The sequence below is a fragment of the Myotis daubentonii genome, chromosome 2, assembly GCF_963259705.1.
Source record: "Myotis daubentonii chromosome 2, mMyoDau2.1, whole genome shotgun sequence".
NCBI classification, from domain to species: Eukaryota; Metazoa; Chordata; class Mammalia; order Chiroptera; family Vespertilionidae; genus Myotis; species Myotis daubentonii.
In genome coordinates, this window is record NC_081841.1 from 116,797,754 (window position 1) to 116,869,842 (window position 72,089).

The 72,089-nt window shown below is 42.4% G+C and overlaps 1 protein-coding gene and 1 pseudogene across 1 annotated transcript; one reads left to right on the top strand and one right to left on the bottom strand.

Moving 5' to 3' along the window:
• Positions 1-616: 616 nt before the first annotated feature.
• On the top strand, positions 617-11,269 carry LOC132226310 (elongator complex protein 4-like; annotated as a pseudogene).
• Positions 11,270-65,348: 54,079 nt separating this feature from the next.
• AMER3 (APC membrane recruitment protein 3) lies at positions 65,349-71,307 on the bottom strand. The gene has a single exon (XM_059684369.1). The coding sequence runs from the start codon at positions 71,305-71,307 to the stop codon at positions 68,914-68,916; it is 2,394 nt and encodes a 797-aa protein (XP_059540352.1). The 3' UTR covers positions 65,349-68,913.
• Positions 71,308-72,089: the final 782 nt, after the last annotated feature.

Sequence of the window (72,089 nt, forward strand, 5' to 3'; positions counted from 1 at the left end):
TCCCTCCCCCTCCTCCCCGCAACAGTCCTACACCTTTTGCACAGCTGTATTCTAGGACTCAACACACACACACACACACACACACACACACACACACACACACACACACATTCATACAGGATTCATGTTTTTTAATTGATTGAGAGAGAGAGAAACATTGATGTGAGAGAGAAACACTGATCAGTTGCCTCTCCTACTTGTCTCAACAGGGAATCAACCCACAACCTACGTATGTGCTCTAAATGGGAATCAAAACCACAATCTTTGGATGCATGGGATGATGCTCCAACTAACTGAGCCCTGGAAAGGGCACTCATATATATTAAATACTCAGTAAATGAGTCACATGCATCACACTCATAGCCTTCACATGTACATGTGTGTGGGCACACACACTTACTCGTATGTTCCCACAAAAGTACCTCACTGTTCTCCCCTGTGTCTGCTGCTCTTAAGGCCACTTGGTTTGGGATCCCTCTTGTTTAGGGAATTGAGAAGTGATCTCTCCTTCTGAGGTCAATATGAATAAGAAATTGTCACAACTTAGAACATGACACTCACATGTTCTTAAAAATACAAGTGAGTATGTAATGGGTCTATGCAGGGAAGGTCTAAGATGGCGGCTGTGGAAACCTGCTGCACCAGCACTGAGTATACTGGGTCTGTGGTGGCAGCCAGTAAGAACAGCCCATCACCAGTTTCCAAAAGAGGGGTCCTAGAGCTGGTGGTACATACAACTGTCGACTGGTGTTCATCGCAGACTGTTGGTATATAATGGACAGCTGCTGGTATCAATCAGATTCCCAACCCTGGACCAGCTTTAGGTGGAAGTTGGGCTGGTGGAACAGTTCTTCTAATTCAAGAGGATAAAGTACAATAATTATTCTCCTTTGCTCTTTAAATAAAGAAGGAATGATCAATGGGCATACTTTGTTGGTCACATCTACAAAAGAAATCCTGCTGACATTTTATAGGAACTTCCTGCTTGATGATAACTATAAAAAAGAATTTGATGAAAATGTATGTAATCACAAAACACCAAAATCTAACATTAAGGTGAAAATAGCTTCAGATGTAAAATGGTGGCTAAATAGGCAGCAGTGTCATGCACCTCCTCCTGGGGCCAGCCAAAAAAAAGCAACTAAATCAGAGAGCATCCATCCTGAATTAACAAATTAGACACAGCTGAGGGGACAATTTTTAATAAGGAAGGGCGGAGAATGCCCAGAGAATGCTGCTTGCGAGCCATAACCCGTGTGGAACCACCGTGTCCTGGCAGTGAGTGGCCCAGTACCTCCTGGAGTGCATGCCACCAGAGTGAGATCCCACGCCAGGCCCCCTCATCAGCTCACTGGGATCTAGCATCCTAGGATCTGCCTCCAAGACCCTGCAGTGAGTGCAATCTAGGGGGAACCCTCTGCCCCACCCCCACCCCAGACGGTGCTGCTAGCCTGACCCAGGGCCACGCAGCACCCAGCCCTGGGACCTGCTATTTGGGTGACCTGGAGCAGTTCAGAACATGCCCCAGTCCAGGCCACAGGGGAGCTCTGACTGTGCAACCCAGAGCAACCTGCACCCAAAAGCTGTATCAGAAAAGATATTGTACCACATGTGTCTGATATTTTGCTGCCTATGGATTCTTCTAAGATTTTTATGGTTGCCTGTCGTACTTTTAAGTCCTTTATCCATTTTTAGTTTATTTTTGTGTATGAATTAAGTTGGTGGCCTATTTTCATTTTTTAAAAATGTATCTGTCCAACTTTCCCAACACCATTTATTGAAGAGACTGTCTTGACTCTATTGTATGCTCTTGCCTCCTTTGTCAAATAATAATTGAGCATAATGGGTTGGGTGGATTTCTGGGGTCTCTGTTCTGTTCCATTGGCCTATATGTCTGTTCTTCTACCAGTACCAGGCAGTTTTGAGAATAGTGGCTTTGTAGTATCGCTTGCTATCTGGTATTGGGATCCCTCCAACTTTGTTCTTCGTTCTCAAGATTGATGCAGCTATTTGGGGTCTTTTTTTTTGTTATTGTTCCAGATTAATTTTTGGAGAGTTTGTTCTAGGTCTGTAAAATATGCCATTGTTATTTTAATGCAGATTGAATCTATAGATTGCTTTGGGTAGTAAGGATATTTAATGATGTTGATTCTACCAATCCATGAGCACAGTATATTACCATTTATTTATGTCTTCCTCCATCTCTTTTTTCAGCATCCTGTAATTTTATGAGTACAGGTCCTTTACTTCCTTGGTTAAATTTATTCCTAGATATATTAATTTTTATGTTGCAATGATAAATGGGATTTTCTTTTAGTTCCTCTTTCTCTGAGTTCATTGTTGGTGTATAAAAAAATCCATAGATTTCTGGTTGTTAATTTTATATCCTGCTACATTGCCAAATTCATTTATTAAGTCTAGTACTTTTTTGATGGAGTCTTTGGGTTTTCTATGTATAATATCATGTCATCTGTGAATAATGACATTTTCATATCTTCTTTTCCAATTTGGATGATTTTTTTTTTTGTCTGTGAAGCTCCTGATTTCCCCTTCAATTTTGAATGATAGCCTTACTGGATAGAGTATTCTTGGATTCAGTCCCTTGCTTTGCATCATTTTGTATACTTCATTCCATTCCCTTCTGGCCTGATGTGTTTCTTTTGAGAAATCATTTGATAATCTAATGAGAGATCCTTTTTAAGTAACTCTCTGTCTCTCTCTTGCAGCCTTTAAGATTCTCTCTTTGTCATTAACGTTTGCCATTGTAATTATGATGTGTCTTAGTATGGGTCTTTTTGTGTTCATCTTGTTTGGGACTCTCTGTGCTTGTGTGACATTTTCTTTCCCCAAATCAGGGAAGTTTTCTGTTATTATTTCTTCAAATAGGTTTTCTAACCCTTGCTCCTCTTCTTGTTTTTCTAGCACCCCTATTATATATATGTTACTTCATTTCATGTTGTCCCAAAGCTCCTTTAGGCTCTCCTTCTGCTTTCTAATTTTTTTCTCCAATTGCTGTTCATATTGGGTTTGTATTTCTGCCCTGTCTCCTAACTCACTAATTTGGTCCTCTGCTTCCTCTAGTCTAATGTTGAAATCTTCCATTGTATTTTTTATTGCAGTTATGTAATTTTTTATTTCCTCTTGATTCTTACATAAGTTGTTGATTTTCTCACCCATCCAGTTTATGAACTGTACAACCCTTACTGTGAATTCTTTTTCTGACATATCACATGCCTCTGTTTCATTTCCTTTTCCGGCAATGCCTCCTTTTTTTTCCCTTGGTGGGTTGTTTCTTTGTTTCCCCATTTTTTTCTGTCTCTCTGGCCCTGGTGCCCTGCTTGGGGTTTGAGTGGTTGTAGATCCTATCAGGGCAGTGGTCTGGAAATCGTTAGCCCAGAGGCTGGGCCTGCCTTGAGTCTCACACCTTTATTGTCTCTGTTATGAGTTGTATCCCCTTCTCCCATGGATGTGGTCTCTCATTTGTCTGTTTCAGATGCTTGAGGTGGTGGAAGTGGATTCACAGTTCCTTTGATGTGCAACTCCTTGTGAGGACCCACAGCCTTCTGGCATGCAATTCTCTGTGTGACCCCAGCACACTCTGGGATTTTCCCTTTGCTCTCTTTCTAATTATTTAAGTTGTAGAGTTAGTTAACCCACAGATGAACTGGGCCCAGAAGGGCAGCCTGAAGTTCTGTACCAGCTGTGCAGTGCCAGGGGAAAAAGAGGCGTGCAGAAAAAAAAAAAAAAAAAAAAAGACGCGTGCAGAGATGAACACAGAGACATGCTCAGAGCCAGGTGAAAAAGTTGCAAATCTGTGTGCCTCCTCTGGCTTTTTTTTTCTTTTTAAATCCTTACTTTTGCTGGCTAAGTCCAGTACATAGGATCTTCCAATTAAAAATACTCAGCGAGACTGCAGGATAAAGTTGTTTTTGTGGAAACTGGGGATCAGAGTGGGGAGAGATGAACAGAAAACCAGCTCTGGGGCTGCCCATCCCTCCAACCCAGTATTAATTGTGGCAGGAAAAGCAAAATCTGAATACTGGGTTGAGAGGCCTTTTAGCCCCGGATATTAAGAAAGAAACAGCCCTAGCCAGTTTGGCTCAGTGGACAGAGTGTCGGCCTGCAGACTGAAGGGTCCCAGGTTTGGTTCTGGCCAAGGGCACATGCCTGGGTTGTGGGCTTGATCCGCAGTAGGGGGCAGGCAGGAGGCAGCTGATCAATGATTCTCTCTCATCATTGATATTTCTATCTCACTATCTCTCTCCCTTCCTCTCTGAAATCAATAAAAATATATTTTTTCAAAAAAGACAGAAACACTGCCACCCAGGGATTGTATCAGAAATGACTCTTGTGTGTAAATACAACTAAAGGCAGGCTAAGAACCAGAGAGCAGAGAGATCCTGCCTGCTTGAAAATAGGGTTGAGACTTAGGACACAAAGGAGCAGTAGATCGCAAGGAACTCCATTACTGTGCTGACTACCTGAAAGAAAACAGATGTGCCACAAAGAACAGTAGAGAAAGTGAACAACCTTCACTACTTCACATTTTTTTAATTAAATCTTTATTGTTCAGATTATTACATTTGTTCCTCTTTTTTTCCCCCCATAACTCCCCTCCTCCCAGTTCCCACCCCACCCTCCACCCTCACTCCCCACCCACTGTCCTCATCCATAGGTGCATGATTTTTGTTCAGTCTCTTCCCACATCTCCCACACCCCTTTCCCCCAAGAATAGTCAGTCCATTCCCTTTCTATGTCCCTGATTCTATTATAATCACCAGTTCATTCTGTTCATCAGATTATTTAGTCACTTGATTTTTAGATTCACTTGTTGATAGATGTGTATTTGTTGTTCATACTTTGTATCTTTACCTTTTATTTCTTCTTCCTCTTCTTAAAGGATACCTTTCAGCATTTCATATAATACTGGTTTGGTAGTGATGAACTCCTTTAGCTTTTCCTTATCTGTGAAGCTCTTTATCTGACCTTCAATTCTGAATGATAGCTTTGCTGGATAAAGTAATCTTGGTTGTAGGTTCTTGGTATTCATCACTTTGAATATTTCTTGCCACTCCCTTCTGGCCTGCAAAGTTTCTGTTGAGAAATCAGCTGACAGTCATATGGGTATTCCCTTGTAGGTAACTGAGTTACTTTCTCTTGCTGTTAAGATTCTCTCTTTATCTTTTGCTCTTGGCATTTTAATTATGATGTGTCTTGGTGTGGTCCTCTTTGGATTCCTTTTGTTTGGGGTTCTCTGTGCTTCCTGGACTTGTAAGTCTATTTCTTTGACCAGGTAGGGGAAGTTTTCTGTCATTATTTCTTCTAATAGGTTTTCAATATCTTGCTCTCTCTCATCTTCTGGCACCCCTATAATTCTGATGTTGGTACGCTTGAAGCTGTCCCAGAGGCTCCTTACACTATCTTCATATTTTCGGATTATTTTTTCATTTTGCTTTTCCGGTTAGGTGTTTTTTGCTTCTTCGCATTTCAAATCTTTGACTTGATTCTTGCGCTCCTCTGGTCTGCTTTTGGGAGTCTGTATAATATTCTTTATTTCAGTCAGTGTATGCTTAATTTCTAGTTGGTTCTTTATCACAACATCGAGGGTCTCATTAGATTTCTTGAGGATCTCATTAAGTTTATCAGCGGCTTCTAGACAGTTCTTGAGAGACCTTAAAATTGTGGTTTTGAGCTCTATATCCTCCATTTCTGTCATTTCTGTCCTGTTTCTTTGTCTCTGCATTTTTTATGCTTTCTTGGTGCACCCCCTAGTGGTCTTTGTGCACAGCCTTGTTGTAGTTAAGCCTTGATGTTGTGGGTAATAACAGGGGTGATTTGACCTCCAGGCCAACTGGCTGTGAGAATCAGCTGTGTCTGCAGTGAAAGAACTTATGTCCTCTGGGGAGGTGCTAATCTAGCCTTTGCCTGAGGCTATCTGGCAAATGACTCTGTGCAGGGCTTGGGCGGGGCGGGTGGCATGGGATCAACAGGGCGGGCAGAGGGAGCAGTCATGGCTGCTCTCAGTCCCGTCCCCAGAGGCTCTGCCTCTCAGAGTCCCAGCAACTGCTGCAAACCTCGGAGAGAAAGCTGCCTTCGAGTTCCGACCAAAGCCAGACAGTCCCGCTTCTCCTGTTTGAGTCTGGGTCCCTAGAGACTCGCCCAGAACTGGAGCTCAGAGCCTGAGACTCCCTCCTGATTGAAACAGACAACAGCGCCCTCAGCCGCCAGCCCGCTCCACACGCACCTCTGCACCTTTGTATTTTCCACACTGTGCCTCCTCTGAGCCTCAGTATGCTTTTCTCTTTCCTTCTAGTTGAAGAATTTCCCCTCAGCCAGCCTTCCTGTGGTTCTGGGTGATGTTGGTTCCATCTCTTAGTTGTATTTTTGAAGTGGTTGTGCGAGGCAGCAATCTACGGTGTTTACCTATGCCGCCATCTTGGTTCCAATCTATCCAGTACTTCACGTTTTTATTTTTTGTCTTTTACTTAAGAAATTAAATTTTTTCTCTCACTTGATTTTATCTTGTTTATTACTATATTTTTATTTTTAACTATTATTGTCACATAATCATATCAATCAATATAGAAAAAGCATTTGTCAAAATCCAACACCTTTTCTTGATAAAAACTCTCAGCAAAGTGGGAATAGAGGTATCATACCTCAACATAATAAAAGCCTTATATGACAAACCTACAGCCAAGATCATACTCAATGGGAAAAAATGAAACTCATTTTTCCTAAGAACAGGAACAAGACAGGGATGCCTACTTTCACCACTCCTGTTCAATATAGTACTGGAAGTGCTAGACATAGCAATCAGACAAGAAGAAATAAAAGGCATCCAAATTGGAAATGATGACGTAAAACTGTCTTTATTTGCAAATGACATGATACTATACATAGAAAACCCCAAAGACTCTATCAACAAACTACTAGACCTAATAAATGAATTTTGCAATGTAGCAGGACACAAAATTAACACCCAGAAATCTATGGCCTTTTTATAGACCAATAATGAACTCAAAGAAAGAGAAGCGAAAAAAAACAATCCCATTTACCATTGCACCAAAAAAAATTAAGATACCTAGGAATAAACTCAACTAAGGACATAAAAGAACTGTACTTGGAAAACTACATTACAGTGTAAAAAGAGAGAGAAGATGTAAACAAATGGAAGAACATACCATGTTCATGGGTTGGTAGAATCAACATGATTAAAATGTCCATACTACCCAAAGCAATCTACAGATTCAATGCATTCCCAATTAAAATACCAATGGCAAATTTCAAACATCTAGAACAAACTATTCGAAAATTCATCTGGAATAAAAACACACCCCGAATAGCCACAGCAATCCTGAGAAAGAAGAACAAAGTTGGAGGGATCACAATACCAGATATCAAGCTATATTAGCAAGCCACAGTTCTGAAAACTGCCTGGTACTGGCACAAGAACAAACATATAGTCCAATGGAACAGAACAGAGAACCTAGAAATCCACCCCAGCCATTATGCTCAATTAATATTTGACAAAGGAGTAAAGAGCATACAATGGAGTCAAGACAATCTCTTCAATAAATTGTACTGGGAAATTTGGTCAGATACATGCAAAAAATAAAACTGGATCACCAACTTTCACCATACACAAAAACAAACACAAAATGAATAAAGGACTTAAAAGTAATATGAGAAACCATAAAAATCCTATAAAACTCCATAGGCAGCAAAATAGCAAACATATGTCTTAGCAATATCTTTACCAACAGAGCTTCTAGGGCAATGGAGACTAAGTAGAAAATAAAAAAATGGGACTACATCAAAATAAAAAGCTTCTGCACAGCAAAAGAAACCATCAAGAAAACAACAAGATTCATCTTGCTTTGGATTCTCTGTACTCATGTAACTTTTTTCTTCCCTATATCTGGGAAGTTTTCTGTCAGTATTTCTTCAACTAGATTTTCTAATCCTTGCTGCTCTTCTTGTTTTTATGAATGCCCTATTATGTGTATGTTACTTCATTTCGTGTTGTCCAGAAGCTCCCTTAGGCTCTCCTCCTGCTTTTTAATTTTTTTCTCCAGTTGTTCAGATTGAGCTTGTTTCTCTACCTTATCTGCTAACTCACTAATTCTGTCCTCTGCTTCTTCTAGTCTTCTGTTGAAACCTTCCATGGTGTTTTTGATTGTAGCTATGTCACTTTTGATTTCTTCCTGATTTTTGCATAGGTTTTTGGTTTTCTCACAAACTGGTGCATGAACTGTGTGACCATTACTCTAAATTCTTTTTCTGTCATGTTGCATGCTTCCATTTCACTTATTTCCGTTCTTGACGACTCCTCATTTTCTTTCCTCTGGGGATTGTGTCATCTCCCCATTCTGAATAAGGAATTCTTACCATTTGCAACAGCATGGATGGATATGGAGAGCATTATGCTAAGTAAAATAAGCCAGTCAGTGAAAGATAAATACCACATGATCTCACTCATTTATGGATAATAAAGAACATTACACATGGTTGAACAAAAATAGACAGAGGCAAAGAAGCATCGAACAGACTGTCAAACTACAGCGGGAAAGTAGGGGAGGACTGGCGGCGGGGAGTAAGAGATCAACTGAAGGACTTGTATGAATGCAAATAAGCACAACTAACAGACACAAGACACTGGGGGTGAGGGAATAAGGGCAAATGCCGATGGGTAGGGGAAGCTGGTAGGAGGTGAGTGGGGGGGGGGGAAGAGACATATGTACTACCTTATACAATAAAATTTTAAAAAATAACCACAAACAACAACAACACAAGAAAGCCCACTGCATGGGAAAACATTTTCCAATGATATTTCTGATAAGGGTTTAATCCTTAAAATTTACAGAGAACTCATACAACTTAACAAAAGGAAGATAAATGATCCAATCAAAAACTGGGCAAAGGATCTAAATAGACACTTTTTGAAAGAGGACATACAGAAGACCCAGAGACATATGAAAACATGCTCAAAGTTACTAATCATCTGAGAGATGCAAATCAAAACATCAATGAGATACCATCTCACACCTGTCAGATGGCTAGCATCCACAAATCAACAATGACAAGTGCTGGTGAGGATGCGGAGGAAAAGGAACCCTCCTGCACTGCTGGTGGGAATGCAGACTGGTTCAGCCACTGTGGAAGACAGTATGGAGTTTCCTCAAAAAGTTAAAAATGGAACTACCATTTGACTCAGTAAGTCCACTTCTAGGAATATATCCCAAGAAAACAGAAACACAAATCAGAAAGGATACACGCACTCCTATGTTCATAGCACAATTTACAATAGCTAATATTTGGAAACAGCCTAAGCGCCCATCAGCAGATGAGTGGATTAGAAAACGGTGGTACATCTACAACGGTGGTACATCTGGAATACTATGCCGCTATAGAAAAGAAGGAACCTTTATCATTTGCAACAGCATGGATGGACCTGGAGAGCATTATGCTAAGTAAAATAAGCCAGCCGTAGAAAGATAAATGTCACATGGTCTCACTCATATGTAGGATATATTGATCAACATAATTTGATGAACAAGAATAGATCCAGAGACAAATGGTAGGGGAAGGGGAGTAGAGAGCAACCAAATGACTTATATGCATGCATATTAGCATAACCAATGGACACAGGCCCTGGGGCAGTGGGGGCTTGCCCAGGGTGGGAATGGTCTGGGGGGCGGTCAACTGAGGAAAAAGAAGACACATGTAAAACTTTAGACAATAAAAAAATAAAATAAAAAACAAACAAAAAAAGTGTTCCAACTACACAATGGAATACTATGCTGCTGAAAAACGGAAAGAACTCTTACCATTTGCAACAGCATTGATGGACATGGAGAGTATTATGCTAAGCAAAATCAGCCAGTTGAAGAAAGATAAATATTACATGATCTCACTCATTTGTGGAATATAATGAATAACATAAACCGATGAACAAAAATAGATCCAGCCCTAGCTGGTTTTGCTCAGTGGATAGAGTATTGGACTGTGGACTGGAAGGTCCTGCGTTTGATTCTGGTCAAGGGCACATGCTCGGGTTGTGGGCTTGATCCCCAATAGGGGTCATGGAGAAGGAAGCCAATCAATCATATTCTCTCATCATTGATGTTTCTATCTCTCTCTCCCTCTCCCTTCTTCTCTGAAATCAATAAAAATATACTAAAAAAAAAAAATAGATCCAGAGACAGAGAAGCATTTAACAGAATGTCAAACTTAAGTGGGAAGGCTGGGGAGAGGGGGAAAGGGTAAGAGATCAACCAAAGGACTTGTATGCATGCATATAAGCATAACCAATGGACACAGACACTAGGGGGTTGTGGGCATGTGCTGGGAGGTGGGAGTGGTAGGGGAGAGGTCAACTGGGGAAAAAGGAGACATATGTAATACTATATATAATACTTTATACAATAAAGCATTTTAAAAAAGATGAAAATAGTGTGCAGCTATCAGCTATTACCCAAGATGGGCCTGAGCTAGTATCATCTTCCAAGAGTTGGTCACTATTATGATGCATAAAAAAAAAAACACACCACAGAAATAATTGAGGCTTCAAAATAGCATGGATTTTTTTCTTCCAGAAAATATCTTCAACTCTTAACATAGAACCCTATTCTATGACCTATGGCTACATAAAGATGCTTCAATTTATCCAGAAAATAATTTATGAGGAAGGATATGATGGATCCAATCCCCAGAATAAAAAAAAAAAAAAGCATTTGAAAATAGCAATCCATAGTGTTGGTTCGCCTTTGTGGGAAGGTGACATTCGCTGTACAAAAAACTTTGACAACAGTCACAGCCTCACAAAATTCCTCTACATTCTTTGTGGTCTTCTGCAAACCTCTCTTTCAGCCTGTATCATCACAATGCCAACACATCTTATCCAGAACAAAGCAATTATTGCTTGCATTACAAACTTTTCAGATACAGTAGTTCATCTGGAGTAATTTATTAGTTTAGAGAAAAAACCAATCCTTTTAATAAGGATTATCACAATTTTATTCACATATGGCAGAATTCCCTGGCTTAATAACTTAATTTGTGATGTGTCAGATGTCAAAGACTTGGCTTTTAAATTATAAAGGAAGCTATTCACCACTTTGTGACTACATTTGCTTCCAGACTTGTCAGACAGAGTGAACTGCTCAAGCAAGCAGGATCTGGCAGAATCGGCCAAGCTGGTGGGCCCAGGCTGTGGCATGATGACTAGAAGCAAGAAGCACCTGCACTTCCAGTGATTCCTCCCTAGTCATTACATGCAAAATTATATGACACTTTAATTATGATTACTAATAGCTTATGTAAATATTTTTAATAATTTGACCCTCCAAATCTTGAAAAACACAGAATTGCAAAATTAGGCCACCGTTCTTCATTTTTTAGCAGTCCATCGCCTTAACCACTCGGCCACCTCGTCCACCGTTCTTCATTTTTTAAACCAAATTTTTGTACAGACGAAATATTTTCATTTTAAAATTTGTTTTATGCTATATCTAAGGAAAATTGGTAATTTTATTTTTAAATAAAATGTTAATAAATGTAAAATACAAGTGAAGATGTGACTTTAGAGCAAGCCAAATATTATTTAGTATGGAATTTTCTCTGACATCTGTTGTTTCTAAAATCTCTAAGTATGAAATTCATGTTGACCTCTTCTCCCTCCCCGCCCCCAGCAAACCTTCCTGCCATACATGTAAGATAGCAGTGAGTGCCAGAGGGGTCAGGGAGTGCACAGTGGCACATTTCTGCTCTTGGAAAGCCTGGAGAACAGCCTGTAAATGGAGAATCACCTTTCATATCTCTTGGGAGTTTCTGATAAAGTGAGTCTATTTAATGCTACCTGAAAGTCATAATGAGTGCTGCCTTTCCCAAGTACCCAAAATATCCAAGCACAGTGATCTTCCTACAGCCCTCAGTGGGGTTCAGGTGCCACATCTACTCATAATGAGGAAACTGAGGCCCTTAGAAGAGAATGACTTGCTGCAGGTCCTCCACTAGCCAGTGGCAGGATGGGGGTCAGACCCAAAGATGTCAGCCTTCAAACTCAGGCCCTACCATTCTTGCTGGGATATCCCCCCTTTAGGGTAGAATTTATTGGGCTTACTACTTGAGGATCCAAGAAGTGCTGGTGGGTCTCATGAGGGAGAGTAGTCTGGAGGGTGCAGCCAAGTCAGGAATCCAGCCTCTACCTGCATTAGCTTGCTGGGTTACTGGAGAGGGACTCCTCAGCTTGACCAAGAAGTCTTCCTCTGTGAGGTAACATGTCCTTCCCCCAAGGAGCATTCTCAGTATCTAGGGAAAACACAAGTACCCTGGAAAGTACTAGGTGCTCTAAAAATAAGATACAACATCACCACCACCCTAACTACTCAGTGACATCAAATACCAAGAAATATTTTTGTACCAAACAGGAAACAAAAATTCTCTAAGCAAGCCCAAATGGTGCTACACAATTTATAATATAAATTACCTGCATTTCTTTCATAAAGGTGCCCTCTGACTAAGCTTGTTTGTACTTTTATAGCAGTCCTGGATCTTGGCTTTCCTTGTACAAATCATCTTAGAATGAAACACTTGTCCAGGGCTCCAAAGGCACTGCCTCACAGCAGCAAGGTGTGATAGACCAGAAGAATTTCATCATTAGGTAGGAGACACAACTATAAAAAGCAGACACAAGTACTATAACAATGAAGAACTAATGGCCTACCCAATAATCCCACACCTCTTCAGAGTCCCTAAAAGCTTGATGTTAGTGTTTCTTCTTTGTTATAATTCCAGTCCAGGTATTTATATTCACTATTTCATTCAGTCCTCATATAACCACATGGTATTTTGAAGAATGTGAAGCAGTGTTCAGAGGAATACCTGCTTGTACTCCACATCAGTCACTAGCAAGGAGAAACTCCAATCCAGGTCTGGGGGTGCTAATGCCCAGGTTCTTCCTCTGCACTTACTACCTCCCACTAGGGCTGTGGCTCAAGACTGAGGAATGCAGAATGGTGGTGGAGGAAGTGGAAGCTACACTAATACACTCCCAGGACCAAACTGGAAATAGAACTAAAATACAGAAAAACCATCCTGAAGACTAGCTGGAGAGAGCTCTGATAACCAAGGACAGAAAGTAGAGAGTGCATAGAGACAGGTAGAAAGTGTGGAGGCATGAAAAAGCTGGCTGGGCTCCCACAGATAGCAGATGAAGTTCTCTGGAGGGATATCTCAGCTGTGGGGAGTTCCCACTGAGAACTCTGGGTCTAAACACCAAGCTGTACTCTGTATCCCAGAACACCAGAACTGAGAAAGGTGCCCACATAACATCTGGCTGTGAAAAGCAGCACGGGGGGATGTCTGCCAAGGAGAGAAGGCTTGAAATGCAGGCACCCTCTTAAAGGGCCAATGCACAAAATTTTCTGTGCAGCCCCTCTCCTGACTCTGGCAGAGGGAGGGAAGAGAGAGAGAGAGAGAGAGAGAGAGAGAGAGAGAGAGAGAGCTGTGTGAGCAGAAGCCAGGGGTCTCTGGGGTTAGAGCTCAGAAAGCAGCCACCTCAGTTTCCTGTGCTGAGTCATTCCCTCATACTGCAAAGGACATCTTTCCCCTGCAGACCTTTACCATCCAGGCAGCTTTTGTCAGGGGGAAGCAATTGCCTCACCCTGTTTGAAAACCCTTTGCCTCACCCTGTGGAGTTTCTGAGGCCCATTAAGAGAGTGAAAATAACAATCAGCCTGCCCCACCCTGTTGGAAACCCTCTCACCCCACCCTGTGGTTGATACCCTGAGGCTGATAAAGACTGGAAAACAATCAGACTGCAGGAAGAGGCCAGGAGTCTTTGCCTGATCTAATTTGGGGTCTGGAGCAAGGAAAATCAGAACTTGGTGCGCATCTTGGTCCTTTTCAAAGGCACCCAACCCCAGCAGAGGAAGCCACAAGGTGTGGATTGTTGATAGCTACAAACAGGGTACTCAGGGTTAGTCAGAAACAGCATCTGACACTGTCCTGCACTAGAGATTTAGAGATGTAGCAGATCTACCTAATACATAGAAACAAGCCCCAAAATGGAGAGACAGTAAAACAAGCCCCGAATGAAAGAACAAGAAAACTCTCCAGAAGAAGAGCTAAATAAAATGGAGATAAATTTATCAGACATAGAGTTTAGAATAGTGGTGGCAAGGATGTTCAATAGCATGAGAAAATATATAGTAATTATGAAGAATGACATGACATTAATAAAGAACACAATGGAAGGAATACACAGCAGACGAAAGAAAGCTGAGGATCAGATCAATGAATTAGAAGACAGGGTAGAAAAAATGACTCACTCAGAGAACCAAAAACAAAAAATAATTAAAAAACAGGAGGACAGTTTAAGAGAGTTTTGGGACAACAAGAAATGTAACCATATTCACGTAATAGGAGTGCCAGAAGAAGAAGAAATTGAGCAAGGGTTAGAGAACGTGTTTGAAGAAATAATGGCAGAAAACTTCCATAACCTGGTGAAGGAAAAAGTCACACAAGTCCAGGAGGCACAGAGAGTCCAAAGCAAGAAGAACCCAAACAGGCTATACCCAGACATATCATAATTAAAATACCAAAAATTAAAGACAAATCTTAAAAGCAGCAAAAGAAAAGCAATTTGTTACCAATAAAGGAGCTCCCAAAAGGCTATCAGCTGATTTCTCATTAGAAACTCTATAGGCCAGAAGGGAGTGGCATGAAGTATTCAAGATAATGAAAGCAAGGATCTGAAACCATGATTACTATATCCAGTAAGGCTCACATTCAAATGCTGTAATGAGAAAAAGAAATATATATATTTATTTTATATATCTATATCTATATTATCTATATCTATATGTATAAAAACATGAGCACAAAGAATTAAAATGGCAATAAATAAGTATCTACCAATAACAACCTTAATGTAAATGGATTCAATGCTCCAATCAAAAGACATAGGGTAGCTGAATGGATACAAAAACATGACCCAACTATATGCTGTCTACAAGAGATCCACCTCAGAACAAAAGACTCACACAAGATGAGAGTGAAGGGATGAGAAAAAATTTTCCATGCAAATGGAAATGAAAAAAAAAAAAGCGGGGGTAGCAATACTCATATCTGACAAAATAAACTTCAAAATGAAGGCGATCACAAGAGATAAAATAATGTCACTACATAATCCTAAAGGGATCAATCCAACCAGAGGATATAACCCTGGTAAACATATATGCACCCAATATAAGAGCACCTAAATATATAGAAAATCTTGTGGAGGACTTTAAGGGAGAGATAAACAGTAATACAGTCATAGTAGGGGACTTTAACACTTGCTGACTTCACTGGATAGGTCAGTCAGACAAAAAAATTAATAAAGAAACAGTTACTTTAAATGACATACTGGATCAGATGGATTTAATTGACATTTATAGAACATTTCACCCCAACGCTGCAGAATATACATTCTTTTCAAGTGCACATGGATCATTCTCAAAGATAGGCTACATGTTAGGACACAAAACAAGTCTCTACAAGTTCAAGAAGATTGAAACCATATCAAACATCTTTCCAGATTATGAGGGAATGAAATTAGAAATCAACTATAGTAAAAACACGCAAAACATTAAAAAAACATGGAGGCTAAATAGCATGTTATTAAACAACAAATGGGTTACCAATGAGATCAAGAAAGAAATAAAAAAATTTTCCTGGAAACAAATAGAAATGAACACTCAACAACTCAATATTTCTGGGACACAGCCAAAGCAGTTCTGAGAAGGAAGTCCATAGCACTACAGGTCTACCTTGAAACACAAGAAAAGTTAATAATAAACTACTTAACCCTAAAACTTAACAAATTAGAAAGAGAACAATGAGAAAATCCCAAATTAAGTAGAAGGAAGGAAATAATAAATATTAGAGCACAAATAAATGGCATAGAGACTAAGAAAACAATCAAATCATCAATGAAACCAAAAGCTGGTTCTTTCAAATGATAAACAAGATTGATAAACTATTATCCAGACTCATCGAGAAACAAAGAGAGAGGACCCAAATAAATAAAATCAGAAATGAAAGAGGCAATATAGCTACTGACACCACAGAAATACAAAGGATTGTAAGAAAATACGATGCCAAAAAGCTGAACAATGTAGGTAAATGGACAAAATCCTAGAAACATATAATCTTCCAAAACTGAATCAGGAAGAATCAGAAAACCTGAATAGGATAATAACAATTCATGAAATTGAATCAGTAATCAAGAACTCCCAGCAAACAAAAGCCCTGGTCCAGACTGCTTCATAGGGGAGTTTTACCAAACACTCAAAGAACTAACACTTATACTACTCCAACTATTCCAAAAAATCCAAGAGGAAGGAACACTTCCAAGCTCTTTTTATGAGGCCAGCATTATCCTAATTCCAAAATCAGATAAAGACACTACAAAGAAAGAGAATTACAGGGATATTACAATATCCCTGATGAACATAGATGCTAAAATACTCAACAAAATAGTAGCAAATCAGATCCAGCAATATATTAAAAAGATCATACACCATGACTAAATGGGATTTATTTCAGGGATGCAAGGCTGTTACAATATTTGCAAATCAATAAACATGATACATCCAAGAAACAAATTGAAAGACAAAAATCACAAGATCATATCAATAGATGTAGAAAAAGCATTCAACAAAATCAAACACCCATTTTTGATAAAAAAAAAACCAACAACCCAACTCTCAGCAAAATTGGAATACAGGCATCATATTTCAACATAATAAAGGTCATATATGACAAACCTATAGCCAACATCATACTCAATGGGCAAACACTAAAACCATTTCACCTAAGAACAGGGACAAGACAGGATGTCCGCTTTCACCACTCTTAATTCAACATAGCACTGGAAGTCCTAGCCACAGCCATCAGACAAGAAGAAAATATAAAATGCACCTAAATTGGAAAGGAGGAAGTAAAACTCTCATTATTCACAGATGACATGATATTGTGAATACAAAACCCCAAAGACTCCACAAAAAAAAACTACTAGATTTAGTAAAGGAATTTGGCAATGTAGCACGATACAATATTAACACCCAGAAATCCATGGCATTTTTATACACCAATAATGAAATCTCAGAAAGAGAAACTAAACAAACAATCCCATTTACCACTGCAACAAAAAATTAAGATATTTAGAATAAACTCAACTATGGAGGAATTGTATTTGGAATACCATAGGATGGTGAAAAAAGAGGAAGCTATAAACAAGTGGAAGAAGATACCATGTTCATGCATTAGTAACATTAACATCATTAAAATGTCCATACTACCCAAAGCAATCTACAAATTCAATCCAACCCCTATTAAATTATCAATGGCATATTTAATAGATCTAGAACAAATACTCCCAAAATTTATATGGAACAAAAGAAAACCGAATAGCCATAGCAATATTGAGAAAGGAAAACAAAGTTGGAGGGATCACAATACCACATATCAAGTTACACTACAAAGCCATTGTAATCAAAACAGCATGGTACTGGCACAAGAACATATATATATATATATATATAACAGAACAGAGCACCCAGAAATTGACCAACGCCAAGAAACTTAATATTTGACAATGGAGGTAAGAGTATACAATGGAATTAAGATAGTTTCTTTAATAAATGATGTTGGAAAAATAGGATAGATAAATGCTAAAAAGTGAACCTAGACCACCATTTTACACATACACAAGAATAAACTCAAAATGGATAAAAGCCTAAAATGTTAGTTGTGAAACTATAAAAATCCTAAAAGAAACCATAGGCAGACATCTCTCACTTGTAGCAATATGTTTATGAATAAATCTCCTAGTGCAAAGGAAACTAAGGAGAAAATAAACAAATGGGAGTATATCAAAATGAAAAGCTTCTGCACAGCAAAAGAAACCATTAACAAAACATAAAGAGATTCCACTGTATGGGAGAAAATATTTGACAATGATACATTGATAAAGGGTTAATATCCAAAATATATAAGGAACTCATACAACTTAACAAAAGGAAGACCAACAATCCAATTAAAAATGGGCAAAGGATCTATATAGGCACTTCTCCAAAGTTGAGATAGAGACATATGAAGAAATGCTCAAAGTCACTGATCACCAGAGAGATGCAAATTAGAACTACAATGAGTTATCACCTCACACCGGTCAGAATCAACAAATGACAACTACTGGAGAGGACATGGAGAAATGGGAACCCTAGTACACTGCTGCTGGGGATTCAGACTTGTGCAGCCACTATGGAAAACACTGTGGAGTTTCCTCAAAAAGTTAAAAATGGAACTGCCATTTGACCCAGTGATCCCACTTCTAGGAATATATCCTACGAAACCAGAAACACCAATCAGAAAGAAGGTATTCACTCGTATATTCATAGTGGCATAATTTACAATAGCTAAGATCTGGAATAAGCCCAAGTGCCCATCAGTAGATGAGTGGATAAAAAAAGCTGTGGTACATTTACACCATGGAATACTATGCAGTTGTAAAAGAGAAGGATCTCTTACTCTTTGAGACAGCATGGAGGGACCTGGAGAGTATTATTCTAAGCAAAATAAGCCAGTCAGAAGAAGACAAGTATCACATGATCTCACTCATATTTGGAATCTAATGAGCAAAATAAACTGATGAACAAAATATATCCAGAGACATAGAATCATGCAACAGACTGTTGAATCTCTGAGAGTAGGCAGGGTGGGTTGGTGGGTGGGAAGAGATCAAAGAACTTGTATATATGTATGTATGTATATATATATATGTAATCCATGTACATGGACATTAGGGTGGTGAAGGACAGGGGCGTGGGGCTGGGGCAGACTAATGGGGGAAAAAGGAGACATATGTAATATTTTCAACAATAAAGATTGGGGAAAAAAAGACTGAAGAGGACAGCCTGAATCTTTAAGGAAAAACAAAACCAGTGTCTGTGAATTTTGCTTAAGATTACAATTTTAGAATACCTTTCAAATAGCTTATGAGAAGCACTTAAAGAAAGGCTTTATTGGAAAAATCAACTTAATTGGATGTTTATTCCTTATGCATTATGGATTTTGAAAAACTTTATTTAATGATTTATAAACATTGTTATTCAGAGCTGGGCCTGTAAAAAGAGTTCGTCCACAATTGACAGTGTGTACTCATTTGTCAAGTAATTAATGGGGAGACTACACTATTTAAGGGTTTCTGACCAGCCCATTCATTTACAGAAAAATTAAAGGCTGTTTGTAAGTTGATTCCCTCCTGAGGAAAAAAATCTGGTGCTGCAAGATCCTGGGTTCTCATATTATGGTTTTAATGAAGCAGAAATACACAGTATACCCTAACCAGGAGGAGAACCTGATGTTACTATCGAAGTGTGATTATGCCAGATAACTACCATGTTATGTCCAACAGCCCCTCTGAATTAAGTACCAAAGAACAGGGGTAGAAAATAAGAATACAAGTGAGAAAAACAGAGAGTCAAGGTCTCAAAATTTCTCTCTTCTTGGAGAATGGCAAAGGAGAACTTGGTATGGGAACCAGTTTTTCTAGGTGAAGTTTCTTACTAATTTCTTCTACTTATGTAAGAACAGAAAATAAAATAAAGGGAGAGAGAGAGAGAGAGAGAGAGAGAGAGAGAGAGAGAGAGAGAGAGAGAGAGAGAGAGAGAGAGAAGGAAAGAAAGAAAGAAAGAAAGAAAGAAAGAAAGAAAGAAAGAAAGAAAGAAAAAGAAAGAAAAAGAAAGAAAGAAAAGATAGGTAACTTGCACACAGCTGTCACAGCAACAGCAATACTTTTTGAACTCTTGATGTCAAGAGGAAAGAAATCAGTTTTCACTTGTGTTGCCCCCAGTGCTGCCCAGACAACTTTTTGGAGGGTCAGGGGCCTTTCTTTTTACCAAGTAGAGCTTCTTCCATCCAGGATGGTTTTACAGGGGCTACTTTGTAGGAGAACTCAGCACTTTTATATCTTAGGTACTGTATATACTGGATCCCCTGTAGATCCGTCTTATTCTGAGTCCCTTGTAGGCACAAGTGAGAGTCCTGTATTTGGAAAAGCTCTGCTGTTGGACATTATATCCTAAAGTGGATGCCACAGGGTGGAACTGTGCAGTGTGCACTATTACCACTGCCATCTGCTTATAAGACAGACACTGTGAACATCTAAGCTTGGATGAGTGTGATGGAGTTGCCTTGACAATCAAGCCATCTATCCCAGCCCCCCTCCCTTCACCCACACAGCCCCAACTCTACCTTATTGAAAGACAGCTGCTCACTGCCCCCTCTAGGGTGGGTGTAGTGGTGGTTGGATCTGTGCATATTTTCATAAAGGTCTTCCTCACTTCCTGTGTTGTCAGCATGGATGACCATGTTCAGAGCTCCATCAAGGATGGCTGGAAGGAGAGAGGCCAGTTGGCAAAGTGGAGCAGAGAGAAGGGGACATGCAGAAAATAACACAAAACTTTTCAGGATAAACTCCTTCTTTGAGAGGAGGGAGGAGATCTGAAACTAGTTTCTCAAACCATTCTTGCTACAAAAACATGGTCTGGTTGAAAGAGTTCCCTGGTCAACTTTCACACCATCACTTTAATCATCTACTATTTGGTACCCACCAACTCTGTAAAGAAGGAAACCCAAATATCTGCCATATCATGACACTCAGAGTCCCCACAGTTGAATCTAGTTCAAAACCATTTACCAGTGTGTCAAGTATAGTATAAGGCCCTTAAAAATACTAACAATTTATTATGAAAAAGATATTATGAAATATAGTTATATAATATAGCTAAAGAAATATACATTATATAAATGCAATTATAGTTGGAAATCTATAATAATAAAAGTGTAATATGCTAATTAGACTGGACAGCCAAAAGACCTTCTAGACGTCCAAAAGGACGTCCTTCCAGACAGCCAGGGCTGTGAGGGCCGAGCCCCTTGCACGAATTTCGTGCATCGGCCTCTAGTTAATAATATAAACAACCATGGTACTTATAATCCTGCATAAGAGAAATACCAGAAGCTTAGAATTCAACCTTCTGTATACCCTACTGCAATCCTTTTCCCTTCTATCTCTTTTAGATAAATGTCCAATATCCCCAATTTTTTATAAATCACACATTTCTCTTTGTTTAATCATTTATTTCTGTTAAATTTTGCATGGTTTGATCTTATATAAATAGCTTTTGTTCTCTGACTGGATTTTTTTATTCAACTGCTCATGTAGTTGTGATTGACTCATTCTCTCTGATGCAGTCTTGCCTTTTATGAATATTTCAAATTTTACGTATCCATTGTACTTCTGGAGAACAGTGGGTTGTTTCCTGTATTGTGGCTGGTATAAACAATACCAGATTATGCACACATCTCAGAGTTTCTCTGAGACAATTTTTTTTTCTTTTTTTAATCTTTAATTTCTTTATTGGTTAAGGCATTACAAATGTGTCCTCATCCCTCCCCCCCCATTAACCCCTAACCACCCCCCTACTCATGCTCTCATCCCCCTGTTGTCCATGTCCATTGGTTTGGCTTATATATATGTATGCATACAAGTCCTTTAGTTGATCTCTCCCCCTTACCCTCACTCTCCCCTACTTTCCCTCTGGGGATTGATAGTCTGATCGCTTCTTCTCTGTTTCTGGATCTGTCCCTGTTCATCAGTCTATGTTGTTCTCTATATTCCACAAATGAGTGAGATCATGTGTTATTTATCTTTCTCTGACTGGCTTATTTCACTTAGCATAATGCTCTCCAGTTCCATCCATGCTGTTGCAAATGGCAAGAATTCCTTCTTTTTTACTGCAGTGTAGTATTCCATTGTGTAGATGTACCACATTTTTTTATTCCACTCATATGCTGATAGGCACCTAGGCTGTTTCCAAATCTTAGCTATGGTGAATTGTGCTGCTATGAACATAGGGATGCATATAACCTTTCTTATTGGTGTTTCTAGCTTCTTGGGATATATCCCTAGAAGTGGGATCACTGGGTCAAATGGGAGTTCCATTTTTAGTTTTTTGAGGAAACTCCATACTGTTCTCCACAGTGGCTGTACCAGACTGCATTCCCACCAGCAGTGCAAAAGGGTTCCTTTATCTCTACATCCTCTTCAACACTTGTTTGTTGATTTGTTGATGATAGCCATTCTGACAGGTGTGAGATGATACTGCATTGTCGTTTTGATTTGCATTTCTCGGATGATTAGTGACTTTGAGCATGTTTTCATATCTCTTTCGGCCTTCTGTATGTCCTATTTTGAAAAGTGTCTATTTAGGTCCTTTGCCCATTTTTTGATTGCATTGTTTATCTTCCTTCTGTTAAGTTGTATGAGTTCCCTGTAAATGTTGGAGATTAAACCATTATCAGTGATAACATTAGCAAATATGTTCTCCCATGCAGTGGGCTTTCATGTTCTTTTGTTGATGGCTTCCTTTGCTGTGCAAAAGTTTTTTATTTTGATGTGGTCTCATTTTTTTTTTTTCTTTAGTTTCCATTGCCCTAGGAGCAGTATCAGTGAAGAAATTCCTTCAGCATATGTCTGCGATTTCGCTGCCTGTGTATTCCTCTAGTATTTTTATGGTTTCCCGTCTTACATTTAAGTCCTTCATCCATTTTGAGTTTATTTTTGTGTATGGTGTAAGTTGGTGGTCTAGTTTCATTTTTTTGCATGTATCTGTCCAATTTTCCCAACACCATTTTTTGAAGAGACTGTCTTGACTCCATTGTATGCTCTTGCCTCCTTTGTCGAATATTAATTGGGCATAGTGGTTTGGGTCAATTTCTGGGTTCTCTATTCTATTCCATTGATCTATAGATATCTAGGCATTAATTTCATATCCTGCTACATTGCCAAATTCATTTATTAAGTCTAATAATTTTTTAATGGAGTCTTTAGGGGTTTCTATGTACAGTATCATGTCATCTGCAAATAAAGACAGTTTTACTTCTTCTTTACCAACTTGGATGCCTTTTATTTCTTCTTCTTGTCTGATTGCAATGGCTAGTACTTCCAGTACTATGTAGAGCAGGAGTGGTGAGAGTGGGCATCCCTGTCTTGCTCCTGTTCTTAGGGGAAATGGTTTCAGTTTTTGCCCATTGAGTATGATGTTGGCTGTGGGCTTGTCATATATGGCTTTTATTATATTGAGGTATGATCCATCTATTCCTACCTTGCTGAGAGTTTTTATCAAGAAAGGGTATTGGATTTTGTCAAATGCTTTTTCTGCATCAATTGATATGACGATGTGATTTTTATCTTTCGATTTGTTTATGTGGTGTATCACGTTTATTGATTTGCGGATATTGTACCATCCTTGCATCCATGGGATAAATCCTACTTGGTCATGGTGTATTATCTTTCTGATGTATTGCTGGATCCGATTTGCTAAGATTTTGTTGAGGATTTTGGCATCTATGTTCATGAGGGATATTGGGCTATAATTCTCTTTCGTTGTGTTGTCTTTATCTGGTTTTGGTATTAGGGTGATGCTGGCTTCATAGAATGAGCTTAGAAGTGTTCCTTCCTCTTGAATTTTTTGGAATAGTCTGAGGAGGATAGGTTTTAGTTCTTCCTTGAATGTTTGGTAAAACTCCCCTGTGAAGCTGTCTGGCCCTGGGCTTTTGTTTGTTGGGAGCTTTTTGATGACTGCTTCATTTTCTTGTAGAGTTATTGGCCTGTTGAGATTTTTAGAATCTTTCTGATTGAGTTTTGGAAGGTTGTATTTTTCCAGGAATATGTCCATTTCCTCTAGGTTGTCTAGTTTGTTGGAGTAGAGTTGTTCATAGTATTTTTTAACATTCCTTTAAATTTCTGTGGCGTCTGTTGTTATTTCACCTTTTTCATTTCTGATTTTGTTTATTTGGGTCCTCTCTCTTTGCTTCTTGGTGAGCCTGGCTAGAGGCTCATCAATTTTGTTCATCCTTTCAAAGAACCAGCTCTTGGTTTCATTGATCTTTTGGATTGTTTTTTTGGTTTCTATGTCATTTATTTCTGCTCTGATCTTTATTATCTCCTTTCTTCTACTCACTCTTGGCTTTTCTTGTTTCTCTCTTTCTAATTCTTTGAGTTGTAGAGTTAGATGATTTACCATCATTTTTTGTTTTTGTTTTTTGAGGTAGGCCTGTAGAGCTATAAACTTCCCTCTCAGGACTACTTTCATTGTGTCCCATAGATTTTGGATTGTTTTGCTGTTATTGTCATTAGTTTGCAGAGTGTTTTTAACATCTTCTTTGATCTCATTGGTAACCCAATCATTATTTAGTAGCATGCTATTCAGCTTCCAAATGTTTGAGTTTTTTTGGATTGTTTTTATTGTAGTTTATTTCTAATATTATGCCATTGTGGTCTGAGAAGATGCTTGGTATGATTTCTATCTTCTTGAATTTGGGGAGACTTTGCTTGTGACCCAATATGTGGTCTATTTTTGAAAATGTCCTATGTGCACTTGAGGTGAATGTATATTCTGTGGCTTTGGGGTGAAATGTTCTGAAGATGTCATTAAGTCCATCTGATCTAGTCAGTCATTTAGTATTGCTGTTTCTTTGCTGATTTTTGTCTAGAGGATTTATCCAATGATGTCAGTGGTATGTTTAAGTCCCCTACTATGATTGTATTGTTGTCAATGTCTCCCTTTATATCTTCCAGGAGTTTTTTTTTTAATGTATTTGGGTGCTCCTGCATTGGGTGCATATATGTTTGTCAGGGTTTTATATCCTCTTGTTGTATTGATCCCTTTAGTATTATGCAGTGGCCTTCCTTATCTCTTGTTATGGCCTTCACTTTGAGGTCTATTTTGTCAGATATAAGTATTGCTACCCCAGCTTTTTTTTCATTTCCATTTGCCTGAAAGATATTTTTCCATCCCTTCACTTTCAGTCTGTGTGAGTCCCTTATTCTGAGGTGGGTCTCTTGTAGACTGCAAATATATGGGTCATGTCTTTTTATCCATTCAGCCACTAGATGTCTTTTGATTGGAGCATTTAGTCCATTTATGTTTAAAGTTATTATTGAAAGGTACTTGATTGTAGTCATTTCTATTTTGGTGCCTGTGTTCTTTCTTCCCTTTATATTTCTTCTCTTTACAGCATTCCCTTTAGCATTTCTTGCATTGCTGGCTTGGTAGTGATACAGTCCCTTAGCCTTTTTTTTTGTTGGCAAAGCTCCTAATTTCCCCTTCAATTTTGATTGATAGTCTTGTTGGATAGAGTATTCTTGGATTCAGTCCTTTGTTTTGCAACACTTTGTATACCTCCTTCCATTCCCTTCTAGCTTGATATGTTTCTGTTGAGAAATCATTTGATAATCTGATGGGGGATCCTTTTTAGGTAACTCTCTGTCTCTCTCTTGCAGCCTTTAAAATTCTCTCTTTGTCATGAAGATTTGCCATTATAATTATGATGTGTCTTGGTGTGGGTCTTTTGGGATTTATCTTGCTTGGGACTCTCTGTACTTATATAACTTTTTTCTTCCCCATATCTAGGAAGTTTTCTGTCATTATTTCTTCAAATAGATTTTCTAATCCTTGCTGCTCTTCTTGTCCTTCTTGCAACCCTATTAGGCGTATGTTACTTCGTTTCATGTTGTCCCGAAGCTCCCTTAGGGTCTCCTCCTGCTTTTTAATTTTTTTCTCCAGTTGCTCTTCAGATTGAGCTTGTTTCTCTGCCTTATCTTCTAACTCACTAATTCGGTCCTCTGCTTCTTCTAGTCTGCTGTTGAAACTTTCCATGGTGTTTTTCATTGTAGCTATATCACTTTTCATTTCTTCCTGATTCTTGCATAGGTTGTTGATTTTCTCATCCATCCGGTGAATGAATTGTACAACCATTATTCTGAATTCTTTTCTGTCATCTTGCATGCTTCAACTTCATTAATGTCCTTTCTTGGCAACTCCTCATTGTCTTTCCTCTGGGTGTTGTGTCATCTCTTCATTTTAATTATTGCCTGATGGTTCAAACGTTGAATTGCGTCGGCCTGGGCAGTGTGCAGTGGGAGTCTCCCACCACCCTAGTGTCACTGAAGAGCTCTGACACTAAGATGTGTGGTTGTTGTGGGTTGGTGGGAACCAGGCTCGCTCAGAGTCAGTGTAGTCAGCGCTCAATGTGGTCTTGTACGCACCCTTAGAATCAGGGACCCTTTCTGCACCATGCTGAAACAGAGAACCCCCTGGAGTGTGTTGAAAACCAGAGCCCCCTAGCGTGTGCCAGGATTCAGAGTTCCCCAAGAATCCATATCAGAGTCTCTGTTGCTTTGCACGACCTCGCCTTGAGAAGCAGGTTCCCTGTGTGCCCCTGCACCAGGAATTGGAGTTACTGGCTCTTAGTATGAATGCACAGGGGATCAGGATCTCAGGCGCAGGTGATAAGAAGCACAGTCAAGTCACTGGTGCTTGGTGTTGCCTCCTGCCCAGAGAATCAGGGTCGCTGGGCCTGTGTTATGCGGGACAAATTCCCGGTGTTTGCGCGATTGCTCCCAGCCCAGGGCTCCGAAGCCGGCAGTGTGCATAGGATCAGTTCCAGGGGTTTGCGCACGTTTGCTCCCAGCCCTGGGTTCCTGGAGCAGGCAGTGTGAGCAGGACCAGTTCCCAGTGTTCGCGCGATTGCTCCCAGCCCAGGACTCCTGAACCCGGCCCTACGTGGGATCAGTTCCAAGGTGCTCGCGCACTTCCAGGCTAAAGTTCCTGGAGCGCTGAGGCCCCGGTAAGGGGTGGGTCTATCAGTTAGTTACTCTGGCGCTGCCCGCGTGCCTGCGGGAAAGGGGGATGGGCTCTGTTACTCACAGATCTGCTGAGGGGATTTCTGAACTTTTGGTGTCCGCAGGTCTGTAGCTGTGGTCACAGGTCTCTGTCCCCAGTGGCTGCAGGGTCCTGGTATGCGTCTGAGATCAGACTGGGTGATGCTGAGACCAGGATCCTAGTCTCAAGCAGCTGTGTTGCCCAAGATGGTGTGGTCGCTGTGCCTGTGCTGGCCGCCCAGGAGTGTCCGCGCAGGGAGAGGGACGCCGCTGCCTAAGACTGCCCGGTTTAGCAGCCCCTTAGAAGTCCTGCAGAATCTAACTGTCCCTAGCTCGTACACACACACACCGCACAGGTCCACACACTCCTCTATCACTTCCTTGCGCTCTCATACTCTCTCCCTCCCTACCTTCCTGCTGGTCACCATTTTTCCTTCCCTGCCTCTTAATCTTTAGTTGATAAAAGGAGATATACTTCAATACTTTAAAGGCCCAATTTCTTCTATTAAATTTAACCATGTTCTAGTAGTGCGATCTTTTCACAATACATTCCAGGGAGATGAAGACCTTAAGCAATATATTTTGTAACTTGGAGACTTTTTTTTTTTTAATATATTTTATTGATTTTTTACAGAGAGGAAGGGAGAGAGATAGAGAGTTAGAAACATCGATGAGAGAGAAACATCGATCAGCTGCCTCCTGCACATCTCCTACTGGGGATATGCCCGCAACCCAGGTACATGCCCTTGACCAGAATCGAACCTGGGACCTTTCAGTCCGCAGGCCGACACTCTATCCACTGAGCCAAACTGGTTTCAGCTTGGAGACTTTTATCTACTGAAAAAGACACCTTCAGAAGGAATTCCTTCAATATTTCTGGACAGGCCCCTACTAGGTACTGCAAACAACCATGTGCAGGCAAATATCAGAGTATAGACTCCTGGATTCACATGACACATTGAAAGAGCACCTAACCCTGACTAGACATGCACATAATCTGGTGTTTGGAAAGTAAATATTTATTGGAATAAAAACAGATGACATCTGACAAGATAGCTTTCCCAAGATGTTCAGATCAGATGGAAGGTTTTAACTCACGTTTCTCTTTGGTCTAGATTATTAACTGACTAGAGGCCTGGTGCACAAAAATTTGTGCACTCAGGGGGGTCCCTCAGCCCGGCCTGTGCCTTCTCATAGTCTGGGACCCCTCGGTGGATGACCACCTGCTGGCTTAAGCCTGCTTCCCGGGGATTGGGCCTAAGCTGGCAGTCAGACATCCCTCTGGCAGCCCAGGAGCCCTTAGTGGATGTCCACTTGCCAGTGGGGAGCAGGCCTAAGCTGCAGTCAGACATCCTTAATGCTGCTGAGGAGGTGGGAGAGGCTCCCACCACCACTGCTGTACTGGCAGCTGGCAGCCTGGCTTGTGGCTGAGCAGAGCTCCCCCTGTGGGAGCACACTGACTTTTAAGGGGCAGCTCCTGCATTGAGTGTCTGCCCCCTGGTGGTCAGTGTGTGTCATAGTGACCAGTCATTCCCAGGTGTATTGCTGTTAGGGTCAATTTGCATATTTCCCTTTTATTATATAGGATAGAGGCCTGGTGCATGGTTGGGGGCCAGCTGGTTTTCCCTGAAGGGTGTCCCGGATCAGGGTGGGGGTCCCACTTGGGTTCCTGGCCCCTGGGTGAGGGGCTGAGGGCCATTTTCAGGCTGGCCACACCCCCTTCAGGGAGGGTGGTCCTGCTGGGGTGATTGACCAGCCTGGGTGAGTGGCTGATGGCTTTTTGCAGGCTGGCCACAGCTCCTTCAGTTGGAGGTCCCCGCTGGGGTGCCTGGCCAGCCTGAGTGAGTGGCTGATGGCTCTTTGCAGGCTGGCCACAGCTCCTTCAGGTGGGGGTCCCCGCTGGGGTGCCTGGCCAGCCTGGGTGAGTGGCTGATGGCTCTTTGCAGGCTGGCTGCAGCCCCTTCAGGGTGGGTTTCCCCGCTGGGGTGCCTGACCAGCCTGGGTGAAGGGCTGATGGCCATTTTCAGACTGGCCACAGCTGCAGGCTGGAAGCAAATATCTGGGATTTATTTATCTTCTATAATTGAAACTTTGTTGCCTTGAGTGGAGTCCACAGCTGGCCAGGGCAGGCGGGAAACTTGTCTTCCTCCATTGCCGGGGCAATCAAGGCTCCTGCTTGCTCCAGCTCTGCGGCTGCTGGCCGCCATCTTGGTTGAGTTAATTTGCATATGGCCGCTCTGATTGGCTGGTGGGTGTGGCTTGTGGGCATAGCTTGTGACTATAGCAGAGATGCAGTCAATTTGCATGTTTCTCTTTTATTAGTTACTAGAGGCCCGGTGCACAAAAATTTGTGCACTCAGTGGGAGGGGGTCCCTCAGCCCGGCCTGTGCCCTCGTGCAGTCTGAGACCCCTCGGGGGATGACCACTTGCTGGCTTAGGCCTGCACCCCAGGGGATTGGGCCTAAGCTGGCAATCAGACATCCCCCTGACAGCCTGGCAGCCCTCAGGGGATGTCCACTTGCCAGCGGCGAGCAGACCTTAGCTGTAGTCGGATGACCTTAGTGCTGCTGAGGAGGCAGGAGAGGCTCCCACCACCACCACTGTACTGGCAGCCATCAGCCTGGCTTGTGGCTGAGCAGAGCTCCTCCAGGTGGGAGCACACTGACCACCAGAGGGCAGCTCCTACAATAAGTGTCTGCCCCCTGATGGTCAGTGTGTGTCATACTGACCAGTCATTCCCAGTCTTTCTGCTGTTACGGTCAGTTTGCATATTACCCTTTTACTATAAAGGATAGAGGCCTGGTGCACGGGTGGGGGCTGGCTGGTTTGCCCTGAAGGGTGTCCCAGATCAGGGTGGGGGTCCCGCTTGGGTGCCTGGCCAGCCTGGGTGAGGGACTGATGGGTGTTTGCAGCTGGTCACACCCCCTTCAGGGTGGGGGTCCCCACTGGGGTGCCTGGCCAGTCTGGGTGAGGGGCTGAGGGCTGTTTTCAGGCTGGCCTGTGACTGAAGCTCCTAGCCTCTCCTTTTTTTCTTTTTTTTTAATTCTGGGATTTATTTACCTTCTATAATTTAAACTCTGTTTCCATCACTGGTGCTCCCAGCTCTGAGGCCGTGGCCGGCTGTAAGCAGGTATCTGGGATTTGTTTAGCTTCTATAATTGAAACTTTGTTGCTTTTGGAGATGTTGCTTTCGGAGGTCAGACTTGGGCCCTGGCAGGTGAGGAACCTTGGCTTCTTCCATCACTGGAGCAAGCAAACCTCCTGCTCGCTTCAGCTACGTGGCTTCTGGCCACCATCTTTGTTGGCAGTTAATTTGCATATCTCGCTGATTAGCCAATGGGAAACTGTTGGGAGCCATTAGAAATATTGGCTTAGACAAAGCCATCTTAAAAACTATAAGTTTCTGGTTCCTCCAGAAACTCCTAATTACCAGAAACCACCTGTGTCTTGCAAATTGGCCAGCAGTTAAAGATAAACTACCCTCACACAGCTGCTAAATCACACATCTCCACTGATAAGCACACAGCCATCAGGAGCCTGCTAAAGCACACATCTCCGCTGATAAGCACAGCCATCAGGAGCCTAATAAATCTCTAGTAATAGGTTACTGCCCATAGACCCCTTTACCCACCCCCCTTCCCTAAAACAGTATATATTCTGCCGCGGTGAGAATAAACTTGGAGGCTTGATCAGGACTTGTCTTGCCTCCATTCTTTCGTGTCCCTTGTTTGTTTCATTCTCCTAGGGTGTCTCTTCGTTCCCCCGTTGTTGTCCCACGGGTCAGGGCAGTCTGGCGCTCAACGTTGCAACTTGGGGACCCCCTGCGAGAACGTCTGCTTGAAGCGCCTGGCCAGGCACCCCTTAGAGTCGCCGCACAGTATTGACTCACGAGTGAAGACTCGGCATCTTGATCGCCATGGTTTCGCACGCCTGTGAGACAGATTGTTGTGAAGGTAAGCAGACGAAACTTTTCAAACAAGAATTTCAAAATACCTCTTGAGAGCCTTCACCCTCTTTGGCATTGAACTCTCATGAGGTATTTCTAGATGGGCTCAGGGAGTCCCTCAGGACATGGGGAGTAAGGGTTAAGAGAAAGATTTAAGCATTTCTCAGAGGGCTCAGTGAGTCCCTCAAGGCGTGAGGATTTCAGGTTAAAAAGAAAGATTTAAGGAATTTTTTCACTTTCGTCACTGACCTTTGCTCATGGTTTATTATAGACTTTTGATTTGCATGTTTAAAGTGTTAAAATTTTAGAAGGTAACCTTTTATAGTTTTTGCATATTATTATAGAACATAACCCTTGGTTTCTTGAAAAAGGTACATTACATCTTAAAAGTTTGCCAAAAAGTTAATCAGAACTTGCCAAAAATTGTTTCCCCTTGTGGAACACGGCATTTCATTTCCTAGAGGCTTTAGAAGAGGTCAAGGAGGATGGATCTCCTCCCCCTTGCACCCTCCGCTCCTTAAGAGGAGCAGAAAGAAAAAAAAATAATAAAAAAAAATGGGAGAAATGGCCTTCATGGCTCCCTCCACCTCCATGTCCTAATCCTGAAATGTTTAATTTGCCATTAATAGAATCACCTGTGCAAAAAGGCCCAATTATAAAGAAATTGGAATATTAAAAGGTACTCCTTAAAATCAGGCTGAAAAAATAGTGCCATGGTCATCTTATGTGTTTTCTTATCTTAATTTGTATTTAAAATCCAAAATATGTAATAAGAAATGAAACCCCGCTGTTGAATCCACCTCTGGTGTGGAGAGATTCAAAGGTGGCAAGAGAGAGCAGAGTTACAAGCTCTCCCGCAATGAGATTACTTAATGTTTTATTTAAAAATTACCGGAGAACATCTTATGACAACCAAACTTTGGCTAAGATAACTTTGGGTGCTAGCCATGACTTTAGAAAGCAAAATAGGAAAAAATTTAAAATGTCTTCTATTAAGCATGACTTTGGGAAAAATACACCATCTGAGTCATTTGCTGAAACTTCCCCTAAAAGCAGGATGTGGGGGAAGGGAAGAGGGAACACGTGGCGATCCAGTGTGGACGCCCCCTCCCCAAGTATTGTAAAATTAAAGTCCTTGTAACTGAAAAGCCTTTACAAATTTAAAAATGCATCCAGGATTTCTGTGCACATGTAAAGGAAAAAGGCCAGTTTAAAAATGAGTGCGCATAGTTTTGAGCTGAACTTGACCTTTTGCTGAGTATAGAATAAAACCCAAGACTGTTTTGGTCTTAAAAATGGCAAAGATGAACCTGAGAAAGAAATGCAGACAGGTTTCCCAAGGCGATTTAAAGTAGCTCTTTTGAAATTTCCCACCCTGAGGCAAAGTACCACCAGGAAGTTGATAGTCAAGTTTACATATGAATAGCTATGGCTGGAAACTTAAAACTTTTAAGTTCAAATCATCTAAAAGTATTGAAATTTATAATACTGAAATGTTAATCTGAATATGCCTAGTATGAAGTCTAGATGATAGAAGTTAATCTATTAATTGAAAATGCCTTATATTTTGTTTTAAATGTATCCTTAAATGTAAAAGTATTGATTTGAAGAATGCTAAATATTTAATTTGCTTTAAATTTAATTGATATCTCAATAATTATAAGAAGTATATAATTTTTAAATTATATATATATTTGGTGGTCTCTCAAGTTGGATTTCAAAACTATAACTAAGTCATGACTTTGAGAAATTTCACGGGCCCTGAAATGTTTTTCAAAAGTCTATTCTCTCTTTTTAAATTCAGCTAAATTTAATATACTTGAAATCACATGGAAAGCTTTATCAAATAAAAATTAATAAATATATATTTTAAGTTTTTGCCTCTGAGAAAGGGCAAAACAAGTTATTTTGTTTAATATTTCTTAAAATACAGCAGTGAAATTTTAAGATGTAATTTGAAATACAAAAGCTCCTCACTACTGCATTTTAAATTAGGCTGGAGGTGGGGCAGCGTTTGCATCTCGTGTATCAGACATAAAGCTTTACTGAATTTACTAATCCTTGTAAGCAATTGAATCCTAGTAAAGTAAAAATCTTCTAAAAAGTTACTGAAGGCTTCCCATGATCCCTCTGTATATGCAAATGAGCCGAAAGGGAACGCTGTTTAAAAACATTATTTTAAATTTAATAAAAAGGAGAAATTTTAATATTTTGAAATATCTTCCACTAATATTTACAGGATAATCTAATGATTTGCTGTTAAAATACCAAATCTGAAAATAAGTACAGTCACCATAAATGTTTAATGACTTTGACTTGGAATACATGGCCTTGCGGCACTATCAGTCAACATCCAAGAAGTAACCCTATAGGTTACTTAATATAAGAAAGAAAGACTTTTCTTTTTTAAGTTAAAGTTCTCCAAGTGTAATCCAGCAGGAGGAAGACAAACCAGACATCCAACAGCCCAGAGACCACCTGGGGCACAGTAAAGTGAAGTATGGTAATAATTAATTCGGGTAAAAACTGTAAGTTTCATATGTCTTAGAAGGCACATTTTTCCTTTATTATCCAAGGACTCTAGATAATGTGTTTACCCAGAACTGTAATTTAGATAGCATGCTGTCTCTGCTTCTGTAAATTGCTTTTTTTTTTTTTTTTTTTTTTGCTAACTAGGTTCCTCATTCCAAACCTTGAGACAGCCAGTTTAAAATTAAGTTGTCATGACCTAGAGCAAAGAATATTCTTACATGGTATTATTCTACAAATTTCATTAATAATTTTTGATGCTTTATAATAGTATATTGTGCATTTATCCCAAACAAATTTACAAATGAATTTGAATGTTTTACATGAAGGGATTTATTCCTTTCCACTGTGTGGAGGGCCTCCTGGGGAAGGCACTTAAGCATTCTGTATTGACCTCTCTTGACCTTTTTTTTTTTTTGCCAAAAGGAGCTGTAGCTACTGGTTCCGCTGGATTAGGTACAGCATTACACACCTATAACAAATTATCTAACCAGCTAATTGATGATGTCCAAACTCTCTCAGGCACTATCAATAATCTCCAAGATCAAATAGATTCATTAGCTGAAGTAGTACTACAAAATAGAAGAGGGTTAGATTTGCTCACAGCAGAACAGGGAGGAATATGCTTAGCCCTACAGGAACGCTGCTGCTTCTATGCCAACAAATCCGGGATCGTCTGAGACAAGATAAAGAAGTTACAAGAAGATCTAGTGAAGAGATGGAGAGAATTATTCGAGAACCCCCTTTGGAGCGGCTTAAATGGACTCCTACCCTACCTGCTTCCTGCTCTTGGCCCCCTTGTCAGCCTTTTTCTATTTCTAGCTTTCGGCCCCTGAGCTTTTAGAAAATTAACAGACTTTGTAAAACAGCAGGTTGATAGTGTCCTGGCCAAACCCATTCAGGTACACTACCATCGTCTAGCCATGTTAGACCGTGAATGTGATTATAATGACTGCTAAAACTCCCTCCCTGCGGGGACAGCATGACGCCAGAGGGATGCTTGCCTACTCCCCATAGAAGGAGAAAGGCATGGGCACCGACCTGGGTGCACGGCAAAGCACTGCAAGGGAAGGTCACAAAAATTTTTGACCGCCTCTGGATTTCCCTGTGAGCACACCTGGTTTGCATAGAGGTTGGTATCCATACATAACTATCGGCTCTGCCTCTCCTCCCCAAAAGATACCAAGAGCCACTGACGGTGGGATCCCACCATCCCACGGGAGGAACCAGGTCCCTACTCTCCCAGTCGCTTAAAGCCCACCCTTAATAAAGAAAAAGGGAGGAATTGTTGGGAGCCATTAGAAATATTGGCTTAGACAAAGCCATCTTAAAAACTATAAGTTTCTGGTTCCTCCAGAAACTCCTAATTACCAGAAACCACCTGTGTCTTGCAAATTGGCCAGCAGTTAAAGATAAACTACCCTCACACAGCTGCTATATCACACATCTCCACTGATAAGCACACAGCCATCAGGAGCCTGCTAAAGCACACATCTCCGCTGATAAGCACAGCCATCAGGAGCCTAATAAATCTCTAGTAATAGGTTACTGCCCATAGACCCCTTTACCCACCCCCCTTCCCTAAAACAGTATATATTCTGCCGCGGTGAGAATAAACTTGGAGGCTTGATCAGGACTTGTCTTGCCTCCATTCTTTCGTGTCCCTTGTTTGTTTCATTCTCCTAGGGTGTCTCTTCGTTCCCCCGTTGTTGTCCCACGGGTCGGGGCAGGAAACGTAGCGGAGGTACGGTTAATTACCTTTTTTGTCTTTTATTAGATAGGATGATAGAGGCCTGGTGCATGGTTGGGGGCAGGCTGGTTTGCCCTGAAGGGTGTCCCATATCAGGGTGGGGGTCCCGCTTGGGTGCCTGGCCAGACTAGGTGAGGGGCTGAGGGTGCTTTTCAGACTGACCACACCCCCTTCAGGGTTGGGGTCCCCTCTGGAGTGCTTGGCCAGCCTGGATGAGGGGCTGAGGGCCTTTTTCAAGCTGGCTACACCCCCTTCAGGGAGGGTGGTCCTGCTGGGGTGCCTGACAAGCCTGGATGAGTGGCTGATGGCTGTTTTCAGGCTGGCCACAGCCCCTTCAGGGTTGGTTTCCCTGCTGGGGTGCCTGTCCAGCCTGGGTGAAGGGCTGATGGCTGTTCGCAGGCTCGCCACAGCCCCTTCAGGGTGGGGGTCCCCACTGGGGTGGCTGGCTAGCCTGGGTGAGGGGCTGATGGTCTGTTTTTAGGCTGGCCAAGCCCCCCAGTGGGGACCCTCACCCCATGAGGGTGTGGCCAGCATGGGTGAGGGGCTGATGGCTGTTTGCAGGCTAGCCACGGCTCCCTGCCACCCAAGCTCCCAGTGTTGGCTGGCTGGAAGCAGGTATCTGGGATTTATTTATCTTCTATAATTGAAACTTTGTTGCCTTGAGTGGAAGCCTCAGCCAGCCAGGGCAGGCGGGAAGCTTGGCTTCTTCCATCACGGGGCAACCAAGCCTCCTGCTTGCTCCAGCTCCGTGGCTGCTGGCCACCATCTTGGTTGGGTTAATTTGCATATATTTGCTCTGATTGGCTGGTGGGCGTGGCTTGGGGTGTAGTGGAGGTGCAGTCAATTTGCATATTTCTCTTTTATTAGATTAGATTCTCAATTCATATCCAATTCATAAGTCTCTAAATTGGCAACCTACAGGTTGTATTATTGATGAGACATTTTGTTCCAGTTTCTTTTGAGATAACAAAATCATTTTCTGTTTTACACGTGCATATATATCTTCCCAAAGTTCTTGCTTCATTTTTTTTCAATTATGAGTGTACCTTTGGCATATTCACTCATCTAAGATACAGATTTATATGAAGATTCCTGAAAGAGCTGACCACCCTTCTACCTCTCATGTTACTCAAATGTGATTGCCATAAATTTTCATTTTGTGCACTTTCCCTCTGATATGGAACATGACACCCAGGAAAACTCCTTCTTGGCATTGAAAGACAAAAGGCCACTGAATCTAGAAAAACCTGACTCTTGTTCAGTGATGCTTTCAGAGAACAATCTTGATCAAAAGGGGTAAATGTGGCCCAGCTGGTGTTGCTCAGTGTTTGAGCATTGACCTATGAATCAGGAGGTCATGATTGTATTCTAGGTCGTGGCACATGTCCAGATTTGGGGCTTGATCCCCAGTGCAAAGCATGCAGGAATCAGCTGATCAATGATTTTCTATCATCATTGATGTTTCTCTCTCTCTCTCTCCCTCTCTCAAATCAATAAAAATATATTTTAAATAAACAACACCCACTCCTTCCTTTGTTTCTCTGGACTTGTGAGTAGTTTACCAGTAGACTATATATCCTGAATTTCAACTTTTCATTTTTCCTGAATAAACTCATTTTGCTGGAGAAATATCTGGCTGTCTGTTACTGGTCAACACCATCACTCTAAATCCTAGTCAACTCTTGGGATTGGCATTATCAGACATTTAAAATTTTGACAGGCTGATGGGTATGATATGGTATTTTACTCTAGTTTTAATTTACATTTCTCTGATTGCTAATGAGTTGAACATCTTAAATATGTTTGAGTCATTTGTAGTTCTTTTAACATAAAATGTCTATGTCTATTGGGTTATCTTTAATTATTGATATAAAAATACATTTCTGTGTATGTATATATGTATATAATATGAATTCCTTCCCTCCATTTTGAATAATAAATCTTTGTCACCCATAGATGTCACAAGGATACTATACTACTTTGTGGCTTTGGTTGTCTCTTTAAAGTGCTTTTGATGAACATAAGTTCTTAATTTAATATAGACAAATTTATCAATCTTGTCTTGAATGCCTTATATATTTTTTGTGTTTAGAAAATGCTTCCCTACTTCAAAGTCATAGAGATGTTTTCCTATGTGATGCTTTAATGTTTTATAGTTTTTCTTTTGACATTTAAGTTTTAATGCACTTGAGAACAATTTTTATGTATTGTTTGCGGTTGGAATCTGTGATATTTTGATTTATAATAAAAATTACATTAGACTCCAACCCTTTCATGGGACAGAGCTTCAAAAACTCGTGAAAATTCCTGTGATAAAAAGTTTCTTTTGTTATGTTATTGAAGTGACTTTCAGGAAAGACATTATGTAATCTAAGGTTGGGGGCTGGTCACCGGGTGACTCAACTTTGTCTGGAGGGTTTTAATTATCAGTCTTACACCTCTGTCCTTTGGGGATGGGCAAGAGGCTAACAGTTTAAGTAATTACTAATGATTTAATCATTATATATATATATATATATATATATATATATATATATATATATATATATATTAATAAATAATGCCTATGAGATGAAGCCTCCATAAAACCCCAAAGGAGAGATTCCAAAATGGCAGTGAATTAAGTGAAAGCTCCACTGACATTCTCCCAGGACTTAACTGGAATTATAACTAAAAGAGGAAAAAAACCATCCTGAAAAACTAACTGAAGACTAGCTGGAGAGAACCCTGATAATAAAGGTTGTAATGTGGAGACCTCATAGAGATGGATAGGAAGTGCTGAGATGCAAGAGGGCTAGCTGGGCTCTCACAGGCAGCAGCTAAAGTTCCAAAGGTATACCTCAGATTGCTGGGGTCTAAATGCCAAGTGGGGCTCCCAAGCTCAGAGCACCAGAACTGAGAAAGGTGCCCACATAATATAAGGCTGTAAAAAGCAGTGGTGTTTCTGCCTTCCAAGGAAAGACAGATAGATATGCAGGTATTGCCTTTAAGGGTCAATGCACAAAATTTTGTGTGCTTCCAGTCACCTTGGGCTCTGGCAGGGGGAGGGCGGAGTGGACGGGAGCTGTGTGAGGAGAGTCTAGGGTTGATGGCTCTGGGGATAGAGCTCACAGGACAACCACCTGGAGTCCTGTGCTGTCATTCCTCCATACTGCAGATGACATTCTCAGGTAGATTTTTACCATCCAGGCAGCTTTTTCCTGAAGGGAGATGCAATTGCCCCACCCATTGGAAAACCTCTTGCCTCACTCTGTGGACTTTATCTTTTGCTGTGATCTACAGACTGTGGCTCATTAACAGACTGAGACTAACAATCAGTCTGCAGACAGAGGTAGGGTGCTTTGAATCTTCACCTGATCTGCTTCTGGACACTAAGCTAGCAAAAGCATACCTCAGTATGCATATTGGTCCTTCCCAAATGCACCCATCCCCAGCACAGGAAGCCACAAATTGTGGAGCACTGATAGCTCCAAACAGGGTACACAAGACCAGTCACAAGTAGTGTCTGACATTGGACTGTACAAGAGACCCTCTAAAAAGACTGTGAGTTGTAACAGATCTATCGAATACATAAAAATAAACCTAAACAGGCAGCCAAAATGTGGAAACAAAAAAACATGACCCAAATGAAAGAATGAGAATTCTCCAGAAGAAGAGCTAAATGAAATGGATATAAGCAACTCATCAATATAGAGTTCAGAGTAATTATTATAAGGATACTCAAAGGCATGACAAAAGATATAGATACTTTGAAAAATGACCAGTCAAAAATGACGAGTGAAAAAGCAGAAATAAAGAATACATTGGAAGAATTAAACAGCAGATTAGAGAAAGCTGAGGATCAGATAAGCAAATTAGATGACAGCGTAGAAAAAAATCACTCAATCAGAGAACCAAAAAGAAGAACACAATAAAAAAACAGGAGGACAGCTCAATGGAGCTGTGGGACAAAATGAAACATAACAATATCTGCATCATAGGTGTTCCAGAAAAAGAAGAAACTGAGCAAAAGATAGAGAACCTGTTTGAAGAAATAATAAAAGAAAACTTCCCTAACCTGGTGAAGAAAAGAAGTCATACAAGTTCAGCAGGCATAGAGAGTCCCAAGCAAGAAGAACACAGACACATTGTAATAAAAATGCCAAAAATTAAAGACAAAGAGAGAATATTTGTTATATACAAGAGAAAAGCAATTTGTTACATACTAAGGAACTACCATAAGACTGTCAGCTGATTTCTCATCAGAAACTCTACAGGCCAGAGAGAATGACATGGAGTATTCAAGATAATAAAAAGCAAGGATCTGAAACCAACACTACTCTATCCAGCAAGGCCATCATTCAAAATAGATGGTGAAATAAAAAGCTTTCCAGAAAAAAAGTGCTAAAGGAGTTTATCCCCATCAAACAAGCATTGCAAGAAATGTTAAAGGGACAGTGGAAATAAGATTATATGTATCCTATCTAATAATAGACAAACATGGTAATTAACCATACCTCCGCTATGCTTCCCATTGGCTAATCAGTGAGATATGCAAATTAATTACCAACAAAGATGGCGGCCAGCAGCCAAGCAGCTGAAACGAACATGAGGCTTGCTTGCTCCAGTGATGGAGGAATCCAAGGTTCCCCGCCTGCCACAGCTGGGCTCTGAGCTGCACTCTAAGCAACAATGATGCAATTATAGAAGCTAAACAAACCCCAGATTCCTGCTTTCAGCCAGCCGGCCTCGGAGCTGGAGCCGCAACAAAGTTTCAATTACAGAAGGTAAATAAATCCCAGAATTAAAAAAAGAAAGAAAAAAAGGAGAGACTGGGAGCTTCAGTTGCAGGCTTGGCCAGCCTGAAAACAGCCCTCAGCCCCTCATCCAGGCTGGCCAGGCACCCCAGTGGGGACCCCCACCCTGAAGGGGGTGTGGGAAGCCTGAAAAGAGCCATCAGCCCCTCATCCAGGCTGGCCAGGCACCCCAGTGGGGACCCCCACCCAGAAGGGGGTGCGGGCAGCCTGAAAACAGCCATCAGCCCCTCATCCAGGCTGGCCAGGCACCCCAGTGGGGACCTCCACCCAGAACGGGGTGTGGGCAGCCTGAAAACAGCCATCAGCCCCTCATCCAGGCTGGCCAGGCACACCAGGGGGGACCTCCACCCAGAAGGGGGTGCGGGCAGCCTAAAAACAGCCACCAGCCCCTCACCCAGGCACCCAAGCAGGACCCCCCACCCTGATCCAGGACACCATTCAGGGCAAACCAGCCAGCCCCCACCCGTGCACCAGGACTCTATCCTATATAGTAAAAGGGTAATATGCAAACTGACCCTAACAGCAGAAAGACTGGGAATGACTGGTCACTATGACACACACTGACCACCAGGGGGTAGACGCTCAATGCAGGAGCTGCCCTCTGGAGGAGCTCTGTTCAGCCACTAGTCAGGCTGATGGCTGCCAGTACAGCGGTGGTGGTGGGAGCCTCTCCTGCCTCCTCAGCAGTGCTAAGGACATCAGACTACAGCTTAGGCCTGGTCCCCGCTGGCAAGTGGACATTCCCCGAGGGCTGCTGGGCTGCCAGTGGGATGTCTGATCACCAGCTTAGGCCCAATCCCCTGGGGAGCAGGCCTCAGCCAGCAGATGTTCATCCCCTGAGGTGTCCGAGACTGTGAGAGGGCACCTGCCGGGCTGAGGGACCTCCCTCCCCCCCGAGTGCACAAATTTTTGTGCACTGGGCCTCTAGTATATATATAATGCAAATGAGGTTGGGATTCTGTAATGGTAACAACCAGCTCAGAGGGAGGGGCTCGGTGCGGCCCTGAGCCTGAGAGAACAACACGCAGGCACAGCCCAGAGCCTGAGAAATCAACACAGAGGGGTGCCTGCTCTGAGCCTTCAATCCGGCTGTGGGCAGGCCCTCAGTGGACACACACACACACACACACACACACACACACACACACATGGGGCACTGTAGCTGGACATTTTGTAAACAAGTATCTGAAGAAGTCCTGCTAAGAAGAAGTGGATGTTCCATCAGGAGCACTACGTGACTTGCAAGCGAGTCACGCTGGGTAAAGATTGCATGTGTGCAATCTTGAGTTCCTGGAACATGTACCTCCCTGAGAAAGGATAAGATTAAATAGTCGTGGGTGTAGAGCAGAAAGTGAGGGCACAGCTGCAAGTTGTCTTCAATGCGCTATTGTAATAATATAGAACAAAACAGGATTTAGTTGATTAACTGCTGATGCACCAACCTCATGCCAAACCCCAATAAAAGCAATGGTTAAGGGTACAGAGGTTGTTACATGCCTGAGCGAGCTGTAGCCCTCTGTCCGGCAATCAATCACCTGTGTGCTCGTCTTACCTCTGTGTCTTCGGTTCATTAAACATCCCTCAACAGGGCACCTGCTCTGAGCCTCCATGGCACAGCTGGGGGCAGGCCCCCAGCAGACAGACACACACACATACGCATACATACACAAACACACACGGGATGCCTGTTCCAAACCTCTGCAGCGTGGCTGGGGGCAGGCCCCCAGCAGACACACTCACACATGGGGCACCTGCTCTGACCCTCCGCAGCCAGACTGTGGCTAAGGCTCACTCCTCACAAGTAGCAGGCCTAAGCCATCAGTAGTACATCCCCTGAGGGCTCCCGGACTGTGAGAGGGGGGCAGACTGGGCTGAGGGACCCTACCCCCCAGTTCATGAATTTTGTGCACTGGGCTCCTACTATCCTATCTAATAATAGACAAATAGGGTAATTAACTGTACCTCCAACACACTTCCCATTGGCTAATCAGCAGGATATGCAAATTAACTGCCAACCAAGATGGCGGCCGGCAGCCACGCAGCTGAAGCAAACATGAGGCTTGGTTGCTCCAGTGATGGAAGAAGCCAAAGTTCCCCGCCGGCTGAAGCCCGGCTCTGAGCTGCACTCTAAGAAACAATGTTGCAATTATAGAAGCTAAGCAAACCCCAGGTACCTGCTTCCAGACGTCAGAGCTGGAGCGAACAGGACCGCAATAGTGTTTCAATTATAGAAGCCAAACAAACCCCAGATACCTGCTTTCAGCAGCCGAGGTCTCAGAGCTGGAGCCAAGCCTCAGTGCTAAAGCCAGCTCTCAGCTCCAGTGACAGCCATAGAAGGTAAATAAATCCCAGAATTTAAAAAAAAGAAAAAAAGGAGAGGTTGGGAGCTTCAGTTGTCCACTAGTCTGAAAACGGCCCTCAGTCCCTCACCCAGGCTGGCCAGGCACCCCAGTGGGGACCCCCACCCTGAAGAGGGTGTGACCAGCTGCAAACACCCATCAGCCCCTCATCCAGGCTGGCCAGGCACCCCAGCGGGACCCCCACCCTGATCCGGGACACCATTCAGGGCAAACCAGCCAGCCCCCACCCATGCACCAGGACTCTATCCTATATAGTAAAAGGGTAATATGCAAACTGACCCTAACAGCAGAAAGCCTGGAAATGACTGGTCACTATGACACACACTGACCACCAGGGGGCAGACGCTCAATGCAGGAGCTGCCCTCTGGTGGTCAGTGAGCTCCCACATGGAGGAGCTCTGCTCAGCCACAAGCCAGGCTGATGGCTACCAGTACAGCAGTGGTGGTGGGAGCCTCTCCTGTCTCCTCAGCAATGCTAAGGATGTCTGACTGCAGTTTAGGCCTGGTCCCTGCTGGCAAGTGGACATCCCCCGAGGGCAGCCGGGCTGCCAGAGGGATGTCTGATTGCCATCTTAGGCCCAATTTCCCTGGGGAGAAGGCCTAAGCCACCAAGTGGTCATCCCCTGAGGGGTCCCAGACTGCGAGAGGACACAGGCCAGGCTGAGGGACCCCCCCACCCCCGCTGAGTGCACAAATTTTTGTGCACCAGGCCTCTAGTATATCTATAATAATAAAAGCATAATATGCTAATTAGACCAGACATCCTTCCGGACGACCTTCTGGATGAAGCCAGGGCTGTGAGGGAAGCCCGGGTCACAGGTGCTAGAGGGAAGCTGGTGCCGGCAGCCAGGGAAAGGAAGGCCTACTCTTGCACAAATTTTGTGCAAGAGGTTCCTTGCACAAAATATATACATACATACATACATACATATATATATATATATATATATATAGAGAGAGAGAGAGAGAGAGAGAGAGAGAGAGCGAAACATAGGCATAAAGAATTAAAATGACAGCACCCTTTCCAATACAGCCTGCACCCTCTTCAATCTGTGGACCCCTTGTACATCCCTCTTGCAATCCAGGACTGCTGGCTCCTAACCGCTTGCCTGCCTGCCTGCCTGATCACCCCTAACCACCTCTGCCTGCCAGCCTAATGTCCCTAACTGTTCCCCTGCCTGCCTGATCGCCCCCTAACTGCTCTTCCCTGCCAGCCTGATTGCTCCCAACTGTTCTCCTCTGCTGGCCTAATTGCCCCTAACTGCCTCTGCCTTGGCCCCCACCACCGAGGCTTTGTCCAGAAGGACGTCCAGAAGATGTCTGGTCTAATTAGCATATTACCCTTTTATTAGTATAGATCATGTCATCTGCAAAGAGTGACAATTTTACTACTTCTTTTCCAATTTGTATGCCTTTTATTTCTTCTCCTGTCTGATCACTATGGCTAGCACCTCCACTACTATGTTGAACAGGAATGGTGAAAGTGGGCATCCTTGTCTCATTCCTGTTCTTAGGTGAAATGGTTTTAGTGTTTGCCCATTGAGTATGATGTTGGCTGTGGGTTTGTGATATAAGGCTTTTATTATGTTGAGGTATGAGCCCTCTATTCCCACTTTGCTGAGAGTTTTTATCAAGAAAGGGTGTTGGATTTTGTCAAATGTTTTTTCTGCATCAATTCATATGATTATGGGATTTTTGTCTCTCAGTTTGTTTATATAATGTATCATATTTATTGATTTGCAGTTATTGTACCATCCTTGCATCCCTGGAATAAATCCCACTTGGTTATGGTCTTTGATCTTTCTAATGTAATGCTGGATCTGATTTGCTAGAATTTTGTTGAGGATTTTAGCATCTATGTTCATCAGTGATATCTCTACATATAAAAAGCCAGTGACCATAAGGCTGCAACGACCAGAACAACCGTTTGCTATGATGCCCAATGTGGCCAACCTCCTGCAGCCCCTCCCCTTGGCTAGCTACACCTCTGATGGGCCCCCACCAACCCAATCGGCCCACAGTCCCTCCTCCCAGCCAGCCCCATCCCTGAATGCCACCTCCTACCCCAATAGGGGGCGGGTCCAGCCACCAACCTCCTTCAGCCCCTCCCCCAACCCAGCTCCACCCCAGATTGGCCCCCCCACCCGGATCAGGGGCAGAGCCTGCCGGCCAAGCACCTGAGGCCCCTCCCCCCAGCTGATCCCACCCCTGATGGGCCCCCATCACTGTGATTGGTCTGCAGCCCCTCCTCCAGCAGCTCTGCCCCCCAATCGGCCCCCCACTCTGATCAAGGGCAGGGCTGGCTGGCCAATCACCCATGTACTCTCCCTCATGCTGCTTGCCCCCGATTGGCGCCCCCACCCCATTTGGGGGCGAGGCCGGCTGGCCCACCACCTACAGCCCCACCACATGGCTGGCCCCACCTCCTATCGCCCCCATCACCCCGATTGACCCACAGCCCCTCTCCACAGCCAGCTCTGCCCCTGATTACCCCCTCCGCACCAATCGGGGTGCGGCTGGCTGGCCAACCTCCTATAGGCCCTCCCCCAGCTACTGACCCCCAGTCAACCCCCCACCCCATTCTGGATGGGGCCCACTGGCCAATCACCCACAACACGCCCCCCAGCCAGCCCAGCCCTGATCGAGCCCCTTTTGGGGTGGGCCGGCCTGCCAACCTCCTGCTGTCTCCTCCTCTTGACAGGCCCAGCTCCGATATGCCCCAACTGGGGCCAGGCTGGCTGGATGGCACTTGTACATGAATTCATGCACTGGGCCTCTAGTTGGACTATAATTCTCATTGTTTGTAGTTTTTATTTGGTTTTTGGATTAGGGTAATGCTGGTTTCATAAAAAGGGCTTGGAAATGTTCCTTGCTCTTGAATTTTTTGGAATAGTCTGAGGAGAGTAGGTTTTAGTTCTTCTTTGAATGTTTGGTAAAACTCCCCTGTGAAACCATCCAGACAGGGCATTTGTTTGCTGGAAGTTTTTTGATAACTGCTTCAATTTCATTGGTAGCTATTGGCCTATTCAGGTTTTTATTAATTCTTCCTAATTGAGTTTTGGGAGATTGTATTTTTCTGGGACTATGTCCATTTCATCTAGGTTGTCCAGTGTGTTGGAGTAGAGTTGTTCATAGTTTTTTTTTGTTGTTGTTGTTGTTTTTTTTTTTTTTTTTTTTTTTTTTTTAACAATCCTTCTGTATGTTTTTTGGGTCAGTTGTTACTTCTCCTCTTTCATTTCTGATTTTGTTTATTGGGTCAACCCTCTTTGTTTCTTGGTGAACCTGGCTAGAGTTTCAATCTTGTTTATCCTTTCAAAGAACCAGCTCTGGTTTTATTGATCTTTTGTATTTTTTTTGTCTCTATGTTATTTATTTACCCTCTGATCTTTATTATTTCCTTCCTTCTATTTCTCTGGGGTTTCCTTGTTGCTCTCTTTCTAATTCCTTAAGTTGCAGGGTGAGATAATTAATTACCATTTTTTCTTGTTTTTGAGGTAGGACTGTAGAGCTATGAACTTCCCTCTCAGGACTGCTTTCACTGTGTCCCATAGATTTTGGATTGTTGTGTTTTCATTGTTATTTGTTTCCAGGATGCTTTTTATTTCTTCTTTGATCTCTTTGCTAATCCAATCATTGTTTTTTTTAAATATATTTTTATTGATTAAGATATTACATATGTGTCCTTGTCCCCATGTTACCCTCTACGCCCCCCCCCCCCCCCCGCTCATGCCCTCACCCCCCCCCCCATTGTCCATGTCCATTGGTTAGGCCTATATGCCTGCATGTAAGTCCTTTGGTTGATCTTTCCCCCTTGCCCCCACCCTCCCCTACCCTCCCTCCAAAGCCCGACAGTCCAATCAATGCCTCTCCGTCTCTGGATCAGCCCTTGTTCATCAGTTTATGTTGTTCATTATATTCCACAAATGAGTGAGATCATGTGGTATTTATCTGCTCTCCAGTTCCATCCATGCTGTGGCAAATGGTAAGAGTTCCTTTTTCTTCTTCCTCTTAAAGAATACCTTTCAGCATTTCATATAATACTGGTTTGGTGGTGATGAACTCCTTTAGCTTTTTCTTATCCGTGAAGCTCTTTATCTGACCTTCTATTCTGAATGATAGCTTTGCTGGATAAAGTAATCTTGGTTGCAGGTTCTTGGTATTCATCACTTTGAATATTTCTTGCCACTCTCTTCTGGCCTGCATGGTTTCTGTTGAGAAATCAGCTGACAGTCGTATGGGTACTCCCTTGTAGGTAACTGACTGTCTTTCTCTTGCTGCTTTTAAGATTCTCTGTCTTTTGCTCTTGGCATTTTAATTATGATGTGTCTTGGTGTGGTCCTCTTTGGATTCCTTTTGTTTGGGGTTCTCTGCGCTTCCTGGACTTGTAAGTCTATTTCTTTCACCAGGTGGGGGAAGTTTTCTGCCATTATTTCTTCAAATAGGTTTTCAATATCTTGCCCTCTCTCTCCTTCTGGTACCCCTATAATTATGATGTTGGTACGCTTGAAGTTGTCCCAGAGGCTCCTTACACTATCTTCATATTTTTGGAATCTCTTTCCTTTTTTCTTTTTTGGTTGGGTATTTTTTGTTCCTTTGTATTTCAAATCTTTGACTTGATTCTAGGGATCCTCTTGTCTGCTGTTGGATCTCTGTAAATTATTCTTTATTTCAGTCAGTGTATGCTTAATTTCTAATTGGTCCTTTTTCATGTCCTCCATGGTCTCACTATACTTATTGAGGGACTCATTAAATTTATCGGCGGTTTCCATAAAATTCTTGAAAAACCTTATAAACGTGGCCTTGAACTCTATATCCAGTCGTTTGCTTTCCTCCGTTTCTGCCATTTGTGACCTGTTTCTTTGTCGCCGCATTTTGGCTGCTTCCCTGTGTTGATAGAGTGGCTTTGTGTGCTAGGTGTCCTGTAGGGCCCAGTGGCTCAGCCTCCCCAGGTACCTGAGGTGGACACTCTTGGTGCACCCCCTTGTGGGCTTTGTGCACAATCTTGTTGTAGCTATGCCTTGGTTGTTGTAGGATCACTGGGAGGAATTGACCTCCAGGCCAATTGGCAGTGAGAATCAGCTGTGTCTGCCTTGGGAGAACTTCTGTGCTGGAGACACCCCTCTGGGGCAAGACTTGCTTCAGTGGGGCTTTGGTGCTCACTGAGACTGCACCCTGAGTGTGTCCCTTATGGATCTGAGGAGTTGTGATCTGGGTACAGTGGCTCTTGGATCTAAGGATGTGCTAATTTAGCCTCTGCCTGAGGTTACACAGCAGGAACTATGAAGAGAACTGCAGATTCCCCTTCCTTTTTTTGGAGTTTGGAAGTGCCCTGATGATGCTCAGCTGTGTAGCAATGCAAGCTGCTGTGGGGCCTTGGGCCTTCTCTTGGAAGTTCTGGGTCTATCTGGCCCAGCTGCGGTTAGGTAATTACAGGTTGCAAATGGCCGGGGCATTCATATGCAAAAGCCTTTGCGGCAGCCTGGGCGGGGCGGGGTCGGGTCTCAAGGAATCAAAGGGCAGAGCGGGCAGCTATGGCGGAGCATCAGCCACTCCCTAAGGAGTCGCGAGTCCCAGTGTCCTGGCAATGGCTGCAAGCACCTCTGAGGAAAAGCTGCCCTCAAGCTCGCCCGCTGCCAGACAGACCAGTTTCTCCCTGTATGAGTCCTGGGTCCGCAGAGACTTCCCGGAACCAGATTTCAGAGCCGTTGGGAGCTTGTGTCTCCCTCGGGATTCAAAAAGACAGCCGCGTCCTCAGGTGCCAGACCCTTTCCGCGCACACGAGCCCCCGTACCTCTGCACTCCACCTCCGCAGCTCCTCTGGCTCTCAGTGTGCTTTTCTTTCCTTCTAGTTGTAGAATTTACACTCAGCCAGCTCTCCTGTAATTCTGGACGATGTCCGGCTTGTGTTTTTGATGCATTTATCAATTGTTGTGGGAAGCAGCAATTTCCCGGTGTTTATCTATGCCGCCATCTTAGATTCTCCTGTTTTTTTTTTTTTTTATTAAATCTTTATTGTTCAGATGATTACAGTTGTTCCTCTTCCCCCCCCCATAGCTCCTCTCCACCCATTTCCCACCCCTCCTCCAGCCTCACCGCCCCCCCCACTATCCTCATCCATAGGTGCACGATTTTTGTTCAGTCTCTTCCCGCATCCCCCTTTCCCCCCCAAGAATAGTCAGTCCACTCCCTTTCTATGCCCCTGATTCTATTATAATCACCAGTTTATTCTGTTCATCAGATTATTTATTCACTTGATTTTTAGATTTACTTGTTGATAGATCTGTATTTGTTGTTCATAGTTTGTATCTTTACCTTTTTCTTCTTCTTCCTCTTCTTAAAGGATACCTTTCAGCATTTCATATAATACTGGTTTGGTGGTGATGAACTCCTTTAACTTTTCCTTATCTGTGAAGCTCTTTATCTGACCTTCAATTCTGAATGATAGCTTTGCTGGGTAAAGTAATCTTGGTTGTAGGTTCTTGTTATTCATCACTTTGAATATTTCTTGCCACTCCCTTCTGGCCTGCAAAGTTTCTGTTGAGAAATCAGCTGACAGTCGTATGGGTGCTCCCTTGCAGGTAACTGAGTTTCTTTCTCTTGCTGCTTTTAAGATTCTCTCTTTGTCTTTTGCTCTTGGCATTTTAATTATGATGTGTCTTGGTGTGGTCCTCTTTGGATTCCTTTTGTTTGGGGTTCTCTGCACTTCCTGGACTTGTAAGTCTATTTCTTTCACCAGGTAGGGCAAGTTTTCTGTCATTATTTCTTCAAATAGGTTTTCAATATCTTGCTCTCTCTCTTCTTCTGGCACCCCTATAATTCGGATGTTGGTATGCTTGAAGCTGTCCCAGAGGCTCCTTACACTATCTTCGTATTTTTTGGATTCTGTTTTCATTTTGCTTTTCCGGTTGGGTGTTTTTTGCTTCTTTGTATTTCAAAACTTTGACTTGATTCTTGCAATCCTCTAGTCTGCTGTTGGAACTCTGTATAATATTCTTTATTTCAGTCAGTGTATGGTTAATTTCTAGTTGGTCCTTTATCACAACCTCGAGGGTCTCATTAAGTTTATCGGCGGTTTCTAGAAAATTCTTGAAAAACCTTAAAAGTTTGGTTTTGAACTCTATATCCAGTAGTTTGCTTTCCTCCATTTCTTTTATTTGTGTCCTGTTTCTTTGTCTCTGCATTTTTTTTATGCTTCGCTGTGTTGATAGAGTGGCTTTCTGTGCTAGGTGTCCTATAGGTCCCAGTGGCTCAGCCTCCCCAATTACCTGAGGTGGACACTCTTGGTGCACCCCATGTGGGCTTTGTGCACAGTCTCATTGTAGTTAAGCCTTAATTGTTGCAGGTAACACTGGGAGGGATTGACCTCCAGGCCAATTGGCTGTGAGAAACAGCTGTGTCTGCAGTGGGAGAACTTCTGTGCTGGAGACACTCCTCCGGGGCAAGACTTGCTTCAATGGGGCTTTGGTGGTCACTGAGTCTTCCCCCTTAGTGTGTCCTTTATGGATCCAAGGAGCTGCAATCTGGATGGTGCCACTCTGACCACCAGGCACACTGGCTCCTGAATCTCTAAGGAGGTGCTAATCTAGCCTGTTCTTGAGGCTATCCAGCAGGAGCCAGCTGTGACACAATGCAAGTTGCCCTGGGGTCTTGGGCCAGCTGCAGTTTGTTAGGTAATTATCAGATTGCAAAGGGCCAGGCCTTTCATATGCAAAAGCCTCTGTGCACGGCTTGGGCGGGGCGGGGTCCCAGGGGATCAACAGGGCTGAGCGAGCAGTTCTGTCTGCTCTCAGTCCTGCCCTCAGAGGCCCTGCTTCTCAGTGTCCCGGCAATTGCTGCAAGCACCTCCGAGAGAAAGCTGCCCTCAAGTTCCGACCAATGCCAGACAGTCCAGTTTCTCCCATATGAGTCTGGGTCCCCAGAGACTCGCCCGGAACTGGAGCTCAGAGCTTGAGACTCCCTCCCAATTGAAAAAGACAACCGTGTTTTCAGCCACCAGCCTTCTCTGCCTGCACCTCTGTACCTCTGTATTTTACTCCCGCACCGCTCTGAGTCTCGGTATGCTTTTCTCTTTCCTTCTAGTTGTAGAATTTCCACTCAGCCAGCCTTCCTGTCATTCTGGATGATGTCCGTTCCGCCTTTTAGTTGTATTTTTGAAGTTGTTGTGGGAGGCAGCAATTTCTGGTGTTTACCTATGCCGCCATCTTGGTTTCTCCCCAATCATTGTTTAATAGCATGCTATTTAGTCTCCAAGTTTTCGATTTTTTTCTTCATTGTTTTTATTATAGTTGATTTCTAATTTTATGCCATTGTGATCTGAGAAGATGCTTGATATAATTTCTATCTTCTTGAATTTGAAGAGGCTTTGCCTGTGTCCCAATATATGGTCTATTTTTTAAATGTCCTATATATACTTGAGAAGAATATATAATCTGTTGCTTTGTTATAAAATGTTCTGAAGATGTCAGTTAATTCCTTCTGATCCAGTGAGTAATTTAGCATTGCTGTTTCTTTACTGATTTATCCAGTGGTGTCAATGGAGTACTAAAGTCCCCTACTATGATTGTATTGCTGTCCATCTCTACCTTGATATCTTCCAGAAGTTTTTTTTATGTATTTGGATACTCCTGTATTGGGTGCACATATGTTTACCAGAGTTGTATCCACTTGTTGAATTGCTCCCTGTAGTACTATGAAGTGCCCTTCCTTATTTCTTGTTATGGCCTTCACTTTGAGGTCTATTTTGTCAGATATAAGTATTGCTACCCCAGCTTCTTTTTATTTTCCATTTTCCTGAAAAAATTTTTTTCCATCCCTTCACTATCAGTCTGTGTAAGTCCTTTTTCTTAGGTGGATATCTGGTAGACAGCAAATATATGTGTCATATTTTCTTATCCATTCAGCCACACTATATCTTTTGATTAGACCATTTAATTCATTTATGTGTAAGGCTATTATTGGTAGGTACTTGTTTGTTGCCATTTTTATTCTTTGTGCCTGTGTTCTTTCTTCCCTTGCTATTTTTTTCTTTTTTTTCAACAGTTCCTTTAGCATTTCTTGCATTGCTGGCTTGATAGTGATAAACTCCCTTAGCATTTTTTCTCCTGCAAAGCTCCTGATTTCCTCTTCAATTTTGAATGATAGCCTTGCTGGATAGAGTAATCTTGGATTGAGTCCCTTGCTTTGCATTACTTTGTATACTTCATTTCATTCCCTTCTGGCCTGAGGTGTTTCTGTTGAGGCATCATTTAATAATCTAATGTGTGGTCCCTTGTAAGTAACTCTCTGTCCCTCTCTTGCAACCTTTAAGATTCTCTCTTTGTCATTGTAATTACAACATGTCTTTGTGTGGGATGTTTTGGGTTCATCTTGTTTGGGACTTTGTGCTTGTGTGAGTTTTTTCTCCCCCAAATCAGGGAAATTTTCTGTCATTAGTTCTTCAAATAGGTTTTCTAATCCCTTGCTCCTTTTCTTGTCCTTCTGTCACCCCTATTATAAGTATGTTGCTTCATTTCATGTTGTCCCAAAGTTCTCTTAGGCTCTCCTCCTGTTTTCTAATTTATTTTCCAATTGCTATTCAGATTGGGTGTGTTTTCAACCCTGTCTTCTAACTCACTAATGTGGTCTGCCACTTCTAATCTACTGTTGAAACCTTCCATAGTGTTTTTTATTGTAGCTATATCATTCTTGACTTCCCCTTGAGTCTCACATAAGTTTTTGATTTTCTCATCCATCCAGTTTATGAACTGTATGTCCCTTACTCTGAATTATTTTTTAGAAATTTTTAAAAATTGCATGCCCCCATTTCATTTAGTTCCTTTTCTGGCGATTCCTCCTTTTCTTTCCTTTTGCGGTTATTTCTTTGTCTCCCCATTTTTCCTCTCACCGAAGGGTCCAGGTGCCAGGATGCACAGGGCCTGTGGCTGCAGCAGCAGGTCAGCAGGAGGCCCATTAATTTTTTAAATATATGCTATTTATCATTCATGTGTTCGAATGTTTTGGGGAGTTTTTACTGTAGTTGATTTCTAATTTCATTCCACTGTGATCTGAGAAGATGCAGATATGATTTCAAACTTCTTGCACTTGTGGAGACTTGTTTTGTGTCCTAACATGTAGTCTGTTTTTGTGAATGATCCATGTGTACTTGAGAAGAATGTATATTCTGCAGCTTTGGGGTGAAATGTTCTATAACTGTCAATTAAATCCATCTGATCCAGTGTGTCCTTTAGAGTCACTGTTTCCTTGTTAATTTGTTGTCTGGAAGATCTATCCAGTGAAATCAGTGGAGTGTTAATGTCTCCTCCTGTGACTGGATTGTTGTTGATCTCTCCCTTAAAATCTTTATATATATATATATATATATATATATATATATATATATATATATATATATATTCCTATGTTGGGTGCATATATGTTTGCCAGGGTTATATCTTCTTGTGGATCTATCCTTTTAGTATTATGTGAAGTACTTTGTTGTCTCTTGTGATGGCCTCCATTTTAAAGTATATTTTGTTGGATATGTGTATTGTTATCCTAGCTTTTTTTTTGCTTTTCCATTTGCATGGAAAAATATTTTCCATCCCTTCAGTCTCATCCTGTGTGAGTCTTTTTTTCTGAGGAGGGACTCTTATAAACATCATATCGTTGGGCCATGTATTTGTATCCATTCAGCCACCCTATGTCTTTTGATTCAAGCATTTAGTGCATTTAATTTAAGGCTATTTTTGATAAGTACTTTCTTATTGCCCTTTTAATTTTGTATGCATATGTTTCACTGTCTCTTTCTTCTTCTCATTACAGTAGTCCCTATAGCATTTCTTGTAATGCTGTCTTGCCTTGGAAGTGATTTTACCATCTATTTTTAATGATAGCCTTGCTGGATATAGTAATCTTGGTTGCATATCCTTGCTTTCCTTTACCTTGAGTACTTTATGCCATTCCCTTCTGCTCTGTAAAGTTTCTAATGATAAATCAGATAACATCCTTATGGGAGCTCCTTTCTAGGTAATAGTTTAAGATTCTCTCTTTGATTTAATTTTTGGCATTTTAATTATGATGTGCCTGGGAGTGGGACTGTTTCAGTTCTTCTTGCTTGAGACACTTTGTGCCCCTGAACTTGTTTGACTTTTTTCTTCACCTGGTCAGTGATGTTTTCTGCCATAAATTCTTCAAACACATTCTCTATCCCTTTCTTCCTTTCTGTCTCTTTTGGCCCACCTATTTTGCAAATATTGTTATGTTTCATGTTGTCCCACAGCTCCCTTAAATTTTCCTCCTGTTTTTTAATTGTTTTTTCTTTTTGGTTCTCTGATTTTTTCTATCCAGTCTTCTAATTCATTGATTGGATCTTCAGCTTCCCCTAAGATGCTGTATATTCCTTCAAATGTATTCTTTATTTGTGCTATGTCATTCTTTACTTCTGTTTTTGTAGTTACCATATCTTTTCCATGCTGTTGAGCATCTTTACCATCATTATTCTAAACTCTATATAAGATAAATTTCTTATCTCCATTTCATTTCTCTCTTCTTGAGAATTCTCTTGTTCTTTCATTTGCGGTTTGTTTCTTTGTCTCCTCATTTTGGCTGCCTGTTTCGGTTTGTGACTATGTATTAGGTAGATCTGCTATGCCTCTCAATCTCTAGTGCAGGACAGAAGCAAATGCTGTTTCTGACTAATTAGATAAGGCAAAGACTCTAAGCCCCCAGAGACCCCTCTGCTTGCAGACTGATTGCATTTAGTCATGAATAGCCATCAGGCAATCATCCACAGGTGTGGCTAGAGTTTTTCCCAACAGGGTGGGGCAATTGCTTCTGCCTGGAGACAAATTTTTATTCTCAGTCTCTTATTGGACCCCAGAAACTCCATACCATGAGGCAAGGTGTTTTCCAATATGGTGGGTCTACTCTCTTCCCCCTTGGCTGTATAGCTAATGTCTTTGTGAGAAAAATGACCTCTTCAGGGTGAGGGAATGGCTCAGCACAGGAAAACAGGGTGTCTGCCTTCTGAGCTCTCACCCCAGATTCCCCTACCCTGGCTTCTGCTTGCACAGCTCCAGTCCACTCTGGCCTCACTCTGCCCTCCCTGTGCCAGAATTTTGTATGTTGGCCATTTAAGAGGGTGCCTGCATTTCCAGTGGACTCTCCTTGGCAGGCAGAAACCCTGCTGCTTTTCACAGCCAGATGTCATGTGGGGACCCATCTCAGTTCTAGTCCTCTCTGCTGGGTGGCCCATCTTGGAGATTAGACACAAGAGTTCTCAATGGAAACCCCCACAGCTGAGATATCTTTCTGGAACTTCAGTTGCAGAGCCCAGCCAGCCTTTTCATGTCTCCACCCCTCCTACCAGTCTCTATGCAGTCTCCACTTTCAGTCCTCATTTATCAGGATTCTCTCCAGCAAGTCTTCAGGATTCTATCCAGTAAGTCTTCATTTTTTCAGGAATTTTTTCTCTGCCCTAGATTTTGGATCTCTGTGTGGAGTTGAGACCCCATACTCCCACGAGGAGGAAATTTTGGGTCCGAAATCATTTGGGACTTTCAGCTGCTGCACCTGCTCCAGGGGTTTTCCCCTTTCCATACCTCACTCCTCTTACCAGTCTCTATGTGGTTTCTTTAGCCCTCCTTAGATATAATATGTCCAATTGCTTGTTTTTTTCAAGTTGATTGCACAGTATTTTAACTATAAATTTGGTCACTTGCTGGGAGCAAGGACATGCACCTTCCAGCTACTCTGCAGCCCTCTTGCTTCTCTCTTCTACCTCTTTGTTGAAGTTCTCACTAAATCTATCTACTCTTCTAAGTTTATTGAGAATTCTTATAACTAGTGTTTTGAACTTTGAATTAGATAAATTCCTCATCTCCATTACATTTAGTTCTTTTTCTTGAGTTTTGTCTGGTTATTTTATTTGGGGCATATTTCTTTGTCTTCTCATTTTGGCTGCCTCTCTGTGTTTGGCTCCCTCTCTGTGTTTGTTTTTACGTCATCTATACTAATAAAAGGGTAATAGGCTAATTAGGGCGGATGTCTTCCTGATGTCCATCGGAACAAAGCCACAGCAGCTGTGAGGCCCAGGGTTCACGGCAGTGCTGGGCTCAGGCAGCCATGGGCTCAGGCAGCTACGAGGCCCAGGGCTGAGACCCAGGGCTCAGGCCTCGCAGCTGCCACAGCCGGCAGTGGCATCAGCAGAGGGGTGATGGGGGCGGCGCCTTCTCTTGATCATCCTGGTCGCTTCCCATAGAGGGAGTCCAGACTGCGGCTTAGGCCCGCTCCCCATGGGGAGCGGGCCTAAGCCATCAGTAGGACATCCCCTGAGGGCTCCCGGACACTGAGACGGGGTAGGCTGGGCTGAGGGACCTGCCCCAGTGCACAGATTTTTGTGCACTGGGCCTCTAGTATATATATAATCTTCCACATTTCCTAGTCTTTTCAGCAAGGCCTTATGTAGTAGGAGTCCTGTGGGGCCCAGTTGCTCCATCTTTCTGGTTACCTGAGTCAGGTTCTCCATGAATGTCACTGTGGGGGTTGTGTGTGCCCTGCTGTTGTAGTTGAGTCTTTATTTTTGCCAGCATGTCAGTTGGTGGGTTTGACCCTTAGGCTGGCTGACTGGCTATGAGGACTGCTATGACCACAGCAGTCAGGCTTCTGTGCAAGGACTGACCTCACAGAGGGAGACTCACTCCAGTGGGCCTCTGGTGGCTGACTAGACTACCTTTCGGGTTTGTCATTTGTGGAGCTAACTTGGTGGTGTGCTATTGTAGCCTGAAGCTGGCCACCAGGTATGTTGGTTCTAGGGCCTCTTGGGAGGGGCTCCAGTGCAGGACAAGTCAGCCAGTGTGTGTCCCTGCCCTAGAGCTCCTTGGTAAGTGCTACAAAGTGATATGCATATGGTTGCCACCTGTGCCAGGCTTAATTGTGCCTGGAAGAAGCTAAGTTGCAAACGAAGGTCATCTGCCACTTGTGCAGCACCTGGGGTCACTTAAACAAGTACAGGGCATGCCCAGGTCAGACGTTTCTTGTTTGGGGTTTGTGAACCTTTGACAGATTTTAGGAATGCCCATAGTATGTGTGGAGGCTGGCTATTTTTGTGAAAATACAGTTGAAAATGGTTCTGGCTCATTGTGAATCTCATGGGATGGGGTATCTGGAATTATCAGGGCAGGATGAATGGTGTTATTCAATTTAATGGAGCATTCAAATTTGGTGTCCCTACAGTATCACATTACCTTTAATTGTCATGTCCCTTTAGTCTCTTAGGGGATATGTCAGTTTTTTGGACTTCCTGTTTTGATGATTTGGCAATACTGAGGAGGTATTTTATAGAATGTCCCTTAAATTGGATTTGTCTGATGTGTATCTATGTGGTTGTGTGTGTGTGCATATGTGTGTGTGTGTGTGTTTGTGTGTGTGTGTTGTCGTTAGACTGAGGGATGGTTTTTTGGAAGAAAGACTATAGAACTAAAGTGTCATTCTCACTATGTAATATCAAAGTACATGATTTCAATAGGATTTATCTTTAATTACTTAGCTAGGAAAATATTTTCCGGGTTTATGCACTATAAAGTTACTTTATACCCTCTTTCTACACTGCATTCTAAAAGCAGGTCAATAAGCACAGCTTACACATTCTTTGACCTGCAGTGCAGTACTATATTATTTGTTTTGTTGCTCAAATTGTTTAAGCTTTAGTCATTGGTAGCTTTTTCATTTGTCTTCTGTGTCCCTTCCATCAGTGTGTGTGTGTGTGTGTGTGTGTGTGTGTGTGTGTGTGTTTACTTTCTGATGCTTTGGGCTCATCTTGTATATTCTCTCTCTAGTCCTTGAATTAGCTGTTTCTACAAAAAGAAAAGGTTCTGTTATTAGAGAATAGTATTATAAACTGAGTTCTAGGGGCTGGATATGCTCCATTTACTGTGGTATCATTTCTTTTAGGGCCTATCAGTAGACAGAGCTAGGACATATTTGTATGTATAATAAACTGAATGTACACAGATATCTATAACTAGGTTTATATTTGTCTAACAGTACCTACATTAATCTAAACACAAGTTCATACTAACGTCTCTGACTCTACCCCTGCTGTCCTTGCTTATCTGTGAACTTCAACTCCAACAGTGAGAACCTGGCTCCCACCCTCTTCCAGCTATCACCCCTTTACTCATTTGTTTAGTCCCTGGTACATATACAGTGGATTTTGAATTTTTAATCTGTGCCTTCATGGAAAAATACTTTGTATAATTACTATACCTTTCAATATGTTAAGTTGTGTTTCATGGCCCATATGTGGTCTATTTTCATAAATGTTCCATGTATGCTTGAGGAAAAGGTGTGTTTTGCTATTATTGGATAGAGTGTTCTGTAAACGTCAATTAGATCAAGTTGATTGATAGTGCTGTTTAGGTCCTTTGTATCCTTACTGATCCCCTACCTGTTTGATCTATCAATTACTGACAAAGTAGTGTTAAAGTCTCCAACTATAATGGGCTTATCTGTTTCTCCTTTTTAGCTCAATCAAGTTTTGTCTCATGTATTTTGATGTTCTACTGTTGTGCATATCATTAGGATTGTTGTATCTTCTTGGAGAGTTAATGTCTTTATCCTATATAATAAAAAGCTAATATGCAAATGGTTGTCACACCCTCATGCCATCACGCTGTAATGGCTCAGACACTCAACACTGGGGAGAGAAGAATGGGGACCAGCCAGGCACAAATGAGCTTATGAGAGAGGAATGGGGATCAGCCAGGCACAAATGAGCTCACAAGAGAGGAATGAGGACCAGACAGGCTGTGGCCCGGGAGAGGGACAAGCCTCCCGCCCTGTGGTCCCGGGTGCCAGCGCTTGCAGCTGCAGCCAGCCCAGGTGAAGCTGGCTCGGGTCCTGGGTGCTTGTGGCTGGCCAGAGGGAGGGAAGCCCGGGTCCCAGGTGCCTGCGACAAGCCAGAGGAGAAAATCCTGGGTCCCTGGTGTGGGGTGAGGCAGAGGTGGTTAGGGGCAATCAGGCCAGCAGGGGAGCAGTTAGGGGCGATCAGGCAGGCAGGCAGAGGGGTTAAGGGCAATCAGGCAGGCAAGCAGGTAAGTGATTAGGAGCCAGTGGTCCTGGATTTTGAGAGACAGTCTGACATCCCCTGAGGGGTCCTAGATTGGAGAGGGTGCAGGCCGGGCTGAGGGACCCCCACCCCCACCCCCATGCACGAATTTCATGCATGGGGCCTCTAGTAATTATATAATTGTCCTTTTTACCAATGATAATCTTCCTTGTTCTAAAATTAGTTTTGTCTGAAACTACTAGTAGTAAGCTACTCCTACTTTCTTTTGATTAGTGTTAGCATGGTATAAATTTCTCTGTACTTTTACTTCTAACCTATGTATGTCATATTTTAAGTGAGTTTCTTGTAGACAACATGTAGGTGGATCTTTTTAAATCCATTCTCATGTTATCATTCTTTTATCTGGTGTTCTCATTTAAAATTATTGTTATTATAATTGGAGTAAAATCTGTCATTTTTGGTAAGTGTACTTATTCATTCCATTTTTTTGTAACTTTCCCTCCATCCCTCACACACTTTTTCTACCTTTTCTGGTTTTAAGTATCTGATTTGATTCCATTTATCTCCATCTTAACATCTAATTTATATTCAGTTTAAGCTCCTTTTTGTGGTTGCCCTAAAATATGCATAACATAAAATTTACCATTTTAGCCATTTTTACTGTACAATTGAGTTGCATCAAGTGCATTCACAATTTTATCAAATCATTACACTATACATTTTCAGAACTTTTTTTTATTGTTCCAAACAAACACTGTACCCATTAAACAAAAACATACTATTTTTCTTCCCCACTACTCCCAGTCTCTGGTTACCTATATTCTACTTTCTATTCTATGAAGTTGCCTATTCTAGGTACATCATGTAAGTGGAATAATACAATATTTGTCCTTTTGTGTCTGCCTTATTTTACTTAGCATGATGTTGTCAAAATGAATCCATGTTGTAACATGTATCAAAATTAATATCTTTTTCAAGTTGAATAATATTCCATTTTATGAAAAAAATGTGGTACAAATATACAATGGAATTGTTGAATATTTGGGTTGTTTCTACCTTTTGACTATGGTGACTAATGCTCCTATCCTATCTAATAATAGCCAAACATGGTAATTGACCATACCTTCGCTACACCTCCCATTGGCTAATCAGCACGATATGCCAATTAACTGCCAACAAAGATGGCGGCTAATTTGCATACTGCAGGCAGAACTGGACAGCGTGAGCCACCAGCATGCCGCCATCCAGGGCAGCCCAGCCCCAGAAGACCCAGAAGCTGGCCTGCCTCGCCGCCTGGGACCCAATCCGGCCCCAGGCAGCAAGGCAGCCTTGCCCCAGAAGACCCAGAAGCCACTTTATATGGTAGTAACTCTATCAGTAAGCACTCTGAAAATCAGTGGCATAAATGCACCAATTAAAAGACAGATTATGAGGGTGAATCAAAAACAAAACCCACATTAAATATAAAGACACATATAGATGAAAAGTAAATGAATTAAGCTGCAGCCTGTTTTGCTCAGTGGATAGAGCATTAGCCCGTGGACTGAAGGGTCCCAGGTTCGATTCCAGTCAAGGGCATGTACCTCAGTTGCTGGCTTGATCCCCAGTCCCGATCAAAGCATGTGTAGGAGGCAACCAATCAATGTGTCTCTCCCTTTCCCTTCACTCTCTCTAAAATTCAATGCAAAAATATCCTTGGGTGAAGATTAACCAAAACAAAGTAAATGGATTAAGTAACATTAAAGAGATGATAAGAAAAGTATATTCCAAATTTTGTTAGTTGTATAATGGTTATGTTTAAATTATTAACACCTAAGAAATTAGGTGAAGGGTACATATAATATGCTGTAGTATTTTATAGTTTTTTTACATGTATGAAATTATTTCAAATTAAAATATTAAAAAATTAAAAATTAATAAAATATTAATTGAAGTGTATCTGCATTACATGAAAAATATCCTAATTGCTTCTAGCATAATTTATTAAATTGTGCTAAAATTTACAAGGGTTCAATTTAAAAAATATCTTAATTCTAAATGATATAATAGAAAATATATAATAGTGCAGTTATAAGCACTTATCTGAAAATAAAAATTTAAAGAAGTGAATTTAAAGAAGGGATTAGCCAAAGAAAATATATGCACAACCTATGGACACAGACAATAGTATGGTGTTGGCCAGAGAGAAGTGGGGGGCAAGAGCTGGGTAGAGGGGCCAAAAGGGGGGAAATAGGGACATCCTATAGAGTAATAATAAAAGGTTAATATGCACATTGACTGAACGGCAGAATGACCAGTTGCTATGATGTGCACTGGCCACCAGGGGGGAGATGCTCAATGCAGGAGCTGCCCCCTGGTGGTCAGTAAACTTCCATGTAGGGAATGACACTCAGCCAGAAGCTGGCTCATGGCTGGCCAGTGCAGTGGTGGTGGCAGGAGCCTCTCCCACCTCCGTAGCAGCACTAAGAATGTCTAACTAATGGTTTAGACCTGATCCCTTGGGGGCCTAAGCCTTTAGTCGGACATCCCCTGAGGGCTCCCTGGGATTGTAAAGTAATATCTCAGTGTGGTTTTGATCTGCATAGCCCTAATCATTAGTGATGTCAGGCATCTTTTCCTGTGTTTATTGGTCATTTGTATATTTTCTTTGGAGAAATGTCTATTTTCCAAAAGGCCTTTGCCCCCTTTTAAAATAAAATTGTTTATCTTTTTGTTGTTGAGTTATAGGAGTTCTTTATATATTATGAATATTAATCTTTTATCAGACATGATTTGACAATATTTTCTCCTACCCCATAGGTTGTCGTTGTACTTTTAAAAAAAATTCTCACCTGAGGATATGTTTTTATTGTTTTGTTTTGTTTTGTTTTAGAGAGAGAGAGAGAGAGGAAGGGGGATAGAGAGAAAGATTGAAGTGAGAGAGAAACATTGAATGATCGCCTCTCATACATGCCCTGACTGGGGATCAAACTCACAAACCAGGTATGTGCCCTAACTCCTAACTTGGCAAGGGTTGCACTTGTTGATAGTGTTCTTTGATGCACAAAAGTTTTTTAATTTTCATGAAGTTCTTTATTTATTTATATTGTTTCCCGTGCTTTTGGTGTAATATATAAGTCAAAACCGAATTCAGTGTCATAAAGACTTTCCCTTATGTGTTCTAATATACTTATAGTTTTAGTTTTTCAATTTAGGTCTTTAATCCATTTTGAGTTAATGTTTGTATTGGTATAAAGTTAGGATCCAACTTTATACTTTTGCATGTAACTATCTAATTTTTCCAGCATCATTAATTAAAAAAAAATCCTTCCTCCATTGAATAGTTTGGGAATCCTTGTCAAAGAGTACCAAATATGTATAATTTTATTTCTTGTTTCTGTATTGGAGTCTTGTGTTCTGTATATGTGTCTTTATGCCAGTAGCACCTTGTTTTGATTACTGTAGCTTTGAAGTAAGTTTTCAGGTCAGGAAGTATGAGTTCTATAATTTTGTTGTCTTTCAAAATTGTTTGGCTATTTACATACTTTGAGATTCCATATGGATCTTTGGATTCTTTTTTTATTTCTTCAAAGGGAAAAAAAGCTATTGCAGTTTTCATAGGGATTGCATTGAATTTTTAGATTGCTTTAGGCAGTACTGTCATGTTAACAATATTGTCTCCCAATCCATGAACATGGAATGTCTTTTTATTTATTTATGTCTTTTAAATTTTGTTTTAGCAATGTATTATATTTTACAATGTATAATTGTTTGCCTCCTTGGTTAAATGTATTCCTAAGTATTTTTAAGCTATTGTAAATAAAATTGCTGTATTAACTTCTTTAATTTTTCATTGTTAGTGTACAAAATTGCAACTGATACTCATGTGTTGATTTTGTATCCTGCAACTTCCTGAAGTAATTTATTAGCTTTAAGGTTTCTTCTTGTGGATCTTTAGAATTTTCTACATACAAAATTATATGATCTGTAAACAGAAATAATTTTACTTCTTTTTCAATTTGGATACATTTTCTTTTCTTGCCTAACTACTCAAATTGAAACGTCTAATACTACATTTAAAGAAGGGATTTAAGTGGGCATCTTTGTCTTGTTCCTGATCTTAGAGGAAAAATTTCCAGGCTTTTACCATTTAGGATGATGGTAGCTGTGAGTTTTTAATAAATTATGTTTATCATGTTGAGAACATTTCCTTCTATTTCTAGTTTGTTCAGTATTTTTATTCATGAAAGGGTGATGGACTTTATCAAATGTTTTTCCTTCATTAATTGAAATATTCATGTGCTATTTTCCCTTCATCTTATTGATCTGATTTTTGTATGTTAAATAAACAAGAATAAAACTTACTTGGTCTTCTTGTTAATTTTTTTAATATGCTGCTGAGTTCAGTTTGCTAGTATTATATTGAAAATTTTTATATCTACATATTTATAAATAATATTGGGGTATAGTTTCTTGTACTGTCTCTTTCTGGCTTTGGTATCAGGGCAGTGCTGTCCTCATGAAATGAGTTAGAATGGTTTTTACCTCTTCTATTTTTTTGTAAGAGTTTGAGAAGGAATGGTGTTAAATCTTCTTTAAATGTTTGGTGGAATTCACTAGTGAAGTCATTTTGTCTGGGACTATTCTTTATTGTGTAATAAAAAATTACTGATTCAATTTCCTTACTAGTTATATATAGGCGTGTTCAGCTTTTCTACTTGTTCATGACCCAATTTGGTAGATGTGTGTTTCTAGGAATTTTCCCATTTCATCTAGGTCATCCAATTTGTTGACATAAATGGTTATAACATTCTCTTATAGTCATTTTTAGTTTTGTAAAATTGATATCATTTCCCCCCACTTTTATTTTTTATTTTATTATTTTGAGTTTTGACTCTTGTTCTCAGTTAATCTAGTTGAAAATTTTTTAATTTAGTCGATCTTTCCAAGGAACCAACTTTTGGGTTGTTTACTAAAAAAGTAATAGAAAAACTATTATTTTTAGTATCCATTTTATTTATCTTAAGGTATTTTCTAATAAGACTCCCTGATTCTTTATTCAACTATGTTGAGTCTATTGATGAACCTATAAAAGGAATTATTCATTGCTGTTACAGTGTCTGATTTCTAGCATTTTCAGTTGATTTATTTCTTAGAATACTTCCTGTCAACTTATATTACCACTTGTTCTTGCATATTGTCTACTTTTTCTTATTAAAGCTCTAAATATATTAACCATACTTATTTTATAATCATTACATGATCATTCCAACTTCTGTGAGTCTGATTGTGATGATAACTTTGTCCTTCAGACTTTGTTTCTTCTTGCCTTTAGTAGGTTTTATAATTTTTTGTTGAAAGCCAGATATGTTATAAAGGGTAATAGATACTGAAGTAAATAGGCTTTTAGTAGTAAGAATTTATGTTAACCTAGCTAATCTGTCATAGATATAGGCACCAGAGGCTTGATATTACTCTAGTGGGTTCACTTTTATTCTCCATTCTTGTGACTTTCTTTTATTCTGGTCCTTGGAGAGAATCTTTGTCTCTTTTAGTTGTAATCCACTATTATTATTACTGGAGGTTTATTCATGAGTTGATAGGGTGAGTGAGTGGGGTAAGGAGGGGAGGGTTATTCTATTATCTTTTAAGATTTTACTTAGGTCTCAGTCTTTTGTAGGCCTGTGCCTTGGGGGTGGGGTTAAATTTTCAGAAGTCCTATACACTTCTGGCCTACCATTTCCAGTTTGTTTTCTTGAAATTATCTCCTAGTTGACTCTCACTTACTTGTTTACCTATTTACATTATGTGAGATGAGAAAGCTGGGGAGGACTGTTCCTTCCTTCAGTTGGAGAAGATTTTAAGAGTAGACCTGTTAGAAAGAATGGTCTGGGGGGTTTCACAATGGCTATTCTTACTCTCCCTCTGCCAGGCCCATGAGGAGATATTTTTCTATCCTCACCCTGAAAACTAGTGTGATTTCTGGAGGAAAAGCCTATAAAAGTATAGGCCTCCCTTTAACTATCCTGCCACCCACCCCCAGAGTTTTACTTAGCAAGAAACAATTTGTCAAAATTACTCTCTAACTGTTCCTACCAGTTTTGGGCATCTTGAGGTTTCTACTCCTGTCTTGGTTATTGTTTATCTCTGGATGTACTTGTCTCTCCAGAATTCAGAGAAGTTGTTTGCCCTACAACCTCTGACAGATCAAGAAAAGTCATAGATACTCAGTTTGTCCAGATTTTTCTTGTTGTAAGGAGGGGAATGGCAACATCTAAGGTCTTACATATTATTTAAAACAAAACACCTTTCCCCTCTGAAATATGGATGTGTGTCTGAATCAGCATGGATCCAAGACCAATAACATTAGGGCTTCAGGACAACTGGGCAGTTGAGTAAAGACATGAAAGCAGGATAACAGAATGCACTGTTCTTTTTTTTTTAATGCATCTTTTCATTGTTGAGGTAAGTTTCATTCTATAGTTTTAAAGAGGGCTTTAATAGAGAACATTTAGGAGAGTAAAAGAGTAAGAGAAGCATTGTTTATAACAGAAAAATGGGAAATAACTTGAATATCCATCTACAGGAGAGTGCTTAAATTAATTGATACTTACAGGAGACTGCTGTACAGTTATTCAAGAGAATGGAGAAAGTGCCTGCTACTGGTGTCTGCTAAGAAGATGTATGCAATCTGCTGTGTAGTAAAAAAGATTAAAGTTCATGCATGTTTATGCCATGGGCATAGAAAGGGTCTGAGGACACACCCAGTGTTTGAGGAGGACAGGGAGAAAAGTTTCAGCATTTAGTGGTGTTTGGATTTTTTACTAAGAGACAATTCATTTTATAATAAAAATAACAGGGTAAAGGAGGAAGAAAGGAGACTCACTTTTTCATTGTTTTCCTTTCTGTGCCTTTTGAGTTTTTTTTAATCCCCTTTCCATTACAAATGTAAAATAAAAAACCAGGTAAGGTAAGCAACATCCCTGATGTAGTGCACAGGCTTTTCTCCAACTTATGCCAGTGTACCCTATTGGGGCACCTCCCTCTGCCTTATTCCCTGCCCTCCTGGCCCACCCCCTTCACCACCACCATCAACATCCCCACACCTGAGAAAACCTGCTGTAAAGCCCAGGCCTCCCCCACTGTTAGAGTAGGCTGGAAGCTGCCTGGCTCCTTTCAAGCATCTCCAAGTTCCTAGTGCAATGGTGAAAGGTTGGAAGGCACAGAACACAGGTTGAACCCCAGCTCCCAACTTACCACTGTGTGACCCTGGGTTAGTCACTTGGGCTCTGTGGAACAGCTGTGAGCTGGGGAAAACTGGACCTACTTTGTAGAATGCACTTCACCAGGTACAAAACCTCAAACCTCCTATAACCTCTACAACCATGAGTGAATGAGAGGGTTAGAAATGACCAGAGTTATGAAAATGCCTTGTCTAGGCCTCTTCCACTTCCAGAATTAGACTAGGTGCCTATCCTAGAAACTGGTTCCAAAGCTCCCCTGTTTCCCCTTAGTGGGTCACCTTAAAGATATCCTTGAGGCCTACAGATGCCAGTCAGACTAGTGCTGCCTGGGCCTCTCTTGCTGGGGAGGGCAATCTGAGGGATGGGGTGTGAAGAGAGAGATGGATTGAGGAGACTTGGATTTAGTGCACACAAGAGAAAGGTCACACTTTCCCCCATTCTTCCAGCAAGGTGCCTAGCAGGCTACTGCTAGGACCTCCCCCCAGATTTCTGAGAACAAGAATCTCCATGGTGCCATACTAGTCTAAGATGCTCCCCAGATTGAGATACACTGGGCCAGTGTAGGCACCACCCTAGTTCCTTATTTCTGTTGCCATACTATGGGTCACTGCATAGCAAGGCATAGCCCCCTCCTGACCATGCCTGAACCACCTTGGTTCCTGTCCTCCCAGTGGTTTTGGCTGGCTGTGTTCCACTCTACCTCCCCCGTCCCCCAGTCAGTGTGATTTTAAGGAAATGCTCCATTAGTATTTCTGCCAAGGTAAAACCTTAACTGGGCTACTCTCCAGACACATGCCTCGCGATCAATAAGAAGTCAGAAAATCATATGCAGCCTTTTGATATTTCATTCTTTCTACAACTATTTACTGGATACCTGCTTTGCTCAGGTGCAGTACAAAGTGACAGGGCTATGACTGAGAGTGAGAGGCATTCCTTGTCCCTGGAGTTTTAAGCCTAATTACAGGGAGACACAAGGCTGGCACTCAGAGGGTGCTCAGACATCTGTGCCCTTGAAGAAAGGAGAAGTGAAGGCTTTGAAAGAGACATTCAATATCACATGATCTCACTCATATGTGGGCTATAATGATCAACATAATTTGATGAACAAAATTAGGTCCAGAGAAAAATGGCAGGGGAGGTGGGCGGGCGGGGCTAGAGAGCAACCAAAGGACTTGTATGCATGTATATTAGCATAATCAATGGACACAGACACTAGGGCAGTGGGGGCTTGCCTAGGTTGGGAATGGCTGGGGCAGGGGGGTCAAGCGGGGAAAAAGGAGACAAACTTTAGATGAGAGAGAGAGAGAGAGAGAGAGAGAGAGAGAGAGAGAGAGAGAGAGAGAAGAATGAGACATTCACTGCAAGAACTCAGTGGGAATAGTTCTGGAGTTTGGTGAAGAGCTGGACTTTGGAGCCAGTGGTTGGGACTCAAATCCCATTAACCCAACTCACTAGCCATGTGCATCCAGGGGCAAGTCACATCAGCACTCTGTCCTTGATTTCCATGTCTGAGCATTGAGGATGACAACTGAACTTAGGCTGATTCAGGGACGAGGTGAAGGATTCATTATTAATGCAGCCAGGCCCAATAACACTGTTGGGGTCATCTGTGGCAGGCCCAAGAGAAGGGATCATTGTGGCTTCCCAGGAAGGCTGACCTTCCTGACGTTCCTCAGTGTTCAGGTTTGGATGGACCTACTCAGGAACCTTGATATAAGTTTTAGAGCCTAAAACGTGCCACCTGTGTCCTGTGCACAGTCAGCCCCAGCAAGCAGTTTTTACTGAGGGCTGCAGAGCATTTTCTCGCCTGAAACAAAGCCTCAGACAATCAGGAGAGACACAGCTTGTGGTCAGCTGTCAGACTGCATACCTCAGTGTGGAATTCCACCCCATATCTGACCTACCTCTTTTCTGTGCTGACCTTTCCTGTAGAAATAATGGTATAGGCAGCCTGTGGCATTCCATCCTTCATGCCTCACTGCGGTGTGTCAGCAAGGTGGGGTCTAATCACAGAGAACCTTGATGGGCAATCTGTCATTACACCTCATGTCCCAACACTGGGCAGAATGGATGCCTCTTCTTCCTGAGGACATGGGTCATCTTTTCTTTCCCTACTCTAAATTCCTGGTGCTATGGATGTGTTGTGGCTTTGGGAGAAGGGGGATGACAGAGGTCCAGCCCCCATTTAAAGGTAAGTTTTCCTGAAGGGGGAGGCAAGGATGCTGATGATTTAGAGCAGGAGTCCTCAAAATTTTTAAACGGGGCCAGTTCACTGTCCCTCAGACCATTGGAGGGCCGGACTATAGTTTAAAAAAAAAACTATGAACAAAGTCCTATGCACACTGCACATATCTTATTTTGAAGTAAAAAACCAAACCGGGAACAAATACAATATTTGTATTTGCATGTGGCCTGCGGGCCGTAGTTTGAGGACCCCTGATTTAGAGGGCCCAAGTGAAAGAGATGTGGAGAATCAATCAGTTCTTTCTAAACATTATGCTGTCCATGGCTCCCATTAAAGAATGCAAGTTGGGGGAAATTATTGTTTTTATGGGACGATTTTTGGCCAGAGGCAGGTGGCTATATTGCACAGTAATATATGGTGTCTGTTTGTTCAAGGCTCTTGCTGAGATGAAGCTGGTCCTTCTTATTCACACAGAAAAGTCCTTTCAGGCTCCCAGTACTTCATGGCTGCTTGTCCTAGGGGCAGAGAGCAGGCTGGGGAGAGATCAGAGGGTACTCCAAAGCTCATCTGTGGCCCTGTATCTTGCCTGTCACCAACTCTCAATGTCCCACATCTGAGTCTTGGACCCCACACTCACTCATTTATTATTCTCAACCCTTATGCAAACTTATTGGCTCCTCCACTTCCCATTCACAATATGGATGTTTCCTTCCCATCAGTTTCAAGCCTGAGCTCCACTCTGGCATGCTATATAAGGAACAGCCAGGGGTAGCCACTTCACAGCCAACAGTGGGAATAGACTCTTTATTTCCTTGTAGGAAATCAGTGAGGCACATTTTGAAAGTGCTGGCAACTTCCCAGCTTTCCTTGGTCTTAGGCTGTCAGTACCTGGTCTGGATGAGCTTGTTGGTTCTGCCTTCACAATAAAATGCCCTGCCCTACTTGCCTGAGTCCTGCCAACCCATCTTCCTCAAACACAGTTCTCATATCAAGGACAAAAGATGGAGATTTTGGTCTTAGGTTCTCTTGAATGTGGCCACAAAGATGCAGCTTCTGGTGACTACAAGGCCATCCTGCAGTGGGAGTTTCACGTTGGCTGACCTGGGGGCTTCTACTGTGAGTCAGAAAGCTGCAGCAACTTTCTGGGTATTTGCAGAGGAAACCCTCTCATGTTGGCTGTGATGAAGTGAGGCTCATGAGTCCTGACAGGTAGCCCCAGGGGCTCAGCCAGATAGCAGGGCCAAGAGTACTATAAGTTCAACTGATCCCTAGGTGCCACCTGCTTCCTGGCCTTCAAGCTGAGCTACAAGTACTGCTCCTCCACTGAGGCATGGGCCTGGGCATCCAGCCTGGTGAGCCCCATCCTGAGCTGGCTTATGTCCAGGAAAAGGCCTGGGCACTTCTGATCCTGTGGGCTGTGGAGTGGGCTGGTCAAGGAGGGCAGGCTACAGATGGCAGCCACTCCAGGAAAGCTGTTAGACTGTTTCTGCTGTGAAATGGTAATGTCCCTGGCCTGAGGCTGCCTACAGAGCCTACTGCTTGTGTCCTGCCTTGGGGGTTGCACAGAATAAGGCTTGCAGTCTGGGTGGATCTGTAGGGCTGCAAACTCGGCCACACAATCTTTCAGGGAGGGCTCTGTATCCAGAGTACTTTCCCTAAGACCTGGCCTTTGCTGATCTCGAAAACACCCCATCTTTCCAGGTGCCCTTAGCTCCTGGGAGTGGGGCCAGGCGAAGGGGTTTATGATCTTATTTTTGATCTTGTTTTGGCTAGAAGTGCCTGTCACCATGGAGATTGCGGATCCCAAAGAGGAGAACAAACCTTCGTGGCAACCTCGTGTCCCTTCTTCCCCTGAGACCTGCACACACTTCAGAGATGAATCCCTGGACAGAGAGCTGGTCTCCTGCTCAGGCCGTGCTAAAACCTTGCTCTCTCCAGCAAGCAGGCTCTTGGTACCCAAATGTGCCCACAGCTCCTGCCTACTAGGTCTTGAGCTTACTGTGATCCCACCTGCATCTGAGGCGTGGGCCCCCCTGACCTCCAGCTTCACTAGACTTGGACCTTTCTTCTCAGAGCCAGCTCCCAGATTCTCCACCAATCCCCTGAATGGGGTTGCAGGATCCCCAGGGGTTGAGATAGGAGGAGCATGGAGCTCAGGACTACGGCGAAGCCAGTTGATAATACCCATGGTGATGGTGAGTTCAGTGTCACAGAGCTTCAGCAGGCACTCCTTGCCCTTCCAGGAGCTCTGCAAGAAACCCTGGCTGAGCAGGTCTGGGCTTGGTCCCGAGGCCAAGTCCTCCTCTGCCCCCATGTGGAAGCTGCAAATAGACAGTGGCATTCCCAGTGCTGGCTCTGAGAGACTCTCAGACACGCACAGGTCATCATCAAGGCCAACAGGGCCCTCACTAGGGTCACAGAAAAGCTCATAGAGGGCATCTCCACTATAGCTCTCCCGAGGGAAGGCAGCTGCAGGGGTGCCTGGGCTCATGGCTTCCTTCCTATCCTCCTTGAGGCTAGATGAAAAGGCATCGTAGTAGCCCTCGTCACTTGTGGACACAGATTCTGGCTGCTCGCTCCTGGTGGTGCCTGTGTTTATGGAGCTGGCTTTGGAGCCACTGAAGAGGTCCCTGCAGGGACACAGAGGGAACTCAACGAGCCCAGCTGAATCAAGCCCAGGCTGGGCTGTATCTGTTCCCTGAGGACCATCCAGCCATGGGCTCAGTTGGGTGTGCTGTTGTTGCCTCACAGAGTGATTCACACTATCCCAGAACTTGGCAAAGTCAGACATGTCATCCTGGGCAGGAGACACCAGCTTCTCCATGCTGCCCTGGAAGGGGCCACTAGAAACCTTGCTCTCAAGGGCCTGCGATGACTTGGCTGAGCTCTCCAAGCCCTCATTCAGGTCCAGGAATGGCACTGAGCATTCATCTGCAAAGATCTCCCCGCAGCCTGTGAGTGAGTCAAAGCTCTTAAGTGAAGCCACGTCCTCACACAGGGCCCTGCAGAAGTCGAAAGAGGAGTCAGGCAGGAACTCACTGTCAGATAGGTCCTGGCACAAGCCATCCAGTCCCAGTCCCTCACCCAAGGGGAAAAAGGCTTTGCCTCGCTGCCCTCCAGCCTCTGATGGGATTCTGGGGGAAGGCAGGCTTTTCCCCCTGGTTGCCAGTGAAGCCAAGTTCTCAGTCTTGTTTCTACGAATGTGGAATAGGTTCTGAAAGCACTTCTTGGGTCGTTTCAGGGAAATCCTCTTCCTTGGGATGCTCTTAGCCACGGCTGGCACAAAAGGCATTTGGGGCACAAAGTGGCGGTAATCAATAATGCGCTGGCTGCCAGAGGGCCCTGGGAAGTTCGTGCTGCCTACCAGTTGCCTTGTGGCTGCGACCATCCTGCTAGCCCCAGACACACTGTTGTGAGTCTTGCTCTTCCATACCAATTTGAAGGTGGCACCACAGAGGTCTGTGGCACCACCCTCAGGCTCTGGCTGTGCTCCCTTTTTGGAGTATATGTTATATCCGTGGGTATTAGGACTGGCTTGGGGGCCTCTTTCACCATGAATCTGCTGCTGCCCTCCAGGTGAGACTGACCAGGGGTCTGCATTGTCCCAGGCTGGGGCAGTTGCTGCTGGACCTGGGGACTTCTCATGAGAAATGTGAAAGCTGGATTTGATGAAAGTCTTCCCTCTCTTCAGCTCCATGCTTCCAGTGCTGTTAGCTGTTGTGGGGGAAAGCATGAGGCACTTAGTATCCATGGTTCTAGCCCACAGTGGTGTTGGAGCTGAACTCTGATATCTAAGCTTGGATTCTCCTTGGAGGTGGTAGAGAGGGAGATGGGAGCAGCCCATCCATGCTCACTATCTAGCCTTTATAGACAACTAATGCTGAGAGAAGTTAAGTCACATGACTAAAGGCAACAGTAGTACCCAAATTGATTTCAGAAGTGTCTGGTGCTCTTGAATTTGTGATCTCTTAACTTACCCAAGCATCCTCTCAGAGATATCTGGCCAAGTCAGACTCCCATTTCCAGGCCCAGGCACTCTACACATAGCACCACATCCTTATAGGGAAGTATCATGGTCCTTGTAAGTGAATGGAGCAGATAATTAAATTAAAAAGTTGCTGCCTATGTCTAAGAGACAAAGCTCAAAGGGAAACCCAAGCTTGCTCCCTGGATTAGATAGTGTTGTCCATCAGTCGGAGGGGAAGGCACATATACTGTCCTCTAGGACTGTTACATCTGTTTCAGGAGGCAAGACTCAATCTACACAGATGCCATCAGGCAAGGCACAGTCAAGCATATGATGGTGCATGCAGATCTTGATCACTGAGATGACAGAGAGTATCATGGTAGAAAGCCAAAGAGAGGAGGCAAGCATGAGGTCAGGAACAGGCATATTGGATAGACACAGAACATCATGGTTGAAAAAGTAGGTATGTATCACCTTTTGTGCACAGCCTAACTGAAATATATTGATGCCTG

Coding starts and splice junctions, on each gene's coding strand:
- AMER3 (XM_059684369.1), bottom strand. CDS start 71,307: ATGGAGCTGAAGAGAGGGAAGACTTTCATCAAATCCAGCTTTCACATT.